The sequence below is a fragment of the Cavia porcellus genome, unplaced genomic scaffold (assembly GCF_034190915.1).
Source record: "Cavia porcellus strain 051 isolate PalLab524CR breed Dunkin Hartley unplaced genomic scaffold, mCavPor4.1 scaffold_29, whole genome shotgun sequence".
Taxonomy (NCBI): Eukaryota; Metazoa; Chordata; class Mammalia; order Rodentia; family Caviidae; genus Cavia; species Cavia porcellus.
In genome coordinates this window covers 28,330,329-28,402,417 of record NW_026947512.1, presented here as the reverse complement: position 1 = coordinate 28,402,417, position 72,089 = coordinate 28,330,329, and positions in this window count along the sequence as shown.

Sequence of the window (72,089 nt, the reverse complement as noted above, 5' to 3'; positions counted from 1 at the left end):
CAGGATGGTAAGTATAAATACCTAATGAATTTTCACACACAAGTATAACATTTAAATGACTATTCAAATTTTTGATAGTTAAGATTAATGAAAATCATGTTCTAAGTGTGTAATTTTTAAAAATTTTTCAAGGCCATATATATGAAGAGTTCTCAATATATCTACCTATCTCAGCAATTAGCAATTTTAAATGATTAAATTTTACAAGATTTATGAAGAGCATATATTTGTTAAGAGCGTATATTTTTCAGTGCTGATGTTCACCCTCACTTTTTCCTACATACTGATTAATATGAAATCTAAGCATTCATAAGAAGGCATTTCCATAGTTTGAAAGTGAAAAGCAAATGAAGCTGAGATTAGCAATTCTCATAGCCTATCCTGAAAAAGAGATGAAAACAATGCAGAGGTGTAGTCACGTGTCACAATGGAAAGTCTTGTCCTGACAACCGTGTCATTGCAGTGTTTATCACCACGCTTTAGAATATACAAGCCCACATAAAAGTTGTAAACTCTTTCAATCATTTAAGTCTTTTTTGAAGTTTGATCTTTACTTTTAAAAACAAAATGTGTGTGCACATCTATTTTTATTGTGTATACTATTTTTTATTAAAAATTGTTTACATAGTTTGTGGAAACTCAGGAAATCTTCACAAAGAAAAGATAATTTGGGATTGATATTGCACACTTTACCTAGACAAGCAGTAATTGAGGTAGGAGTAGAAGGAAGATCACTATGTTGTTCAGTCATGTAATTAAAATCATAAAACTAGAACAGTGAAGCTGTCTTCCGTAGTAACAGAGTCCAGTCTCTCAAAGAGTTGTCAGTTGAGTAGGTTCTTTGTGGTTTACTCTATCATTTCTGTACTTCTATTCTTTCATTAAGTTTGAAAATATTTATTGATCTTACAATATACTGGGGAAATAGTGAGACAGTCTGAATGGAAAAAGAACAGAATGAAACTGTGAAGAAACACATTAGAAGGAAAACTGGTAACCAATGAAGTGTGGCCTTAGAGTTAACATAAACTAACTAACAAGGTGGCAAATTACAGCAGTGTGATTAGAGAAATGCAAGCAACGTTGATGACCTTTTCCTGAGATTGGGTTCTGAATTTGAATTGTTATCTTTATTTTTATTTAGAATAAATTCCAGCGATGTGCAGGTAAGCACTTTGAAATCAACTTATGTATTAGTCAGGGTTTTATTAACAAAAACAGATATTTTAAAAATGAGATATACAAATGTATAAAAAAATGACAGGATTGGCTTATGGTGGTCAGGCACAAAGTCGGATGAGGAAGCCTGTGGAAGGTGTCTGCACATTGGAGGTTGAAGGATTCAGCCCAAGGTCTGAACTCCAAGGTCTGGAGTTCACCCCAGTGTCCAGTGCGAGTCCAATCAGAAGGTTGATGGGTCTGGAATAGAAGGCCAAAAGGTCTCTGCTGGAAGGCTGAAGGGTCTATGCCAGAAAGCTGAAGAGTCTACACTGAAAGCCAGGAGACAACATCCAAACCAAAGGCAAAGACTGGAGCTCCTCCAAAGAATGGAATCCTCTTGTCCTTCTTCCTTACCTTTTATGCCATCCAGGTGATGAGCCACCCTTGGGTGAGTCTTGTACACCCTAGAGTATAGAGTTGCTAAGCCCACTTAGTTAAGCTTCTGAATGTCTCAGCTGACCCATCAACTAACCACTACAATTTATAATTGTAGTATCCCAATTATGGCTTATTTACTACTTCAAGGAACTAGACAATTGACTTAACTAAATGATGAGGAGGTTCAAGATTTTCCACTTTAACTCAGAAGTTGGAATCTTAATGCTACATGGTTAACAGAACTGTGTAGGGCACGGTAGCGCATGCCTCTAATCCCAGAACTGAGGAGGCTAACACAGGACAACTTTTATGAGTTCAAAGCCAGCATGGGCTACATAGTGAGTTGAATAACAGTCTGAACTATGTAGTTAGAACTTCTCTCAAAAAATAGTGCCATTGTTTCTAGAAACTGGGTAAATTTTACCTTTACATCTTTGAGATCTTTGCAGAAAGATTTTCAGAAATATTGTTAGTTATTGTTAATTGCATTGCACGTTACTTATGGTTTCAGAACTTTTACAGGTGCCTTAGTTTTTATCTGTATAGTTTTGAATGTGTAAGAAAATCAATAGAGCTAGTAATGACAGTTCAAATTTTGTAGCTTTGGACATTGAATTTTTATGGTTGCTTTAGGAATTTTTGTTATATCATTTAATACTAGAAAATCTTAATTGTTTTTTATGTAAGTACTATTATTTTGAACCAAAATTTGTGTTTTATTAGTGAGAGTTTAGACATTTCTTAATATGATCACAGTCTATAAAATAATGGCATCTAAAATATTTCTATTAATTTTATAATTTAAATTTATGTTATACAAATACAGAAATTGGGAATCATTTAGTATTGAAAATTTCTTCACTGTGTTTAGATCTATTATACCTTCTGCAGTATATATTTTGTAAATTATTATGAGTCTATATAGTGTATCTTTATATAAGTAATTATTTAAATAAAGTTATGTATTTTGCATTTAAAAAATCCACAGTATTTAAATTTTTTGTCTCATATCATCATTTGTTTTTTACATACATATATCCTCATCACTAATATTTGTGCACTTTTCCAATCAATTTTGTCATATTTTTAAAGTACTGACTATAAAATAATTTGCAGAGGCAAGAAGTCACAAAATAGCTTCCAAATATGTAGATATATGAAAATCAGAATCAGAACTACATCATAATTTATGAAAAATATGATACATATCTTGCCAGTATTTAATCATTGGAATATAATGAAGAATTATAAAATTTATCACAATGAATTTCTCATCTTTTTACTGTACTGATAAAACAGAAACTCTTCCCCTAAGACAATTAACTGCCTTAAATTGTTGGATTATTTCCTGTTTTCACTACCTTTCTCTAAAAAGGTTATATTGTAACTGACTGCCTCTGACTTTCAAAGTTTCTTAGCTACTAAAAAATGAAAGTTCCTATTTCTGTACATGTGTCCCTGGAGAGACCCTGCAGCACTTGATTAGTTCAGTCCCCAAGCAAAAGGTGACATGAAGAACATTCGTATTGTTACTTTACTTTTTTACCCATGAGGACGGTAGGAACAAAGCAAATTGTATTCCTAGTGTTATTCAGTTGTGTGAATCAAATAAAATAATATCTGAAAGTGCTTTGAAAACCATAAAGCATTGTAGAAACATAAGGCAATGCCATTGATATTAGAAGAATTATACTTTTCACCCTTTGTTATATTTCCCTTCATCCTGAAAAGCTGTTTTCATATCACCCTTCATTTCCATTCATTGCTGAAAATGTTCACTGGATCAAGAGCAACTTTCAGGGAAATGACTGCTCTCAAGGGGCTCTTTTAATTTCAGTTTCACATGCACTGTTTATGGAAGTTTTGCATATGACATGTAGATAAAATTAAATAAAATTTAATGCAGTTTATTTCATAAGATTCACTGTTCAATTGGACTTAGCAGTTTCAACATGATTTATGAATGTCACTTGAGTGCTTGCGGTGGCACAAAATCCTGGGATGCCATTAAATTGCTAATTTGTTAGAAGACAAATCAGTAATGCATATTTTAAGCTCCTCGAGTGCTCATATTTAAACTAAGTTGGGGAACACTTTTTCTAAGGATAGTTAACGTATGATAGTGTGAGAATCATAAGTATTGGGTATTGCCTAGATATTAAATAAACTGAAGATGTCCTAATGCAATATTTTAATAAAAAAATTGTTAAATATTTTCATGATTTCATGACTAAGAAATTAAGACAATTTTACTGAAAACAGGTTTTGACATGTTAAACTAAAAAGTTACAATTCCTCAGGTTGCATTACAGTTATGTCTTATATGTAGCGAAGAAACTGGTGTATCAAATTAAATGTGTGGAACACAATTTTGGTGTAGTCTGAATATAAGGGAAAAATAGAATGATTGAATATTAAACCTCTGGAATGCCATAGCCAGAGAGATGTGCAATATAATTTGTAAAGTATTAAGACCTTGACCACAGAATTCTACCAGTGTAGTAATGCTCTCTCATAAAAACTAAATTGCAAGTAAGGTGTATTTCTTACACTTCCCTCATTGCTGAAGAGACGAATCACCACAGATTTCACAGCTTAGAGGTTCTAGAAACTACTAAAAGAGCTTGAAATCAGTGGTATTAGGTGAGATGTCATTAGAAAATAGGAACCACTTAAATTGACAAAGTCCAAAAAATTATTAGAAAAATTATATCTTCTACAATTGGTTAAGAACTGGTTAAGTAATTTAATAAAGATGTTACCTTTGTGTCTGCCATTGGGCTGGGCATAAGCAGCACCATCAATTCAGGAAAAACAAAAACAAAAACAAAAACAAAAACCAGGACATAAAATGCAGGAATTATAATAATAATAATTTGGCACTGAAAAGAATATGCATCTGTCTTAGTACCTTCAACTTCAGTGTATAGGTGATTCATAAATTCAGCTGAATCTGTTCATCACAGAGTCACTTGCATGTCGTGCTCACGATTTTGGAAAAGCTAGCGATCTGGTGAAAGCTTCAGTGGACTTGCAAACATGGCTGCTGGCCGTGGCAAAAAGCATCTTAGAAGAAAAGTAAAAGTGCATAGAAACTACAATGAAACCTGTCTTTCATCAGCTCTCAGTTTCTGCTACTCTATTTAGACTTTTAAAGCCAATGCAGGCATCTTTTTGTCAATTGTGATGTAAAATCATGTGAGAAAAGAAAATCATACTTAGTTCCAGTGTAATGGTACTTGTGTCATATAACAAAAAGTAATACTCTTTCTAAGAATAACATGAATTTCCATTTTGTTTGTCTTTCAAGCACTCATTCCTCTGCTAGCTCTACTATATGCTTTTTTGTAATACCTTATAACTTAAATACTACATATGAAAGTGTTAAGGGATCATTTTATCATTTTATTAGTCTAGCTGGTTAATGATGATAGAGACCTTGTAAGATTAGGGGATGTCATGATTATTTTCATTGTCACATCCCACTTACTCAGATGTTATTTTTTTGGTCAGAAGTTATTTATAAAACTAAGACACTGAATAAAGTATTTTTTAAGTCCACAAATTTGGAGTTAAACAGAGCTGGATCAGCAGAGGTAAATTTATATCCAGAATAATTTCCTAGTACAAGAGTATGTTTTGTCACTTCTGTGATAGAAGTAGTCTATCATTACCAATCTACTTAGGAACCTAGTTTATCTTACTAGGGGATAGTACAATATGGGACACAATAATGATTTATCTTGCTTAATTTATCTCGATTCACTCCAATTGTTATGCATCTTGATTTATCTGTTGAAATCACACATAATTATTTGTATTCATCACAAATATCTTGATATCATGTGCCTATTCTAAATGGCTAACACTCATAACTCTTCACCAGGTCTCCATGTTACTATGGATTCATGCCTGTTCATTTTCCAAGCAAAATGAATAATGAGTATTCCCAACAGGGATAAGGAAAGCCCATCTTTATGAACCTGCACACATGGCAGGCTCCAGACTCAGAATTGATTTTGGAGGTCTGGCAGTTGTGGAAAATTTTCATACCAGTTGCTGCTCCACACCAACAAGGAGAGCTAGCAGATCAGTGATTGTGCGCCAGTCAAAGCATTTGGCACGACACTGATTTTCAGAGCATAAAGTTCCTGCTTTTCTATTTCTGTCTTCCACACTTCACGGCAAATTTCTTCTGTGGACAAATCTGATTTGAAAACATTCAGTGAAGAGAAACATGGTTCAGTTTAGCTGACAAGCAGAGAGTCATCTTATAAGGCCATGATATTATGGATAGGGAATGAAATATGTGAAAAACTAACTCAAGAAAATAGCTGTCAAATGTGATCCAAAAAAATCTTTGTTCAGGTTAATGGGTGAATCATTGCATATGAGATACGCAATAACAAAGGTATGTGTGATGCCTGTCTTGTCTCTGGTAATTAAATTGTCGTTACAAATAAATGTCTAATTCTTTCTATTGACAATAGGGAATTGTTCCTGATTCTGGTGGTTTAGCATTCCCATCTTCTCTAGTTTGAAACTATAGACCTTGCAGTGCTTTTGAATAGGATCACTGTTCCTCTCACTATAAATTCTTAATGTCTCAGGTGAAGGAATGTGTATTGGGTCTTAACACTGTAGTAAGAGGGAGTTGAGACATTTGTTCACAGTAGATTTATCCCACCGTATTCATCTCTGAGAATTCTAAGTTTTTCCTCTACTAGGTTTCAATAATATTCATTTTACTTTTTGTGCAATGATATTGGCAAAAGTGTAGTGGTTTAAACGTACATTAACTCTGTCACAGTTTTTGAGGATTAGCAATCCTGGAGTAGATTAATGGATTCCACTTCTGAGGGACTGAAAACAAAGTATCAGTTGGGTATCACCCCAACCTAAGAGTCATTTGGAAAAGGTTTCCCTTGCAAGCTCCCTGAGGTTAACAGAGTTCAGCGACAGAACTGTTTTGTTTCTTGCTTTGTTATTATTAGCCAAAGTACACTCTCACTTCTGAGACGCTGTGCTCATTTCATTGCAGTGTTATGTTCTGAAACACAGACACTCACTCTGTGAGAGACAGCAGGACTGAATGGGTGCTTAAGAGCAAGAGGTAGAAGAGACCAAGGGAGAGTGAGGATAGAGCAAGACAGAGAACTCGAAAGAGGAACAGCATCCCATTTTAAAATAATCCAATTATATCCATATAATTAAGTATATTCTTTCATCATTGTCGTAATCTTTCATAATGAATGGAATCACAGAGGCCATAAACATTAGGATCCAGGGGGTCACAAGGCTACCTGATGACCTATGCGACATGTCTAATGAGGTCCACCATTGTATTTCAATAACTATGGGTACCATGTGTTAAAACTTTCATTAGCCAAACCTGGAGATTACAGACAACACTTACATGCTCAAAACAAAATATTAAATCCCTACCACTGAAGGAGTATTTGTTTATCAGTAAATTCAAACATGCAAAGCGTTAGACTTTATCTTCTTTAATTCATACCTTTATATTTGCTCTCTCTCTGCTTCTGTCTCTCTCTCTCTCTCTCTCTCTCTCTCTCTCTCTCTCTCTGTTTCTGTCTCTCTCTATAGAGAGAGATAGATATACACATATGTATGGATATATCCTTATATTAGGCATATATATACACATTCCAGATATTTTCCATTACTAAGTGAAAGTCTTATATAGATATACACAAAATTGTATAGGTATAAGAATAATCATGTAAACTTGCTCATAAATACATGGCATTATTTTATGTTCTGCTGAAAACACATATATTTCCCTGCTGTATCTCTGTTGATATCTAAGGTTTAATCATTGAGGTGTTTTTATTTATTTAGCTAATGAATTAATTCTACAAACAATTAAGGTCAGACATAGCTAAACCTAAACTGATGCACAGAGAAGGGTTGCTACTTTGAGCCAGAAGATTCAGTGAAATATTTTGGTTGAAGTTTCTCAATTGTATTTCCAACTTAATATTATATACTTTCTGTACCACTGCTGCTTTCTTACCTGGGAATCTAAAAGGTAATCATATTTTTGTTTTGTGCTTGGTCTTCAATTTCTTTCCTTTTATTCCCTAAAAATAAGATAAAATTGAAAATAGTATACAGATTTTGAACTAATGAAGGTTTTCTAATTTTTAAGAACTTGATTTGTTTATTGACAGACTTCACTATGTGTTGAAGGCTATTAAATATGAAAATAGGACAGTACAAACTTCATAAACATAAAGAAGTGACTTAACACTGGTACCATATGCCTATTCAGGCTCTCTCTTCTTTCAACATTTTCATAACACCTCAGAAAATATTTAAGGACTATTGAAACTACTGATGATGAAGATTAATGATACTTTACTTGAGCTATAAAAATTTTAATAATATTTTAAAGGTATGTTTCTCAAGATTACTACTGGTGTCAATTTTTCTATTATGGTTTCTTCAGAAAATACACATATTGTACTTCAAATTTGAGAAACGTTTAAAAGATACAGTTTGTAAAGCTAGAGATGTACCCCATCAGCATGAGCACAGGTCTGGCAAGCACAAGATCTTGAGTTCAGTCTCTGATAACAAAATAAAAAAAAAAAAAAAAAGACAATTTGAATAGCTAAGAGAAGTATTTAAAGATTCTGAAAAACATAGAATTTCAGTGCCAGTATTTGAGAGACCTATTTGTAGAGGACCACCAGGATGGCTTTCCAGCAATAAACAGCAGTTACTTCCCACCTTAGCTAAACCTGGCCTTATCTCCAAGTGCTGAGATACAGAGAGCTGGCTAAGCTTTTTTCCTCTTCCTTTCAATGGGCTCTAAGCAGTGTATACAGAGCTAGCTCAGGTACTGATGTGTAATCTTTGAAACCACTGACAGCTTGTTTCCTGAGCTCAGCAAGATGGCAGAGCTAACAGCTCCAGGATTGTCAACTGAGTTCAAGCCTTAAAATAAGAGACTATGACTTCCCAGGGAAGAAAAAGTTTGTGTATCAGAATTGAAACACTAGCACCCTAAATGTTAAATGCTACTGCAATTCTGTTATGCAGAATAGTCTTCCTGAATATCCTTCTCTGCATATTGCAGAGGTGCCTTTCTAGCCTTCTAGCTAGCTCAGCTCACATTACTCACATAATTCCTTTCATTTTTACTGTCACTCATCCTTGAGTCACTGCCTTCACGAATTAATAAATTCTGTGTTTAGCCCTGAATCAAGGTCTTTGTTCCATTAACCCTCATCTGCACTGCATCTTCACTCCTGATAATTGGAAATATGTCTTAGTGTCTTTATTCTCACTGTCGTTGCACTGGAGGTGGTAGATTGGAATTAATTCGTCTAGATTCCAGTAACATTTCCATGGGACTATAAATATAGACTTCCTGGACAGTGATGAGGATGGCAAAAAGGATTTCTATACCAAAATAGTGATTTTTCAATGGGGAAGATCTACCCCTTCCATCTGTTCTAAAATGTCAAACATGTCCTGTTCCACAAACCCTGTCTTAAAGAGAAGAGAGGACGTGAAGCCTAGTTTAAGGTTTTGGGAGAGTAGCTCCAAAGTCTAGACCCTAAAAAGATGCAATGATTCCACATTTACTTGTGAGAACAAAAGCCAAGGAAAAACCACCCTACTAGGACTTCTCCTGTAATTTTCTTTTTCCATTTCTTATGTCTCGAATTGAAAAGGAATTGTGTTGATACCGTTCATAGAGTTCATTGCCTGCTGACCCACATAAAAATAATGGTAGGTGACGAACAGGAAATGGCAAATGGAAGGAATCTTCACCATTACAAGGATTCAGAGTATGTACTGGTAAGGGCTGCCACCAGGAATAAAAAAGGGATTCTAGATGAAGACACTGAGGAACAGCAATATAAGCCATGTAAAGAGAAAAATCACTGAACAAAATACTAAAAATATGAAAGATGTTGTTTAATACTGAAACTATGGAGTTAGCTCTTTAAATTCAAATAGGCCCAAATGTGTTTCTTCTTTTCTTTATCTGAGCCTTTGTTGGTTCTTAAGCCTTGGTTGTTTTAATATAGCACACCATAATCATCGGACATTTTGTCTTGCTCAGATATTTGATTTCCTGTATATCAGTAGTTTTAAAATTATTCTCACTAGAAACTAAATATTTTACATAGAACACTGAAGTCACTCTTCTTCCAAAAGCAAATCAAAACCAGACATAGTAATGTTCACCTGTAATCACAGCACCCTAAGAAGCTGAGGCAGAATGATTGCTGCTAGTTCAAGGTCATGCTGGGCTACCAAGTGAATTCAAGAATTCAAGGGCAGTCTGAATTGCATAGTGAAACCCTATCTCAAAACAACAAAACAACAACACAAAAGCAAATCAAGTAAAAAAAATTGGCAGGGATCTACTTAAAGGTATTTACTTTATTGTATTCTAATAAACAAACCGTTAGGTTGACTATGAAATTTTAAAACACTCACATTACTTTTCTTCTTTTTCACTCTTGAATAACAGTTTTAAAACCACACATTGTGGTTTTAACATTGTGTGAATGACAGCTGAGTATAGCATTTGTAGATTCTCAGTTTAATCTCCTTGGAAGCATTAAAAATGCCATATATACATGAAGGAGGGCAAAGGAAGCTTGCAAAACAAATTTGCTTTTATATGCACACTTGGAGATTAATAAAACAACTATTAAAAATAAATAGTTAAGGATATTTCAATCATTTAAGAATATCACCACAAAAACATAAACACAAATTTTTAGTATCCCTGGGAAATTAAAGATGGTATCTTATCAATCATATTAATGTTTCATAGTATCAGATTGTGTTATGTGCATATACACAATATGTGCATTTATCTATGATACTGAAAAATTTAAATGAACTCATTTCATTTATATGCATGTCCATCATTTACTTGCAAATGTGAACTGAAGGATCTCATATACATCCAAACTTCGTGCTGTGGAAAAAATAACATCTGTTTAGAAGATAAAGAGTATATTGTATTATTTTCTTTTTCTATCCAGTGTTCGCAATTAAAACACAATACCAACACATGGATATGCAAAATATTTTGCATATATACCTAAAAAAAGGAACAGAAAGAGAAAGAACAGTGCATTTGTTTGCCGATTATTTGTTAATGAAGTGAATTACTGGAAAGTGCTGACATTTCAAAAAATGATGTTTTCCATAATTATGTAGTATACTTTATGTACCTAAGTCCTCAGAGGCATTGAAATCTTTAATGATCATAATTCTCCAAGAAATATTCCATATTTAGTTGGAGTATGGTGATGATTTACACTGTCCCCCAGAATAAGCCTAGTATTTTATTTCTGAGATTTTTTTTTTCTTGGAAGTATTAGTCTGTAGAAACAGTCATTGTTTCATTGTTAATTTTTAGAACTTCCACGAAATCATTTTATTGACTCTTCCAGTAAACACATACTCAGAACAAGAGATTGATGAACCTCATAACAAGAGATTATTTAAGTGGGCAAATCATTTACTTATTAACACAGTCAACTTCTTAGTCACCCTAATCTTTCTCTGTCTCTATATACAGTGATCCTAAAACCTTAGCAACATTAGGCTGGTGATTTAGCTCAGCAGCTTAAGCACCTACCTTGTAAGCAGGCAGTGTGAGTTCTATCCCTGGTAAAAAAACTTAGCAACTAATTTTGGCCAATTAAAATTAGATCCTCACATGAAATTCTTAACAAAAACCACAACACAGAAACAAAAACTGTAATAAAACTGGTGCTACTCACCATCTCTGTCAGTCGTTGTAACTCTCTGTCATTTGATGCTTTTCCTTATTGCTGGAGTCAAAAATCCAGTTTTGCTTTATCATCAGTTTTTTTTTTTTTTTTAAATTTATTTTGTTGAGGACTAATCTGTTGAGAAAATCAGGATGTCAGATTATACTGTCATGTAGTTTTCATATCTTTTTGTCTCTATGGCTTGTGGTTATCAATGATTTTTGCATACATTATAAAATTATGTGCATGACTAGTTTTTCTATATGTAAAAATTTGAAATAACTCCTCTCCTATTTGTATTAGACTTAGAAGGTGTGAAATAGCACCATTTTGTTTAGGAAATTTAAACAAATATTTTTATTTAAACAAATTTTTTAGGAAACTTAAACAAACATTTAAGTACAATTAGCATTGTAAAACTGTCACAAATAAGAAGAAAAAGATCACTGATATATTTTACCCATTTTAGGGTATGTGTAAAAATATCCTGTTTTCTGCCTGGTGGGAAACTGTCAGATGTCTGGTTCCTGAGAAACCACGTGAAAGTCCAGGAAGCAGGATGAAAAGATGAATCAAACAATAAGAAATTATACAAATGGAAGGTACCTTTACAAATAAATACATTACAGAGGAAGCAATGGATTATGAATAAAACACTGTGTAATGATGGACAGAACAGATTCAATTTAAAATATACGATACAAAAGGAGACTATCAGGTGCTCCATGACCTGTGATCAAGACAGGCTAGTGTCCCCTCAGTTGAACTAAACATTAGATCAGTATTTTTTTTTTTTTTCTGAATAGAAGACCTTAACCTATTTTTATTTTTCCTCCAAGCACTTTTGTTTTAGAAACTGCACAACTATAAATTCGTTCTTTGCTCTTAATGCTGTAAATCTTTCTTGCCACTGGTGAATTTTCTGACAGAAAAATCTCTTTCAAAGGTGATCATCAAGAAAAATATTGCCAGGCCTCCTAACTTTCCTCAACAAACAATTCTTTTTAACTTTTCATTTGATTACTTCTTACAAAAGAATTTTCTAAAACAAATGTATATGGTAGAATATCAAGGTCTTATTAGGTATGGTAAAACATTCACAATAAACCCAAACTCATTTCCACAAAATTCTAAAAAAAGTGCTCATTAAATTTTGGATTAAATTGATCATTAGAAAAGATTAATTGAAGGAACTGGGCTAGTATTTGATATAGTTCATGCTTTCCACATGTACCCTGGAAATTGCATCTTTTTCTCAAAACTCTCTTGTAGGCCACTTTCCCATTTCTCTTCTATTGTCTGACTTGGTTTCTTACTTTTGTACTGAATGCTTACATGGCTGCCAAAATAATTAAGGGGCTCTAATTCTTTCTCATGCAAACTTGAGTAGATATGTTTTCTTTATTTTATGATCAGATTAACAATGATAAGGGAGTAATACACACGAAACATCTGTCTTAGGAAGACATCAGATTCACAACAGTTTTAATAAATATTCTTGATCGTTTTACTCTATCAAATGAGTATAATTCAGTACTTTACATTTAATGTTTGATGAATAGGTTTTCATAATGTATTCATTTGTGGTGCAAAATTTACTAAATATGAGGAGATAACAAAATTAAGAAAAAAATTGTACCAGTAAGTTAAAAACAGTTAATTAAATATCTGTAAAGATTCTCAGGTATTGTGGCCCAAACCTACAATCCTAATATTAAAGGAGGCTGAGGCAGAATGATCACAATTTTCAACCTAGTAAAGGTAACCCCTGTTTCAAAATAAATGTAGAAAAAGGAACTGAGGATAGAGCTTAGCATATGAACAATGAGCTGTTTTTAATCCTCAGTATCACAAAATAGAAAAAATGTAGAGATATGGATAAGGTTGAGTCTTTTATATATTAACTAAAAGAAAATGAAAAGTCATTTGTCATCTTATTAATCAGATTTTCTGTCTCTAGAACACATTATCAGCTAACCACGATTTAAATTAGGAGAAGCTAAATTTGGTTTCTGGTTGCAGAGAATTCTGTCCTTGTGAGTGGGATCTAAGAAGAACCATTAAAAGGAACAGGCTTGGTTCAGCAAACACTGAAGTGGGACAGCCTGTACGGGACCAGTGCCAGAGAGGAAAGGGGCCAGGATAAAAGTTGGCTCCCTACAGATTGGACTTTTTCTATGGTCAGTTTGGTGAGTCTGTCTTTTCTATAGTCAGAAGACATAGCAGACATAAGGGCACTCGAGAACTAGTTATCATGTCTGCACTGCTTGAGAACCATTTGTGTAGAGGTTGTGTATCAGAGTTCTATTGTCACGGCTCTACAATGATTGTGAGAATAATTAGTAAGTCAGAAGAGATAGTAAATTGAATTGACTGAGATACATAATGGTATTTTGTTTCATTTTAGTGTTACAGCATTTAAAGGTGTGTCATAAGAGCATTTCTGTACAATTTTCTATTTAGTCCAAACATAGGCAATTATTTTGCTGAGGCACCTCACCAATGGAGACCTATATAGTTTTCGTAAGGTAAACCATAAGGTGTGAATGATAGCATGACCAATAGCTGTTTCCCTCCTTTTGACACTTTGTTTGCTTAAAACTTCTGGAAACAGAACAAGGGAGGAGCCATATTGATTAGATCATCCAACACACACATTTGCAACTTGATACTATTAGTTCTTTTTGCTCTCTTTTTGTTTCCTGACTTATATTGGTATTTTATAATAGTGCCAATGACAATGAATTGCTTCAAGTGCTACAGAGCTATAGAGGGATTTTATACCAGCATTCTAAAAACTATAATGATTGTATTTAGATATTATATATGAGGTAGGAGTTTTCAGCTTAAGTCTACATGTTTACTCTATACATTCAGCAAATGAAATGTATTCAAAGCATATAAAAGTAAAGACTAGTAATCTAAAACATGTAAAAAATCTCTGGTGGGCACTTATATATCTTATAACTTTAACAAATTTATGAAATGTGATGAAGAGTATTTTTGTTATTATTTCATAATGTATTCAACTCTGAATAAATTCCTTGCCTCCAAGCTTATTAGTTTTATACAATGATATCAAGCTACTTTTAAAACTTTAACTGAACCATGAATTTAAAAAGAAAATACTAGTTCAATGTATTAGTCCAGAATCAGCATATTCATTCTGTTTGAAACATCATGAAAAAAATATTACAGATCTATTAGATCTAACATGAAATATTTATGATTACAATGTAAAAGTATAAAATTCTATTTTTATTTGCATTCTAAATTTTAATTTATGGAGAAAGAGCAATACAATATTATTTTATGATATTCTTTGAATGAGTTGAAGTTCATGAATTTTTGTCAAAAATAAGAGTAATAAAGGATGCACAATTCTGACTACAATTCTTTATTCTTAATCAAGGAAATGTCACATAAAGTGATTAGTGCTATACATGGTACCAGACATCTTTAATCCCAGGATTTGTAAGGGTAACACAGGAGTATGGGTACAAGTTCAAGGCCAGCTTGGGCTACATAATGAGCCCATAGACAGCCAGAACCACATCGTGAGACTAAAAAAAACAAAAAGAAAGTGAATTTTACAAAATCAGAAAAAAAGTGCCATAATCTTGAGCTAGACTTTTTCAACAAGAACTTTTGTAAAAATTCTTATTTATGTAAGGATTCTATCAAAAGAAGCACTATGTACATTCCTTTTTCATCAGTGTCCTGTTTTGCATAGAGAACACATATCTTAGTTTTCACTTTATAATTTGTGTTTCCAACTACAGAGAATGATATTCTCTATATTAATCCCCCAAAATCTTAAACTTATATTTACACCGTACTTCAGGCTTATTTGTAGATGGAATATTTGACACATCCTGAAAATGTAAAGGGAAGGAGAAAAATGAAAGATTGAATATTACACTCCCATGGCCCACTTTATATATCTTTATATTTAGCTGAGATCTTCTTACAATACTTTTCAGTCTGATACACTATGGTATTCATAAAGAACTCACTGATGACAGCTAATCTCTTTAACATAGGTGAATCTTGCCTTTTTAAAATATCAAATAAACTATGAGCACTAATTTGTACATTTTCCTTTAGAATTCAAAGTAAATAAAAGCACAGAAGAATAAGAGTGAAGTAATTTTCTATTTGTGAATCATACAAAAGTTCCAATAGCCCATATGCAAATTTCCAGCTAATCTCTATCTTATTGATAAAAATGTTATTCAAATTTTATATGTCCAAAGTTGAAATTTCCAAAGGAATACTTCTTCCAATTTCTACTTTTGTAATAAACAATGCCTTCATGCACCCAACAATCACAAATTCAAGAATTTTCCACTTATTTTCTATCTTATTTTCAAATATTTCACAGAAATGGTAGAAACACTTACTTGTGCAAAGTGTGCAGGCAGTGCTGATGATAGAAACATAAACATTGCACTGAAATGTCCAGTGAGATGTGGTTCAAAAGGGGGGCATGGGGCTGGGGATTTAGCTTAGTGGCATAAGCACCTGCCTTACAAACAGGCAGTTGTGAGTTCAATCCCTGGTACTGATAAAAAGGAAAAAGACAGAAAGAAAAAAAAAAAGGGGGGGGGAGGCATTTGATTTATTTATCAATCAATACTCTTTTACCATTAAAAAACAAGAATCACAAAATGCTGGTGATCGATACTTAGTGACTACACTTGCTGAATTCCTGTACCAGAAGTTCTTCTGAACAGAACACATTTGCACAAGCCTACAATCTCAGAACTCTGATAGTCTGAGACAAGGAGATCACAAGTTTGAACCCATCCTGAACAACCCAGCAGTTCAGAAGAATTTGTCTCGAAATAAAAATAAAGGTTAGCAATAATAAATGAAGGGGAAGTAGGTCAGTGTGGATGTCTTGGATTCAATTTCCAGTATCTTTAAAAAAGAAAATCATTTTGTACAAAGCATTTTGAATCTCCACTTCTCCCCATCATCCTCGTCTACATCTTTGTTTTCTCACACTGCTTTAATTTCTGCCTATTTCATGGAAATCTATGACACAGTAGCAAGAGTAGTCTATTGAGAGCTAAAGCAGATGACATTTTCTTCTTGAAAACCTTCCATGATTTTTCACTGACGCCAGAGGAAAATACAAACTTTTAACTTTGTCATTAAATTCCCATATGATTTCAAGCTTGTTTTCTTCAAAATCTCATGTTCAATCATTGCTTCCGGTTTATTATTCTCAATTATAATAACCTTATTTTATTTCCAGTGAAACCAAATGTGTTCAGACTTCATAACCTTTCTCATTTCCTCCTGCCTTTCAACGATTGGATTCTCTACTGCCAAGTCTTACCCCAAATGTTGCTCTTGTATGGATTGCTGTGCCAACCAACCCAAGAGTCATTTTCTATCATACTACATTATTTTTTCATTTGCAGAATTTTTCAGAATTTGAAATTATCTCAGGTCTTTGGGATTTTCATGTTTTATAGCCTATACTTCTTGAGCGAATATAGAAGTGAGAGAATGTGTGTTATTACTCTTCATAGCTCTGTTCCTAGTATAGTCATGGTTAAGTTACAATACTGTAAATTATTGTTTAATAAAAGAATGTTTCTTAATAGTGTAAAAAGCAAATCTCCTTTAAAACAAAACAAAAATATTATCATTTATATGTAGTAGATAGAAAACTAAATCTCTGTTACTTTTAGTTGTGGTAGAAGTTCTAGTAACTTTTTAGAGTAATAAACTTGTAAGAAATGACTGCACAGATATTAGCAGGAACCAGTGATCTAACAATAAGGTCCTTGAAATCTATAAACAGCATTGATTTGTAAATGGTATCTAAATGACATGTAATTCTTCTTCGCAAGACAATTTTTCAGACCAAGTGATTATTCATTGAATCAAAGTCTATTCTTTTGTTCAAATACATTCAGATTAGAAATGATTTTGAACAGTTAGTGGGATTTATGAGGAATAAAAGGGCAAGTTTTCTGCTATGATGTGCAAAGGACTTAGTAATTTTCCACCCTTTCTCATCCATGTTGAATCTAAAAAGAAAAGAAAAAAGGTTTCACAGTGTTAGAAATATATATTCATCTTTACACAGCACTCCAGTGTTACATTTAAAAAATCAATTGTGATTGATTTTTTTCTGCCCAAATTTTTGCTAAATTTTACAGATTTATTTCTGTATTGCTTTTGAGTATTTTATCTTGACAATACCTGGGAATGCTACTGTATATTTATGACTCAATATGGGCCACTAGCTTGTTTTTATTTAAGTCTGAGAATAACTTGATGATTTTGATTACAATTATGTTTTTAAAATGAAAGTTTGAAGTTTAGAAAGTTTTTGAAAATCAATGTTACACTTTTCTAAGTATTAGTAGTGGAACCTATTTTCAGGTTTGCTTGATGATAAAAGCTTTATCTTATCCATTAAACATACCTGTCTCCATATACAGGTTAATATGATCTTTAATATTTATCAGTTCTCTTGTTTTTAGTATTAGGCATATTTTAAGAAATGATATCACAGGTAAATTTTATTAGCACTTATTTCATAAAGGAAGATAGCATTGGAAATGGATCTTCACTTTAGCCTAAATATATAGCTTGCTGTGGGAGTATACTTTGGTCTATCTGGAAAACAGTTTTATAAACTCTAGAACATCATATACTAATAGACAGATGCATTCTTAAAGAAATAATAATTTATGAAAACTTAAATATAATCAATCAATTAAGAATTTACTGATGCAATGTCATGTACTCACAGAAACTTTTCTACAAGTACTTATTTACATGGAAATATGGCCACATATAGTTAAATGCTAATAGAAATCAAACATAGGATGAATATCTGACATTTAGGGAATGGAGTTCTTAATGTTTTAAAAGATAGCCAAGGGCTAAATTTGTTTGTTTTTGAGATAGACCAACCTCTAATCCCACAGGAGACATCCCACACCAGTTTTAGCTTTAGACGAGAGACAGAATGTGTCCCAGGTCTGGAGAGAAAGCAGGTAGGCACACAGGGCCACATATAAGGTTCTCCAAGGAAAGAGACAACAAGCTTGCACTGTGGAAGGTGTTTTATCAGGACAAGCTGGGGTTTTGTGGATTGGACATTTTATGTAATTACACGGGGTTAAGTAGTGCCTATCCCCAGATTTTGGCACCAAGGCTTCTCACAGCAAGCTTCCTGTTTTAACTAAAGAGAGTTAGAACCTGGTGAAAGAAATTTTAAGGGTTTGGGATTACCTGAAGAGTAAAAGTGACACATTTCAGCAATAATCTAAAACCTGGATTAAGTTATTGCCTAAGAAATATGCTATTATTATTTCTCTGGGTAAAAATAACTTTCATAACATAGGCAATAATTCAGCAGGCATAGCTCAGATTCCAAACTTTGTTTCTTCTGATAAAACTATACACTATGTTTGTTTGTTTGCTTTTAATTTTAAAGAGAAAAAATCACAGAAAAGGTAAACAACAAAGAGACATACAAACAACAACTACAAGCACAACAAAATACCCAAAACAACAATATAGGCTTTCAAACAAGATCATAAGAATTTAACAATGGTTGTAATATTGCAAATTTTTCTCTTCAGAGGAGTTGCTTATATTTAAAGGTATATGCTGTTTTTATGTTCTAGTAAATATGGATCTCTGTGTGTGTACATATAGTCTTTTGGTCTTTGACTGATGTAACTCTCTTTAACAGTATAAAAGATTTTATAAGGAAAATTATTTTGGGGAAGCAGCTCAGCAACACAAACACATGCCTTGCAAGCACAAGGTCCTGAGTTCAATGCCTTATAGAAAGAAAGAAAGAAAGAAAGAAAGAAAGAAAGAAAGAAAGAGAGAAAAATAGAAATCAGTATTTTCACAACACCCAGTGAGAAGATGCTTATTCCAAAGCATGTCTAGTAAGACATTGATTGATTTTGTGAAAGAATTACTATTAGCTATCTTGCATGACTTTTTAATGGCATATTTAATTTTTATTAAGTTTTCTTCAATGTGAAAACTTAGTTTATATAAGAAATAATTATTGCAAACACATTGAATGTTAAAGATTATTATATTTAGCTATATACTACACACCAAGAAACATTGGATTTCTCATATTACTTTAAAATTTTCATATTTTCTGAGACTATGCTCATTTTTATGTAAGATCATTTGACATTTCAATCATTTTCATTATCATACTCTTTATTAAACTTTCCTCACTATCGTAGACATCGCTAATATGGACAGGAAATAAAATATGTTACTTATTCGAGCTTACTTCCAAAGAGCTTTGACCTTTCTTTTTCATGAAAATTTTATTTATTGCTTAGACTTTTCATGTTATTTTTCTGTTGATCTGATTATATTATGACCTTTAAGATTTGGTTGATTATAAATCCTGACTCATCAGCATTTCATATGGTACTTTTCCCAGGAGAAGTATAGTAGTTGATGACAGGAATAGTGCTGAGTTATATTATTATTATTCCAACAAACAGAGATTTAAGGTGGGGAGAGATTTGCCCAAATGATGGAAGTTTGAGTTCAGTCTAAAATTTAAGATATTTAAAGCATAATGAATTCTCACACAAATGTAAGCTCTTCCACACAAAAATAACTTTTGAGAAAGTTTCTGATATATTTCAAAGAAATATTTGCCTTGAGAAACTGGTCATGTTATTTTAAATATCAACTGTGAAAGTCTAATTAGTAATTTAAAAAATGTAAAATTGTTTTCTTTGAAAATAATGACTACTTGATTAAAATATAGAAAGCATGTAAGTGAATTGAGCTATCTCTTTTTAAATGTTTCAAACTTAATTCTACGTCCATTATTTGATATGTGCCAAAAGCCAAAAAAATATTATGATTATTAAAGATTGTATTAATATTTAATAGAAAAAATAAGTGCAGCAATGCTGTCAGACACAAAATTGACATATAAAAACCCGTTATGTTTACTGTGCCAAAGCTTTTTAATTTAATCCATTGATTTACTTTTTCTTTTGTTATCTGAATTTTTATGTAATATCCAAAAATTCATGAACAAGCCCAAATAAGGCAATCTGTGAATTATTAAAAATACACTCAAATTAGAGATAGAAGTAGATAGTAGATAGATGATTGATAGATAGATAGATAGATAGATAGATAGATAGATAGATCTAGTATTTCACTATATAGTATGCATACGCTGGCCTTGAACTCACTATGTGCCCTAGACAGGCCTTGAACCCACTGTGATACTCCTCCCCCAACTTTCCAAATGCCACATAAAAACTCAAGAAACAAAAGAAAAAATAAATCAGTGAAGAAGCAAGAATAGAAATGCTATGAGATACCCTTGTAGGGCATGTACCCAAAGAAAATGAAATCATCGTCTCATAAAGATACCAGCACTATCATGTTCATTTCAGTGTTATTCACAATAGCCAAAATATGGAAACAAACCAGATGTCTGTACACACACACACACACACACACACACACACACACACACACAGAGGCATATCATTCTACCTTAAAGAAAATCCTGCAACTTATCAAACATGAGTGACTCTAGAAGGCATTATGCTATGTAAAATAGTACAGCAGAGAAAAATAATACAAGTTCTTGCTTACATGTGCAATTAAAAAAATAATATCATTGGTAAAAAAAAATAAATCAGTGATGGCCAGGGTGAAGTGGTGGGAGAAATAAGATATGTCCAAAAAGTAGAAAAGCACAGAAAATAGGGAGTACATATCTATAACAATGTGGTGTGCAACATAAGAACTATACTTGATAATAGTGTATAATAGTTGGGATTTTTGATAAATGAATAGGTTTTAGGTGTTGTCACAAATATGAGTAATAGTGAGAAGATGATTACATTAATTCACAATTTATTACTAATGATTTTACCACGTATACTTATAATATCATGTTGTATAGCTTAAATATACAAAATAAAATTTACTTAAAATTTAGCCAAACACAAAATTACGATGACTTTTATTAATGAAATTTTGCCTTGGCTATATGTTTAAATTTTAATACTTTTAATATAAGTCCCTAAATTCTTTTGATTTATTAGATTTAATAAACTTAATGTTAGAAATGTTAAGACATCAGTTTCATTTTATACCTTAACATTGAAAAGGAAATTACCTCATTTATAGTAGCACCAAAATTATAAGGCACTTAGGAATAAACAAAAGAAAGCAAAATATTTGACGGCAAAGTTCACAATATTAGTAACAAAAATTAAAACACGAATCAAAATGTGTCCATGTACATGAGCTGAGAGAATTCATCTTATCAAAACATTCAAGCAAAGTCATCTAAAAATTCAAGGTGATTTCTGTCAGAATTCTGAAGACTTTTTACATTATTAGAGAAATAAACAAAGTATTAAAATTGGCAAAGCCTGGAAACTAGAGGAAAGACAGAATGTAAATCAGTTTCCGGACATGGCAAATTTTTAAAGGGCAGTGTTTTCCATTTGCAGTCAGATAATCTAAGCACCACGCTAAATAAGTGATCTTATTTGTATAACCCCGTATTAAAATCTACTTAGTAGTTTTCTTTAATCAGCTAATTTTTGCCTACAAGAATTATATGTTTATATTTAATGTGGTTATATCTGTAAATGTAGATAAGTGCAAGTATTATAATTGCATATTAAATTTCCAACAATTGTATATCTACAAACATAAATAGATATATGCATGCATGTATGTACCTGAAAATGTTGATCTGAACATTAATTAGAACTTGTACACATTAAAAGTGTACAAAGACATTGTGATATGCTGTGAAACAGTAATGATGGTATTTAGTGAGAAACAAACCTGAAATATATTATAAGGAAGTTAATTTTGGCTCATAGTTGTGGAGAAGCAAGTACAAGGGACTGTATCAGTTGACAACTTCCCTGCTGAATGACTCCTGATATAGTGCAGGACATCAGATGTTCAGAGAGAGGAAGTGCACACATACACAGGCTGTGTGTGTCTCTGTGTGTGTGTGTGTGTGTGTGTGTGTGTGTGTGTGTGGTGTGTGTGTGTGTGTGTGTGTGTGTGTGGTTTATCTCTTACAAAGCCACCAAAATTCATTCATAGAAGCTCCAAACCAATGACCTTATCTAACTCCAATCACTTAACAAGCCTTACTTTCAAGTATGATAGATACATTAAGTACAGACATCCTAGTATCTCACAAGAAGGATTAAGTATCAACACATGAAGCTTTTGGGAACACTCAAATGATACCCAAACTACAGCAATAAAAAAATATGTTCCTATTTCAGTAACAGATTTGAGCTAGTAAACTTTCTTAGCACCAGCTTGGTATAATCAGAGGGATGACAGTGGCAAATCTTGACAGCACATAAGAGAATAACTGAATGGTTAGTCTCGTGGCAGGAATGCAGGGGATAAGCTGTTTCATCAGGTTTCATGCTTCCATTTAGATTTGTTCTTTGATGATACAGATTTAAACTGATTAATTGATTGTAAGGTCAGCAATATTCATTACTTTACATTTGGTTTTGTTCACTTCAGGACAGAAAATCTAATAATGAAATATTACATTGTTTGCATAGTACTCATTATAGATTTAACACCTGACTCAAGGGAGAAATTGAATAAATAAAAATGTATTTGTATACCACAAATCTTCATTGGAGAAAGACAATTTTTTTCAAAAGGAATGGTAAATCTGCTAGTTAAAAAAATTTGCCTTCAATTAAGGACTCTTTTGTAATTAGAGTTAAAAGTCATTTCTAAATATAAAAAAGTGAGTATACCAAAAAGTGTTTGTGAATGGAAAGATATGCACTCAAACATAAGTAATTTACAGTGGAAAGTAAGTTTTTTGAATGAGTAGGAATGCATTTTAGAATGCATGTAGCTTCTGTATAAACAAAGTGGAGACGCACGTGAGTAGTGGCACAGTCCTATAATCCCAGCACTCAGAAGACAGAGGCAGGAGGACACTGTGCATGTGTGCCCAGACTGTTTTGTCTGAGTGTGTAAGCCTGCATGTGCAGAGTGTGAAAATGATTACTCAAGACAAGACTTAGTTTATCGGGTCCTGACATAGATGCCCGATCTCCCAAACAAGTGTATGGCGGAGGTTTAAATAAATTGAGACAAGTTATATGATTTCAGGAGGGTCAAAACCGTTTAGTTGAGCTCAAGACGCCGAGGGCTAAGACACAGACTTCTCAGCATCAGCCCACGTTTATTAGGACTAAGGACAAAAGGCAGGGAAACTGAGGAAGGTGTGAGAAATGTGCAGGAACTTGGGAGTCATTTCAAAGACTTCTCCAATTAGTAAATTATGCCAATTTGGGAGAACCATCTTATCTCCAAGATGACATTTATGGTAGAATTGAGATTGCAGGAGTGAAATTCCTTCAACTGCAGTCTCTATTTACTTAATTAGTGTTGGAGACAAGATGTCTTCAGCTGTGACCTTATCTTGCCCTTTGAGGTATCTTTGGCCTCACAGGCCACTATAGGCCTCAGCCAGGACCAGTGATTCATAGAGCTTCACTTACCATGAATCAGCTCCTGTCGGCTAGGCTAGAGGCCTAGGCCTAGCACAGACTCACAGATCAACATAGAAAACCAATTAGTAAAATTTAAATCCTGCTCAGAGCGAGTCGTCGTCTCCAACATTAGTTCAGTCACTGAGAACCTGGAGGGGCTGCTTCTGGTCTGAGAGAGCCGCAGAGACCAGTCCTAGAAGGAAATCTCTCTTACTGCTTATTTGTAACTCCAGGACATGAGACCAAAACTAAAGACGAAATGCGCTTGCAACATTTTTGTGTAGAAGTTTTGTCAGCAGACAGGGAAAGAAAGGAATGATTTGTAACGCCATGCATGTAGACCTCGTAAAGCAGTTCTATCAGAGGCACACAATGACTGAAGCAAACATGTCCTAGAAAAACTCTTAATTCTGCTGACTGTGGTTCTGGGAAATCTTCTCAAAACTCTAATCTTACATTCCAGGAACCCTGAGCTGTCTTGGAGAAAGTCCCTTCCTTTTGTACGTTCACAGCAAACACTTCTTTAGCCAGTCTCCCATTACATGGTCACACAGTTAGTTCAGGACCAGATTGATCAACATAGCAACACTTTATCTTAACAGCCACACCTCCCCACTAAAACAAACAAACAAACAAAAAGACAGAGAGAGAGAGAGAGAGAGAGAGAGAGAAAACAGAGATACTTTCAGTGTACCTCTGCAATGATTCGAATAATCATATTATTTCTCATTTTTAAAATGCAACTATTCTAAAATATCATTTACCCTTCACTGAGATATAAAGTTATTTGTTTGTTTATTTGTACCAGGAATTGAACTCAGGGTCTCATGCTTTCCAGGCAGGTGCTAATCTGCCAAGCTGTATCTCTGGTACTGATCCATAAATTTAATCAAATCCCAATAGACATACTAAACGGAAATTTTGTGCAAGGATAATAATTCTTGGGAACATTTTATGCTAGATAATTTAAGGCATTTTAACACTACCTTAATTAAAACCATGTGTTATTGGCAGTATGACAAATATAAATTTTAGGAATGAAACAAAATTACATGTAATAACATTTGTTTATATAACTAAATGAATTAAAATCAATAGAAATAAATATAATATTGTGTTTATATTAGAACATGAAACAAACATTTTGGAAAACATTATATTCATGTATATAATAAGTTTAAATACATTCTAATGCCTAAAATATATGATTAAAAACACCATAAAAACTGGAAATTTATCAACATGAATGAATATTCTTGTGATAAAAACTTCTGAGCTGTGTGAAAAATAAACTAAACAAAATATTGATGTAAGTAAATGTGATTGACAAAAGACTTTCAAAATAAATAAATGCTCACTTAACAAAAACTTCAGATTAGCCATACATACATGACCAATCAGAAATAAAATTGTTTATATAAGTAAATCAATAATTAAAAACTTACAATTTTGTTAGTGCTAGGTCAAAAATCTAGCAACACAATTTCAACTCCATAATAAATCTTTATATTTTACTTTTCTCATCTAAAAACAAGGATAATAATAGCTATGTTGCAGGATTTGTTTGACTATTAAGTGTAGTATATAAAAATGGCCTCACAGTGCCTATATTTAAAAAGTACTCAATAAATATTACTTAATAAAAATATAAACAGATATCTCTTTTGGTTTTGAAAGTTCTAGATAGTTCTGTAGATTAAATGTAGGGTTTTGCACACTACGTAATTTCTCTAACAGTGGGCAACATCCCCATCCTACAAAACTTATATTTTGGCACAATGATTTTTTTGCTTTGTTTTGTTTAGCTTTTGCACCAGGAATCAAACTCAGGATCTTGCACTAGCCAGACAAGTTCTTATGATACAGAGCTAGATCCCTGGCTAAAACTTATTTTTTAAAGAATGAAAAAAGACAACTAAAAATTCATTTAAAAAAATTCAATTTGAGTAATACAACAATCAACAATTTTAAGTATAAATCTTATATTTCACTTAAAATGAACACTATCTGGTGGTACTGAGTTAATGGATATAAATACACACGTGAAAGGCATACAAAGAACATATAAGGAGGATTTCACATCTGTAATGACAGTTATGTTTTTTGTTTGTTTATTTCACTGCAGTGTTATGCAATTTTACTCTAAAAATGTTATTTGCATATGTAATAAGATCAGAGAATCAAAGTTCCGAGAATGTCTGAGAGATGCCATTATTGACATTTGAACTCATACAAAGGGCCTCTGGAAATCCATAATTTCATGTTTTTTATTATTATTTTTAAGTAGATATCGCCTAGATGAACTTCATTACTTTAAATAAATGGAGGCAGTTGTTTACTTTTGTCTAAGTGTCGTAGATATTTAGTAATTAGTATGTGAAATAAGTAGACTACTTAAAGAAAACTAACCCCAACGTAAACTGAGAAAGAAAAGGCACTGTGTATAGGTGAGAAGATGCAGACCTGCAGAGATGGAAGTGGAAACTGGTTTTTGTTGTAATCCAGGTGCTCTCCTAGTTAGTTTACATCACTGAGAATCACATTAGCCCAATCCTTTTCATTTTGAGATATTTTACAAAATGAAGACCTAAACTTAGGTTGAAACTGTTCCTGTAGCAGCAGAAAGCAGGAAAAATTGACCCAATAAAAGTCATAATACCAGTATTATGTATTCAGAAACTTTGAAGATTTAAAAACATGAAACTGTCCCAACACACACACACACACACACACACACACACACACACACACACACACCAGAAAATGAACAAAATCCAGGAACCAAACAAAGCTTAAGAGAAATCTGGAATATGGAGAAGTGCCAGGCCTGCCTGAACTACTCATAATTATAAACTTCCTTTTTTGTTCAGTTGTTATTTCTCATTAATGAGTGAATGTCTGTAGTGCATAATGATTATGCTCCTCCTGGAGAGTTGGTGACTGTTCATAACACATCGTCTTTCTGTTTTCATCCCCTTCTCCATCCTCCCTTTCCTGTTCCCTCCATCTCTCAGTCACATTCCCCTATGCAAAAGATTTATCTTCCTGCTTTCTAATATCTACCTTTTATTTTGCTCTTTATTTATATGCTGAGTTTTTCATAGAAAAGAAGCCAGGCCATATCTAAGCTTGTAGGTCTGATATATTTCATTTAACATCACAGTCTCATGACGCATCCCTTTTCCTACAAATTATTTAAATATAGCCTTCTATATGGCAGAGTAGTATTTCTTTGTATAAAATACTATAAATGCTTTATGTATTCATCTTTGATGAACATATGGGTCACTTTCAAGATTTAGATAATAAGAATTGCTTTGGTATAATTATAGCTATGCATGTATCATTTTAATATGTTGTCTTTAACTCCTTCAGGAAGGTATCCAGAAGAGGAACAGATGTGTTGAATGGAATTTCTATTTTATGCCTGTAGGAATCTCCATACTGATTCCCATAATGGTTATCCTAGTCCCCATTTCCATCAATGGTGTAGAAGGATTTCTTTTTTCCTTTTTATTCCACTTTTCCAATGGCCAGAAATGCCGAATATATTTTCACATGTTAACAGGCCATTTATACTTCTGAGATGTTTCTGGTTTTTTTCCAATTACCCATTTGTAGCAAGAATTTTCATGGCAAAACTGCTAAGGATTATAGTACCAGGTTACAGGTCTCTGTTCTCAGTTAGTTTGAGACTGTGGTAAGCACAAAGCAAATTGTTTCAGACATTGAGCTGAAGCTTAGGGAGCAGACAGAGGACTGAATCTTATTTTTAAGACTCAGAATTTTCCAAGGTAGATTTTGAAAAAAAAAAAAAAAAAGGAAAGATGAAAACAAGCCACGAGTCAATAAGATATTTGCTGTAGCCATCAGGACATGAAAGTAGTCTGATACAAATTTATCAAAATCCAATCCAATCCTTCTGTGTCATTTTGAAAATGATATGTTCACAAGATTAAAGAGCTATATCAGTACTCATCCCACATATGTCCTCTTTCATAGGCAAGAGAAAAGATGGCCGAGTCGTGTGTTGAAGAGCACATTTATCACAAACACAGCAACATGATTAATGTATATTTATCAGTTTCATGAGAAGTCTTCCCCAAGCCCATCCTCAAGTTCTACACCTGAATGAAATTATAGCCATAAGAAGCAGAGGTAATAACTGATGTAAGAGCTGATGCAAGCCTCAGAGAGGAGGGCATGTCTATCAACCTGTTTGAGGCTGACTCTACCTTCAAAACACAGAGTAAAAACAGGTACTTTAGTTTCAAGTTGGGAATGAAAATTCCCCCAAAAAGCATGGTTAGGTTGACAGAATTCCAAAGATAAATATGCTCTCTCGTTTATCTCTGTGTGATATGCATAAAATTGCCAGTGAGACAGAAGAAAAAAGAGAGAAAAAAGCTTGTTTTCAACATTTTGCCATGTTTCAAAGGCCCTAGGGATGAGGCATTAGCAACAAAGGGAGGCAATAGAATGCTTCAAAAGATTTTAACATCACATCAAACTTTATATGCAACCATCTCCTTTATTTATGAAGAATCCTAGAATACACTGCATGATGTAAAATCAGGAAAAATCCTTGAGCAAATATTCATAAAGAGTTCAATTTTATTCATTATCTTTCTCCCACATGAATCATATATATTTGCTTATTCTTTCCATGTGTTCCCATTTGATTTTTCCCTTTCTACAGAGAAATGAAAAGAGTGACTATTGCGAATATGTTAGGTTTTGGAGATATTCCTGAATCACCCCAGGCTGGCTTTGTGATCTATACTGTACCTAATAGCACTCTAATTTCTTCTATATCAATTTTATCTGTAAAATGAGAGAATTTTACTAAAATATGTTTAAAATATATGGGACAATCCTAATCTTAGGATGAGTAGACAAAATAATGATTTTTAACAGATACAATGGAATTTCAATTGACAAACTTAATTTGCTCGATGGTTTTGGGAAAAATGGCTTCATTTGTGCTTGTGTGAGAAAATAGCCATGGTGGTATTTGTCACAAATACAACTTGTACAAACAGAAAGTATTTTGCCAAACACTTCTTTACAAAATGAATTGTTGGAAAACAAAAGCATTAGTGAAATGAGGTATTACTGTAATTGGATATAAAACTTATTCTACCAATGAGATACATTGAAAATATTTTGGGGTGTAGTTTTAAATTATTTTGGGCTGTTATGGAATAACTGGATATTTTTAGTGACTCTCATCATATATAACATCAATAGCAATGAAAATCATGAGGATAGGAAAAATATAAATATAAGTTCAAATGAAAATATTAAGTACAATTGTAAAATTTTAGTTTTGCAACAAAAAGGTCTTAGTTTTTCCTTTTCAAATATAAAATCTTTCAGTTTGGAATATGTAACTGTTTTATCACTTCTATTTTAATAATCCTTAAAATAGTAAAGAGATTTATTGAAATACATTGAATGTTTTATTCAAAATAATGAATTTCACTTTTCTTGGAAAACATTTTCCAGCCACGTGGGCTGCCTGGAAAATTATTCATAATTTCAAAGATGGATAAAATGAGTATCTATCCTTCAATGAAAGACTTGCAAGTGTTTAAATCTTATTCTCAAATACATAAGAAATGTCTTGTTTTATTCTAAAATGACTCAAATATTTTCTTGTTTTTAAATGAATGTTCAGCAATTTATTTTACAGTGAAAATTTAAAATGTACATTTGTAGAATATATTAAACGATCACTGTACATATTTTCAAATCTGAAAATTAAGTCTGTCTGGAGATAATCGACTTGTAATTGCATGAATTAGTAGCAGAGTGAATCTCAGAATCCCAGGCATTCCTAAAAAGGATTTCTGGAAAATATGATTTCCTTTTGGAAATGAAGAGAGATCGTTGCTTTATTTTTTTTTAATTGGTATCGGGAATGAAACTCACAACTGCACACTTGCAAGACAGGCTCTTATGCCACTGATCTAAATCCCCAGCCCCGATGAGGAGAGATCTTAAACTTGCAAAATAATGGTAGCATAATGTGAAAGTTTAGTCAAAATATTAAGAGATATAATATAGAGAAAAGCAAATGTATTAAACTGTTGAAAATTCAGATTATTTAGTATGAAAGATGTCCAAATCATATTAAATTATGGTAAACTGCAATCTGAATGTATCATTACCTTTTCTCTCTCCTGATATTTAATGTACACTATTCAAAATTATCTCATAATATATTTTCATGTGATATTCATTGTATAAAAATATAAAATAATAGGATGATGTAGTGTTGTTGTATGCATGGGAATGTTAAAAGAAAATTTATCATAATGTTTATTTGACTGCTGCTATTTGGGTTGAGGTAAAATATGTAAATTTTTAAATTTAAAAATATTTGTACCATAAAAGACAATTATCATTAATCCATCACCTCCCCCCAAATACACCTTGCACTTTGAACACACTTATGCCCTGGTCTTTGCCTTTTTCTGAAGAAGTTCCATAAGTCCTTTTCTTTGAGCATCCTTGCATTGCAGTTTTGTAGCTGTCTTCATGTACTGACTCAAATCTAACACTGAATTCTCATGGGCAATTTGCTTTTGAGGAAGATGAAGAGATCACAGGATGCAGATCCCAAATAAAGTAGAGGAGGACAAACACTAACTTCTTAATTTTGCAGATATATCCAGCATCATGGGTTAGCAAATAGTTCAAAAACTTATTTGACTACTGATACACTACTTGCCTCAAAAAAAAAAAGGCCTTCTAATTATACATACAAAAGTTTTTTTGAAAATCCTTAAGACATCACTTCAATGGTCAAACCATTATTCATCATTTAAGTATGAGAGATTATAATGTGAGCTTCATTTTTAAGCTTCATATGCTATATAGGTGCATAAAAAGGTAAGAGTAAAATGAAAGTAGCTAATTATTAACATCTTTAAATTTATGTGGATTTGTGGTATTTAATACCCTTGTAGTATATTATTTGTTTTTAGAAGATTTTGGTACTGACATTTAAAAATTATTTATCTACAGTAATTAAATATCTATATGTACTTGTATCTCATGAATGTGATGTGGATCACATGTGATATGAATCACATTAAGATTCATATTTCATTTATAATTTGATATATCTAAAAATATATTCATATGTTTTAGTACATAGCTAGGGGACTATTTTATCTGATTTTCACATGCTTTATTTTATAATTATTTTATGCAGTTTAATAATACTGCTAGTTGATGATTTTAGTGATTTCATTTTCAGATATGGCCACAAATCTTTAATAAATCAACATTTCCAAATGGGAGGCTCTGCACTGATTTGTCACTTTCTCCACACTGACTTAGGTCTCATTTTTGCAAACCAAGGTGAACACAAAATTTAAGACAGCATTTATGCAATTGTTAAATTTGGGGAGTAAACCTATGATTTATTTTAGTCATGTGGGGATTTACTTTGTTCATAAAGAGATTTTGAGGAATTTCACCTTGTGCTGTAAATGAGTAATATTCTTCTGTCTCACACACTGACATAGAACTTGAGGTAAAAAGATGCCCAATATAGTCACTGAATATTGATTCGTACGGCAGGAATAGATCAGAGGATAATGTCAAAATAAACTTTTACATAGAAGTGCATTTCTCCCCAATAAAATAAAAAATTTTACTTTCATGAAAATAATATATATATATATGCCAGTTTATATTTGTTTTAGGATGGTTGTCTAAAGTGAAGAAGACCTTGAAAACAATAATAAAAATCATTTTCTTAGTTTTCTTAACTCATCTGGATTACATAGATTTCTATATCGTACTGAATTTTTGTTTCTTCAGTGCTGTGTATCGAAGTCAGAGTCTCCTCCAAGTGAGGTGCTGTTATACCATGGAACCACACACCTGAGTTGCTATTTTAAATGGTACCTAGATGATCACAAGTCCTGTTATCCCATCTCCAAACTACGTTTCATCTTCTTCCAACAAATAAAAATGAAAATCAATTCATGTTTTATCCATCTTTTCACAAGACAATTCTAATAACTTCTAACCCGTTTTCTTGTTTTTATATTTTTGAACCAGTTAGCATTTCCTGTGTATCAAACCACTACAAAACTTAGCGTTTTAAAGAAAGCATTTACTTACCTATGAGTCTGTGTACTGTTGGGCAATTTTCTGACTTAGATGAAGTCAGGTTAGAATTTTGGATTCTCTGCATCCTTTTTGCAGTTGATGTGTGAACTTACGTGCAAAATGGAGCTGGCTTCATCTGCATGTCTAACATTGCCTAGACCTTCCTGGGCTTTATCTCAAGATGTCAGTCACAGGACACCAAAAGAAACAGCCATTCCTGTTCTGCACTATTCAATCCTGTGTTTATGTTGTTTCACTGAAAACCTTTTGACCAAAATAAGTCACATGCCGAACCAAGATGCAAATATATGTGAGAAATATAAGTCCTAAGTGAAGATAGTGTGCATTGCTGGAATCCTCAACAGCTGTCTGCATTATAACACTCAATGACAACTCTAAAAATTTTAGCATCAAATACAACAAGCTATTACCTCTAGGCCCCAATTTAAGGCAAAGGACATCTCCTGATGACCCTCAGTACAAATCTATATGTTTGCTTTGACTGTCTGTTGCATTTATAATCTTTCGTTTTGCTTATTTTTACATCAATACCTATCCAGATACGATATGTTTTATTTAATGACTAAATCTTTTGTTTTCAGTATTAAAGATGATGGCAGCTTTTCCAAATTGTATCCCCTATATTTCTAGTAATGTTTATAGTAAGCTTGAACTTCACATTTGAGTTAATTTATAATAAATATTATATATTATAATCATTTGTTTAAAATTCTTATGAACAATCAAAATATAAAACTCAAATTATTGATGACTTAGGACAAGAAGGACAATTTTCTTTATCTGTTTTTCCTAGGTTATTGACTTTGATATTATAAATTGGATAGACTACATCAGTAGTTATCCCTTGTATGCTACAGTCAAAAGTATATACTACTCAGAGTTTACTTTAAATCAGCTTTGTCATGTGCATTATATAGTCATTTCATTTATGTAACCTTCTTTCTCATAATATGTGAACTCTACTCCTGCAAGGAGTAGTTGATTTTGTTTGTGATTTATGTATTTTAACAACATGACCAGAATTCTAACAATAGGGTTTAATTTAAAGTAACAATTTTCTTCTTGCAAACTAAAGGTATACCTTAAATATTAACCATCATCTAATATTTGGCAAGCAATACATTTTATTAGATCTTTAAAGCTATAAAAAAGCATTTCATTTTTTACTTTTATAAATATTTTACTTTATCAAATTTATATGAATGGAATTCAGACACTTGTAAAAGTCAAAGCATATTTATTTTAAAAAGTAAGTATACAAATGAAAGCTTTCACAAAACTTTATTTTACAATTATTAGGGTCTTATAGGTCAATTGCAAGACTGATGAAAACACTCAGCTCAATTTATTTAAATAAACAGCGGTAGTCTAGACCTTTGGCGTTAATGCTAGCTTTCATGAAACTATTTTATTTAAGCTTTGATCCTATTTATTCAGATAGAAGAGTGTAGTCCTCAGGTCACCAACTTGTGAATGAAAAACTCTAACATACTTTGGTTGAGGGAACTTTGGATTGCAAACTAACAAAAGAATTGACAAAATATTCCCTACTTCAGACAATTTTCTGTTCACTTCCTCCATTGTAGTCTTTGTCTCTACTTCTATGCTTATAATATTTGGCTTACAACATTTATCTTATGATTACATTACAGTATCTATTTTACATTATTTATAGTAATTACAAATTAGCATAAGCAACACTATATTTCCCTAATCCTCACTATTAAGGTTTCAGTAGTAAAAAAACCAATAATAGATTATCAGTGATAATCAAACTTATATAAAAACATTTGCTTACTTTTTAGTTTTGATGCACAGTCAAAAGGTACAACACTTAACAGATAGAAACTTGTCATTCAAATCAGCCATTGTTTCTGGGAATGTAAACTAGTACAATCATTTCTCAAAAAACTAAAAGTAGAAATTTCTTTTGTTTCAGCTATTCCTTTTCTATATGCCTTCTGGAAAGAGTTAACATCATATTACAGTATCACATCATACACTTGTTTCTTTTGGTTTTTCTTTCTTTTTCTCCTTTTTTGTTTTTTGTTGAGGCTGTGTAGTTAAGACTATCTTGAAATCAGTATGTGGCTGTTATTGGCTTTGAACCCATGGTAATCTTCCTGCCTCAGCCTCCTCAGGACCAGGATTATAGATCTATGTCACCACACTGGTTTTATACCCATGTATACAGCAGCACAATCCATAACAGTTAAATCATAGAAGCAGTTCATATGTCCATCAACAGATGAATGAATTAAAAATGATATTTTCACATACTTTTCTACTGGCACTTTGTCATAAAAAAGATAAACTAGAGTCACAGAATCCTCTGTAGAAAAGTAGACTTACGGTGAGACCATAATTTTGAGTGAAAGAATTAGACACACGACTTAATTTTTGTATGATTTCTCTTATATGAGAAACCATACTTATAAAAAAAGAGAAAATATAAAATAGATCATAGAAGTTAGAGAGACCTATCATTCTCAAAAGTGAAGGATTTCAAGACATGGAGAGATTGTGTAGGGAGGGAAGGGAAAGGGATGACAACAGGAGTGAAGATGTATCATGTCCATGCACCGATTCCACCCACAAGGAGTGTAACATTATGTACTGTAAATGTGGCCTGATTGAGAAAATATATTAAGTGCTTAAAGGTAAAAAGGATTGGAAAACCTACAAGTCACATGAGATGAAGTTATGTTAAATATATACATAAGAAAGTAAAAAGAAAGATTGGAAATCACTGTCACATAGGGTGCCTACCTGAAGAGGATCTCCAGCAAGTCTGAACCAACAAACTATCAAGTAAAAACGCCCAGAATATTTCTGATGGTCCAGGTATCTGTGCACATCTCAGCTGTTCTTAATCATATTATCAAGTATTTAAATTTCTCTTTCTCTGTGCTTTATTCTTAAATACTTTTTCCATACTCCATTGAAATTTACTTTGAATAATAAAGAGAGACTTTTTAAGTGAGATTAAATTCTTCATGTTCTAGTTTTCCAAGCTAACTATGGCCAGTTTAAAATTTTACACTGTGCATCTAAACCAAAGGCAAAATATAGTTCTGTAACTAGACTGTTGTGTGGAAGGGAAATTTTGGTACATGAAATATTCAAAGTCTTGTAAGTTCTTGTGCAGAGTCTAAATAATTTTAATAAGCATTGTTACAGTAATGGATTTCTAATGAATAAAATGTAAAATAAAAATTAAAACCAAATTTTATGACATAATAATCAGAGAATAGCAGTAGTTAATAATACTGTGCAACATTACTTACCTTCAAAGTGATTATTCAAGATGAAAAACATACTTACAAATAACAGATAATAGCACAAAATACTTTCACTTATTGTCATATAGCTAATGAACTAAGAACTTACAATGAAATACCTCAAATATTTTGCACAACCAACAAACTGTGATTTCTATTTTAGATTTATGAAAATACATCACATGGATCAACATAGAGTCCAAAGTTCACGCAGTTAATTAGAAGGTAAATTGCTATTTCAGTTCAAGTCTTTTAATATCAAATTCGGATATACATTCTTCAGTTTATCATAATATGTACATTTGGAGTTTTTTCTAAATATATGACACAGAAAAATATCAAAATATTTAAAAATATGACTGAAACAGAAAATTTTGTATTACCATAAAAGGAAAAAATGTAAAAAATGTAAATGCTAGCTGTTATATCACTTGAAAATATTTTAATGTTCTGCCTGATGTATATGAAGTGGACAAACATAAACTTGGTAATACAAAATTGTAACATATATATATATATATATATATATATCCTCAAAAAGAATAAGAAACATTATGTCAAGATTGTCATAAAGCTCCTATATTTTGTATATACATCTTGCTGTGAAGTATTTTTATTTATTTTTTTATTTTTAAAGGAATAAAACAGAATAAAGCAAAACAATGAGAACAACATAGAATTTCAAAATCAAGACAGAAGGAAGGTCCATAGTTGCCACAGAGCACATAGTGATCCTCTAAAGAGATGCTCACACCATCAGCCCCAGCCCTGCAGTCTATCAATCAATACAAGCATTAAACTGTCTTTGTATCTCGGTTGCTCTCATCCCAGCCAGTGTTCCTCCACATCAGCCAGCTGCCCTCATGGGCCCGGGAGGGAGCTCTTCCTGTCTCCCAGCCCACATGCCAGCTCACAGGAGATGCAGCTGACTTTGGTTCTTTTCTCGGCCCATGGCCCCTGCTGGCTCACAGGGAAATTCTGAAGTATTTTTAATTCATGATTTGAGTTCTGCAATTGTGTGCTGAGAGGTGTGTGCATGGGAGGGGTGTGATTACATTTTCAGATGCATAGTAGTATGTTAAATCTGGGGTAATTTTGTTCTACTCTTCTGGGAAAATACATTTTTTACTTCCTAAATTATATTTTCACCTCTTTTACATTTATTCCCACTTTTACTCCCCCTTCTCTCTCTTTCTTCTCATTTATTTTCATCACATAACATCCTGAATTTCAGACAATTTTCCACTTCCCAATTTGCTCTGAAATTCTGTGTCTTATTTCTAGATGTATCCCACAATTGCTCCTCTGTTCCACTGAAAATTTCATTTTTGTTTTCTGTGGTACTATGTTCATAATTTCTAATAAATATTTCTCATTTTTACTATTTCCAGATATTTTATTCTTCATATCATTGTTGCCTAAGGTATAATGTAAATGCTAAATAGACTATTAGCAATTTCATCATATATAAATACAAATGAGTAATAATTTTGCACATGAAAACCTTATTTAAATTTTGTTGTTAATTAAAAAATAATGTAAGCAGTGAATAGGAAACACTAATTTGTGTTTGTCATAATTAAACTACAAGCTTTTTACAAATTTCAATTATTGTTGTTTTAGAAAAAATAGACCTTAATCAGCTGCCTCATATATATATATATATATATATATATATATATATATATATTACTTTTGTTTATTTTAATGTTGTTCTGAACAAGTAACCGTAGTAGGGCTTAATGTAATCACCCATAAAACATAAACTATCATAAAATCATTAACTTATTTTCCCTGATGTTCTAACAACTGAACCAAATATCTTAGGTAAAACAATTTATTTGATTAAATAGTGTGAAGAATTCTAGATCCTTACGATTGGCAAACAAATCATACTTTTAATTGCCTTAAAGAATATTGTATACAAGCGTTATAAGATTATGTATCAAAAATAAAGTCTATCAGTCTTTAAACTATGCTAAATATTATTAAACCATAAAATTTACAGTCAGGATAAATACTCACCACCAAATGCAATCAAATCATGTAATGTGCATTTAGCATTTCTCCTTCCAGCAATAGTGGACTTGGCTAGCACTTCATGGCGCAGGTCTGGTGGCAAGAACTTGACATTGTCATTTAAATGAATTTGTAGGGACTTTTATGCTTATCCAAGTCAAACATTACTTTAAAAAAACTCACTCTTTATACTTTCAGAAATTTGAGTGATTTGTAGAAAGTAAATGAAACTGCATTTCTACAAAAAAAAATCTTAGTTCTTTTATTATTTTGGATTTTGTACATCACATAGGCCTACCACCATCCCTTACCATTACTATCATCATTCAAAAAACCAGAATGTAATATTTTTATGTTGGGCCTTTATATTTTAAAGTATTCACATTATCTATTAAATATTTTATTATTAATCTATTAAAGCTATCTATGAAACGTTTCTCATAAATTGTATTTATATTCATTTTAAGGGTTTCATTTGACTCAAGTAGAATGTATTGAATAAAAATTCTTTAATCCTTAAAGCTGTAGAACAGTAAGACTTGTACATGAAAAATCTTTATGTATATAATTACTAATTTAGCATCACCAGTCTACTAGTCATAGTTGTGTTTCTTATAAAGATGACCAAAACACACATATTATTTCACCACTGAGAGTCAAAGGTTGCATTTGGATGTAATAGAGATTTATGAAGTGTAGAAACAGCTGATTGAGAAAAAAAGCATACAAATCCTTACAGTCCAAAAAAATCACTATTTATAATCACTCTTTTGCCTTGTTTTCATACTAGATGTCAAAGATAATGTAATTGATTTTAAAGAGAAAAAAATTAAAATAAGAGTTTTAAAACAGACTAGTAGGAGACACAATAGTTAATATGTTGCATATTGTTATCTACAAAGTAGTTATTCAGAGTACAAGATATAGGCATGAAAAATGTACAGTAGATATTGTGATAATGTAGAAATTTTAAGACCGATCTTAAGACAAATCTCCAAATCAAACATCCATTCCTATGCTGCAGTGTGAGGGATAACAGGGCTGATCTGAGAAACGTTCCTATCACATGTTATTTACTCAGACCAAGGAAAGCAATAGGCAGTATAAATTAGGGGAGGCCCATCCTCGTATCAGTATTCAGTAGCTTTTATAACAAATTACCACAAATGTGGGGCTTAAAGGCCACAGAATTTCTTTCTCTCATAGTCATGGAAACCAAATGTTAAATATTTGTTTTATCATTCTGAAATCTAGAGGCTGTCAGACCACTGCTGCTTCTGGAGACTAGAAAAATGTGTTCCTTTTCTTTTTCAGTTTCTAGTAGTGTCAGCATTTCTCAATTTGTGACTGTGTTATTCCAGTCCCTCCCTCTGTGGTGGCTTGGCCTTCCCTTAAGAATGCCCTAGTGTCCTTTTGAAATGGATATTTATGACTATCTTTAAGACCCACATAGATAATCCAGAATAAAATTTATTTCAGAGACTGAGTTTATTTACATCTGTAGATTACACTTTGCCATTTAGAGTTACACGCACAGGTCCCAGTGTTTGGAGCAACGTTATTCCTTGGTAGAAAGCATTGATTATATATTGCAATTTTACCTCTGATTTAAAGATCAAATCTACCCATAAACAAAAGGCATTCAGTCCACCTCGAAGTACCCAAAGCTGTCAGTTTTTTTATAGAATTTTATAATATTTCAGAGAAATTAAAGACCAGAAATTTCTCCAAATCAAACATCCTAAATTTTACAATCCTAACCATTTCAGTAGCATAGAAGCTTTGCCACTAGTAACCTCCACTGGGACAAACTTTGTTTTCCTCTGTGGACCTTCAACACTAGAAATCAAGCTGTTTGTTTCCAAAACATGATAGGTCAGACACAAAGTAAAGTTTCCACCTTATCCATCCAACAAGAGTTTGAGGGGCTGGGGATTTAGCTCAGTGGCATAAGCACCTGCCTTACAAGCAGGCAGTCATGAGTTTGATCTCCCATACCGATTTAAAAAAAAAAAAAAAAGAGAGAGAGAGAGAGATTGGAAAGAAAAAATAAGTGATTAAAACTAATTTAAGATTCCAGCAGGGAAAGTTCTATTAAGTTCCAAATAATTCCTCTTGGAAGTGATATTCTGTCTCCTAGACCCACAGTAGATATGAAGATTAGCATTCTACAGAGAAAGCAAACTCCGGAGAAAGAGAAATTGTTATAATTTGGAAAACATGTCCAGGAAAATAATATTCTGGTGAACCTTAAAAGTCTCAAAAAATTGTGGTTATGACTCCTCTTAAACTGTCTTATAAGAGAAAATGCAAACAAGGCCATATGAAGTTGAATCTCTTTCATATCCAGATTCAGTTCAACCCTTTTCAGTAACTCATACATATAAGTAATCTTGCTGATATCTTGTGACCTCTTTTGTTGATAATTTTTTAAATGTGCAGCGTATTTGGGATGTTAATTTTATATGTGTTTTGAAAATTACAAATAAAATGCTAGATTTTCTATAGTACCGTTTCATTCTAGACCTTCTGCACATAACTTCCATCAGAAAGGTTTACTGGAAAATGTGACAAACATTTTACTGTACAGAAAATTCAGTCAAATTGCTTTACGGCTCTGCCTAAGTAGTCCAGTCCTTGCTTTCCCTCTCTGCCCTTGAAGAATTTAGACAGAAAAATTCCTCATAAGTCAGTTTAATAAAATCTCACATCCTTGTTATCTTACCACTGTATTTTATCATCTCAAATTACAATTCATCAAGAATTCTGCTGTTGGTCTAACAAGTCCTCCTTTCCACCTATTGCTTCTTTGTAACTCGAAGTTAACTAAATCTCACCTGCTACTTGATTGTAAATCCCCAATGGTATTTGCTGCAGTCAGAGATAAATCCCATCTCTCTCTTCCACACATGACCTCCTTGTTGAGATGAGTACACTCATCTTCATTCCATCCTCTCATAAAGTTGGCATTACTATGTCATTAACACCTTCCCATGAATATTTAAAATTTAGGGCCAGGGACATAGCTCAATGGCACAAGTGCCTGCCTGGCAAGTGCAAGGTCCTGAGTTCATTTCTTGGTACAAAATGAAACAACCTAAAACTAAAGTTAATTAATTAATTAATAATTCTCTAAAATTATGAATTTCTTAAAAATTCACAACTCTTTTTGTCTTTTTAATAAAAATATCCTTGACTTTCTTTTTACAATCCTTTGATGTATATATGCTTTAAATATGACAAAGAGTCTTTTGCAAGCAAGAGAAGTTAAGCTTTCTAACAATGCATCAACATCTATTTTTCTGGTATCTTTACATTTGCAAGATTGCCTGGTTAATGAATTGAAAACAGCGTCCTACTGCCCCACTTAACACGAGGGGAAATGAAGCAACATTGTCATACTTCACTGCTTTTAGACTTGACTGCATGTCAAATATTTTTTGAGATAAATGGAAAACCATTAACTGATCTTTTCTTTTCTTTCTTTCTTTCTTTCTTTCTTTCTTTCTTTCTTTCTTTTCACTGGGCAAACCTTATCTGGAAACAATTTGTTGCTATAGACTACATTTCTTATAAAGGGAAAACAAACATTTGCAAAACAAAATAGTTCTGGTAGATACAAAACAGGCACTCTCTAAAATGTTACATGCTTTTCACTATTTTCTATTTCTATTTATTATCTAATAGTACCGAGACGTATAATTTATTTAGTGCTTGCTGTGTATCAGAACCTATATTTAATATTTGACTTTTTGACTATGGTGAAAGGAAAGGAAGCAAAATTTCAACAGCTTACGCTTGTTTATATCTGGGACCAAGAAAGTCACATCAGGAAAATCAATAAGAGGAAAGCACACAAGTTTACATAGTAAAAGTTTTACATGGCACAGGAGACTTCATAAGGAAATCTGTTGGGTCCTGACCTAGATCCCCGAACTTCCAAATGAGTGTATGGTGGAAGTTAAGTAAAAGAGACAAATAGTATAACTTTTTAGGGCTCCAGGAGGGTCAAACCCTTTAATTAATCTCGCAACTCCAAAGATTAAGACAAAGACTTCTCTGGACTGCTCACTTTATTTATGAGGTCCAACAAAAAGGGCTGGGGAAACTGAGGAAAGCACAGGCAATGAGCAGGACCTTGGGAGTCACTTCAAGAATGTCTCCAAGTAATGCATCAAGTCAATTCAGTAGCACTGTCTTATCATGAAGACATGGTAAAAGTGAGACTGTAGGAGTAATTTCTGCAGCTGCAGTCTCTATCTTGTTAATTGAGGTTCGAGCCAAGTGTCCACAGCTGTGGCCTTATCTTGCCCTTTGAGGTATCTCTGACCTAACAGGCCACTACAGGCCTCAGCCAGGACCAGTGATTCATAGAGGTTCACTTACTATGAATCGACTCCTGTGGCCTAGGCCTAGGACAGACTCCCAGATATGCATAAAAAGCCAATTAGTAAAATTTAAATCTTTCTCAGAGCCACTTCATAGTGGTCTCCAACAGAAATCACTGCCCAAGCAAGTAGTTAGAGGAAAAGTATTAGATACTGAATCAGAAAAGGCAGTAAACTCTAAAGAGTGTTGCAAAAGGGTTTTATCCCTGGTAGATAATTTGGTGAAAAAGCAATAGATAAAAAAATATCTATTGCCTTTGGTAAAAAGGCAATAGATAGTTGAACATTGTTTATACACAAATTTTCCTCATTCTCAATTGCCTTTTTCTATGACAACTTGCTCTTCTTTTCTTGGTAAGGAGGACAACTTTCCATTTTGACCTGCCTTGTTGCTTTGGAAGTGCCTTCATTTTGAAATAGTCAGTATGCCAGAGTAGAGCATTGCTATGGCATGTTTTTAACTTCTTTATAATATTACAGTAATCATAATATTGTCCCTTTTTTTGGGTAAAGCAATTTGAGATGAGAATTGCCTGACTGGGGGATATAAAAGCATTCTGTTATAATCCATGATTTTTGCAACCATAGATAAATATTAGATGGGTGTTTTCTATGCATAATTTAACTTTCATTTCTTTAAATCTATGAAGAGTATAAAATTGAGCTAAAATTAAGTTTTAGAATTTAAAGGAAGTGTCATCCTCTTAGATATACAATATATATATATTTTTTTGCAAAAGGAAAATTAAAACACTTGTTTTACAGTACAATAATATTATTAAATACAGCCTTGAGAATATGATCAACAGTAACCCCATTGGTCTTACCTTCTCACTTTTTCACTATCTTGATTATGAAACTAAAACTGTAATCATGAAACTAATCCTATTTCCTGACAATGCATGAATAGGAAGCTAAGTTAAAAAAAAAAAATCTTCACAGTGAAAACCCTTGAAATCGACTGGCCTGAAACATTTTGACAGCAGAATATTTAACATCTCAACTGATTAACTTCACTGTTCCTAAAGGTCATGGGCTCCAAGCTGCCATGTACAAACACTGTTATTCTTTGCAGTTCTAATTATGTATAATTTTATACCAAAAGACACTGCTTGATTAAGATTGGTTCTTTCTTTTGGGCTTTCCATCATTGATCCAAAAGGAGATGATACATTGCCTTACACAGATGGAAATAAACAGATGCCCAACATCTGTTTATTCACTGCCCTGTTTTGGGTGAATCCAGGAAATAGTTATTGTCACTAAAAAATGATTGTCAGTGAGAAGAGGTTCCAATTTGATTTTCAAATTAAAGCAGAAGTTGAGATTCTTCTTGCCTATCCATATCTCTGAGATAGTTGTTACCACTATCCCTTCTTAGATTTCCTCAGATTGCTTTTCTAATACAGTATATGTCCTTTCTAAAGGTTTGGGGGATTATTTCATGCATGAAAATATCCAATATGGCGGTCTAGTATAAAGGATAAGCAACAAAAAAAAAAAAAAAAGGAAAAAATTGCTTTTAGAAACACAGATACTTGAATTATCAACATTTATAGACAGAATAAAAGCTTGGCTTGCAGCATAATTCATTCTGGAAACACATTTGTAATCAAAAGCACTTGTATGTCAAAGCATATTTTCTTGTACAAAATAATAGAAATTCAAATGATTATTGCACAACCCAAAGAATCCATATAAAAATGATTGTAGTACTGTAATATAATACATATTAATAAAAAATACAAAGTATAAGGAAAAATAAATTAGCTTGCATTTATCTTTGAAAATCTTGGTGACACGTGTGAGGGAGATGAGAAAGGTTGTTATTTAGGACGACTGCACTGTTATCCATTGGCTGAATGGAATCTGTCTCTTTTCATAGAACTTTAACAAGAAACCTGTCGGACACACTTGCTTTTTGCTTTCTTTTGTAGATTTCACAGAAATGTGACATTGCACTGTCAGTTAACAGATTTATCACACAGACTGCTATAGCCTTATTCAGCTGGTGCTTTTATACAAAACCCCGCACTATTTCCCACAATGCACATATCTTCCTAACATCATCTGAAGTGAGGAGTTCCTCGGCCTTTTTCTCCTCTCTGCAGACAAGAGTTTCCTATAGGACCACTTGCTGTTGGAAGACAATCCCCAGGGAGAGAGGTCGTGATCAAGTGATATTGGGGCTCAGTTATACATATTTTTGCAAGACATCACTTATTTATCAAGTGAAAATTTTTTAGAAATAGTTGCTCATTTTGAGGAATACTAGTAGAACAAGTTACAATCCAAGGTTTTACTGTATTCAATATAATAGAAAAATTCACTAAGTTTTTAAATTTATGCAAGCATAGTATTTATCTTAGTGATAATCTGATGTTTAGTGCCACATTTTAAAAGTCATATTGGAAATATCAAAGTATATATTGTTTTATATTTGAACAATGATATTATAGGGTAGAAATTGAAACTCAAGAGAATTCTTGAGGAAAGAATATCAGGCATCAAATGGATAATAGTGGTCTCTTAATAATGTACCTGGTCTTCCAAATATCTATTTCTTTAATTGTTAATAAAAATCAAAATCAACATCATAAGCATGGCAACAAATAGTTCTAGGTTTGAGATCAAGGCAGTTCATTTTTGAAGTTTTTTTTCCTTCTTTTACTTTTATATTAAGAATCCATTGGCAACAAATGAAATTGGACCCCTGCCAATTGAATTATCATCTGTTCTTCAGAAATATCATTTATTCATATATTGTGAAATCTACAGTCACCACCAAACGTAGTAGTTTTAATCCCCAATCAAAAGAAGAGCTTTATTTTCAGAAATATCCTATTCAGTTCAAATTTGTTATTATTGAAATAACAGACTTTTAAAACACTATTTGAACTTTTGTGATTATACACTAAAACACATGCCATGTTGAAAATTTAGAAAAATTATATATGCATGAAATAAATTTTTAAAATGTTATCATGGTAACTTTAACATTTTTATGCATTTATTATTGCACATATGCTAATGCATATTTAAATAAAATTTTCCTGTAAAGAAATTCAAATGAAAATGTAAATTTGTAAAAATATGTATTTCTATAATAATAGTCATTAGACTACTCTAATGAGCCTTATGTGTTACAAAAAATAATGTAAAATATGAGAAATTTGGAAGCATTTTACCACTCAAATTTGAGCATTTACCTGGTAATTTTTAGGATGGAAGAACCATCTACATGGAATTAAGTACTACTAAGTGGCAAAATGAGACAAAAATAAACAGAAAAGTTTTAAGGAAACAAAAGTAATCAATAAATAATAGGTTAGTGTATGAGTCTGATGGCTGAGATACCCATTGAGTCTCATCTCTTCCTCACTGAATAATCAAGGCTAAATCATATGGCTTTTCTAAGTCTCAATTTTTTCACTGTAAAATTTGAGTTCAGGCTAAAGGGATTCTATAAGATTTATGAGTTACTGTATGTCAATACTTGTTAACTATTACTATTAATGGTATTAGTTTTTGATATTATAGAATGAATTACTTAAGTAAATAAATGAGTCAGATATTCTGTGTATAATTCAATTTGAATTTTTGAAGTTAGAAAAATGTCATTTTTAAAAATGCCAAATAATCTAAAGATATTTTGTTAACCATTATGGAGTTTTATATTTATTTTGTTTAGAAATTTTAAAATTTAGGAGCAAAGGCTGTTATGTTTCTACATGATAATATAACAGGCGGCCAAGTTAGTTAAAAATATAGGCAGTCAGACAGGGCTGGGCTCTGGAAGGGGCCAGTGCAGAAGACCAGATGCCTTGCAACCTTGGAGGAGAGGGACACTTCACTGTAGGACAGATCTCAAGACAAAAGACAACACTAATGGAACCACACCCAAATATAAACATCAGGGATTGATATTCTAAATAGATATGGATCACCTTGAGGAAGCCAGGAGTCACCATTCCAACCCTCTATAATGAGTTACTCTCTTTAAGCATGCCCGCTTGTTATGTGACTTGCTTCTGGATTTGTCCCTAATTTAATCAGTTTTACCTGAACAATTAATTTTATTGGTTGACCATAGTTGTGTCTTACCTCATGTCTGCCTGCCTTTCTAGTTCCCGTGTTTTCCCCATCTTGAACCTGTCTCACCTAGTAGTATTGCTCTATAAATGTCCCTAGAAAAGACAGAGTATTTGTCAACCCCCTTGAGACCCCTTCTGTTTCTCAGACAAAGGCTTTCTTTCTCTCAATAAATATATTCTGCTCTTACCCTCTGTTGTTCCTAAAATTCATTCTTCAGTTTTAGAAAACATGAACTCATACTGGATGTCTAGTAGGTTGGGAGTTTCAGTCACCTATTTCAATAAAGAATGCTTCATCATGCTTTATGTCAAATGATAAATTCAAAGAGTTAAACATTGTGTGATCATGCTAATTGTATGTTAGGCTTTTCCACATAGTTGAGAGAGAGAGAGACAGAGAGAGAGAAAGAGTCTTTTATTGTGGGTCTGGAAGGGTTTCAGAAAGTGTGCAGGACTCCCTCTGGCCAGAACAAAGAAATGGCTAGGCTTTTATTAGATCTGGACAGAAGAGTTGCGAAGCATGCAAAGCCACATGGCAGCAGCTGATTGGAGAAGGCTTAGTGCTCATGAAAGTGGAAACAGGAAGTTTATTTTGAACTGAGGAGAGAAAAAGATGGAAAGCTGTGATTGTTTTTAGCTCTGTTGCCATGTTGGACTGCTGCCATAATGACTCACTGAATTTCACATGGTCACTAACCCATTATTCCTGTCTTTTGGTTGATAGTGGACAATGACTCTCTTAAACTACTTCCTGTTCAATGGGAGTGTCATTGTGGTACCGGCTGAAGTAGGTTTTGGGTTGACAGATGACACCCATGTAGAAGCTAGTGCAAGATATGTCAGCCAAGAAGAGGAGTTCTTTTGTGGTGAAGGTCTGTATTCTGGATTGAAAAAATCTCCAAAAACATTTAAAAACAGAGAGTGCTATCAGAAGCAAAATAAGAATAGTGATACAGAGACCTAACAAGCTGAGAATGATGAGTACCCAGGAGTCTAAAGTGGGCACTAGAGTACCAGGAAGAACTGGAGCCTGTGATTCTCTTTTCTATATCACCATAAGCTCTTGAAGCTTTTTAACTTGATTTTTGATGATACCTGACTGGTTTACAAAGTAACAGCATTCTTCCTCCAGCATGACACAAAGTGACCCCTCTTTAAGCTATCTGAACATTAAGAGTTTGATGATTTCGGAGAAATACTACAACCAGAGAATCAATTTGTTCCTGGAGGGTGTTCGATTTGAGACATCATAAATGGACGTTTTTAGTTTGTAAGATAACGGTGTGCAAAAGGAGTGCTCATTCCAATACTTCCAGCATCCTTACCTGTAGTTGAAAAGAGGCCTGTTCCTGTTAGGATTGCAGCAGCAGCAATGATCTTGGAGGATAGGTGATGGTATGAAGGTGATGATGAGATTTGTAGCCTCCTTATGATTTAGATTTTAGTATGAAGTAAACATGCAAGACCCCTGCCATGTGGATGAGAGACAGCTATATACTCCCTGTCCCCAGGACAACTGTCCATAGCGTAGGCACATGGGAGTTAAGGTGTTTGTCAAAGAATGGAAGTATATTCAAGAGTCAAATGTTCCCACCTTACAGGCAGTCTTGGAAGGGTTACCATGTTGAATACAAGAAAAGTATGAGTGGGTCATACTTGTTCCAAAGCTAGTTTTAAAGGGCCAATGATCCTGGCCTGTGAGTTTATTTGGAAAGTAGAGACATTTAGAGTGCCTGGTAAGCCATACATAGGTCTTTTTGTAGGGGTGGACAGAACCAGCAATTAGGGAGATCTGTGGCATGGAGCACTTTTTCTGATGCAGTTATCTCACAAAGTGAGAATCTCCATGTTTGACATTTTGGGACAGTTGAAATGTTTGTAGATGATGTACTGTGACCTGTACCTTTTAAGACTAGAAGTGGGGGTATTTAAACTCTGCATTATGTCTATATAAAGAGTCATCATGATTTGTCCAAAACCTATATCTCATTGAGCCTATTGATTCACAGCCCAGTGAGGACAATGGAAATATGATGCATCATGACATGGTGGGTAGTTGGGGTTTTCAGGGCACAGGCAGAAAAATGAACCAGAAGTTGCATATCTAGTGTTGCCCTTGAAGTCTTTGATACATGCCAAGGAGCACCAGGGGACAACAAATGTAATAGCATCCAAGGTCCAGTTTTTTGAGCCATTATGATGTGAATGAGACTAGCTGCTCCTCTATGTTTGGTGAAGTAGAAATTATAGACCAGGGGTGGGGAGGCTGTGATCATAACATTATAAATGGTATGATGGTCCAGATTCAGAGAGCCCTCATGTTTGACAAGACACTTGAGTGTGGAGAGAATTAAGATTGTTGTTATATAGAAAAATATGGAGGCTACTTTATGTATGGTATGAAAGTCTTCTGGGAAAACAGCCCAGAGTCCTATGGCAAAAGGAATAATTATCAGAAGATAGGGAATTAGAAACCAGATAGGATAGCAAAATATGTGGTGATGTAGCAGTTTTGATTGGGAAATGGCACTGTTTAACCTGTGTGACATGGAATCAGGAAGAAATTTCAGCCACTTTGATCCCAGTTGGTATTGTGAAGAGGGGTAGTAGGGTCCTGTCCACCTGGACTATCATCCTGTGGGCTTAAAGGATTTAAGATAAATTAGATATTCTGGAGTGATGGGGTCTCTGGTTTTGGGTTATCTACCAGTTGTGGGAGACAGGGATCAGTTCTGTCATAGCAGATATCTCAAAAGTGAAATAGGTGAGACATAGTCAGCGATGAGTAGAAGGTCTTGTGGAGCTGGACATTTGTGAAGTGAAAAAAGTTCTATCATAAATAAGCTCAAAGGAACTAAGAAAGGTGGGTGCCTGAGGTAGTACCCTGAGTTGGGTTAGAGCCAAAGGAAGCTGCTTGAACCAGGGAAGGCGAAACTCAAGAATGAGTTCTGTGAGATGTGTCTTCAGGAGACGATTTGCCTTTTCTAGTTTGTCTGAGGATTGTGGATGATATGGCATGTGAGATGCCAAGTGATGTTTAGCCTCAGAGATACCTGCTGAGTAATCTGAGAAATAAAAGCTGGTCTGTTATCCAATTGGATAGTTTAAGGGAGTCCAAATCAGGGGATAATCTCATGAATAAGAGTGTTAGAAACTACATCTGTAGTCTCTCAGGTCTCTCAGGAGAAAGGCTTCTTATCCATCCCGAGAAAGTGAAGATAAAGTTAAAAAGACGTCATGGCTTATGTCAGTGGCCCCCAAGCCTCATGTAATTATGAAAAAGACCAAATCTAGTGTTTGTGATTGGTTTGTTGCTTAGCACTTCGATTGGTAATGTGAGTGCTTCACTGGCCCAGGCATGAAACCAGGATAGGATGTAACAACAGGAAGAAAGTGTGTCTCTGTTTCTTCCAGTTTTCCCCTTGCTGTTTGCAGAGACCATGAATGGCTGCCCTGCCATGTCATTCTAGCACTTGGAGCCTGCTGAGTGAAAGGATTTTGGCCCAGACAGGACACTGTAGCCAGGAAAGCCACAACCGGAAGCAGGAAGCCCCATCTCCCCTGCCCCTAGGAAGTTACCTGTGACGCCATCTTCCCACCCCTGGAAATTTACATATGGCACCAAACCTAGGACCAATGGGCTACCTATGTATCCCTAATGCCCGCCTTAGGTTCCACCCCAAACCAAGGCTATTTACATGCCCCCACGCCACGTGTCTGCCGGAGAGATCTCCGGACGCCAGCGGTGGGGGTGCCAGTCATCTCTCTCCATGTTCTCAGAATAAAGGCCGCTTTTTATTTTATACTTCTCATCTTTTGGAAATATTTTTCATCTTTTGGAAATAATCCTAGCACTGAGTATGGACTGAAACCTCCAACCTGTGAGAAATAAACCTTTCCCTCCTTCATTTTGAGTGTCAAGTATTTTGCCCCAGCAATGACTAAAAAGTAACCAAGACAGAATTTGAAACTGGAGGAGTGGTGTCATTGCTGTGAGTATGCCTGACCATGTGGTTCAAGGACCTTTGGAAATAGCTTGGGGGCAGAGATTGGAAAGGTTTGGAGATGTCGCCTGAATGCACAGAGCTGGAACAGTTTAGAGAGTTCTGTAGAGGAGATTCTAGTCAGAGCTCAGAATACCTGAAGGCAAAAATAAAGACCAGGCTCAGAATGTTTCCGCTGGGAAGAAGGGTCATATATATATTCATTGTTGGAATCCACAGGATGTGTGCTATGGCTTGGCAGAAAGTCTGTCTGCATTTTTCTCTTGTTCAGAGACTTTGCCTGAAAGTGAAATTAAGGTTGATGGACTAATTAATCTGGCAAAGGAAATTTCAAGGCATTTAATATCGAGTCCATGGCATGGCTATTGTTTTAAGTTTTTAGCCAGATTCATGTTGCGAATCTAGAGCAAAGATCCCACCAGGATATTTTAAAACATTGTGAGTTTGACCAGAAGGAAAACTTCAGTAAGGCTGTGGGCTGTAAAGACAGAGCCAAAACCTTAATTGCTGAGAAGGATGAGAAATAAAAAAGATGGCCTTGGGCCATCTCAGGAAGTAGTGGTTCCTCATCTTTTGCAGCTTCAAACTAGCAAAAAACTTGTGCACATTCTTTTGTGAAGATGTCCCAGGTGGCAGTGGGCTTGCCTTAGAGCTATTAAATATAGCAATATCCTGCCCTTTTTTGAATGTTTGTGTTGGTCGTGCTATCATGTATAAACTGTGTATCAGAATTTGTAGGGAGAGGAGTGCTGTTAATGAGGGACAGGAGTAAGGTTCATCTATAAGACTTCAGTGCAATGGAGAGGGATGTCATCATCAGAGTCAGTATGTTTGCTGGATTGAGAGGACTGCTGGTAGAGATGGTGACTGTAAGGTCTTGCATGAGTTTGAAGTGAACCTGTTGTAAATAATAATATGTCATTAAGGCAGGAGGTATTGTGTGTGAAACAATCCCAGAGTAAACCTTTTGGCCTCTTGGTTTAGTGTGACTACTGAGCTAAGCACTGGAAGGCAGGGAAGACAACCACACCCTGTATTGTCTAAGTGTTTTGAGAGGTAGGCTACTGCTTGAAAAGAAGGCCCCTTTTTGTGTCCCAAAACTCCCACAGCATTATGATCTTAAGAGACTGTATAGAATAAGGGTTAGATTGGATTAGGGAGAGTGAGGGCTGGAGGCTTTAAAAGGGCCCCTTTTAGTTTAGAAAATGAGGAGAGGTAGAGTTGAGAGGCTCTGATAGGGAGTCTTTGGAATCCTAGTAGAGAGGTTGGGCTAGTGAAGCAAAGGAATCCAGAGATAAAAAAAAAAAAGTTTGCTAATCCCAGAAAGGATAAAACTTGTTGTTTTGTAGTTGATACCTGAGATCAGAGAAGGGCCAGAGGTTATGAATGAGTGGTGGGGGTGAGGATGAGTCCCAGATATTTGACCTTTGATGAAGCTATTTGGGCTTTAGTGGGGGACACTTGTACCCCACCTGAGAGAACGTTGGGAAGTGTGGCCATATGTTGTGTAGCTAGGGCACAGGATGGGATACAGAGACATCTACATATTGGAGGAGAGTGCTAGGTTTAAGATTGAGTGCCATGAGATTGATAGCAAGGGCAGTTTTAATGGAACAAACTTTAAAACTATTTTGAAATAAAAATGATTGAGAATATTTTAGCTCTCTATAGAATCACTTTAATGATCATGGTGCTGCAAGTCTAATTATATTCTTTTGGCTCTGTTGAACAATTGAATGGACTTATGAATATAAATTCATTATTCACTGCTTGCTCAGGAGGTAGTAAATTCATATGTATCTGTTCATATGTTGGTTTACAAAATTCAAATCCATATCATTACATTTTTCAGATAATCTTGTGCCTATTTACATAATTATAGTTCCAGCTTCAAAATGTAGTAATTTGGTTTGGTGTATATGACCTAGTCATATATTATGAAGGCAAGCTATTTAACTGCTTCAAATATTTTTTCCACAATACAAAAAAGCAATATCACGTTGGTTATTATGATCAGCATTATAACTGTAGTCAGTGACCCAGGCTTGTCCAATCAACATGTGCTTTCATAACCATAAAGTACGTTGCTATTGCTATTAATGGACATGAAAAAATCTCTTTGCTAAGTATAACATACTTTCAGCAGCATGAGTTCATTTCTTTCTCTTTGTAAATTATTTCTGCCTTCATCCATTTCCTGTTTTGCTTACATCTTAGTTTATTAAATTATATCTGTAGATTACATTTAAAAATAAACACTGTTTTGAGAAAAAATATTGGATACATAGGTGCAAAGCATACCTCCTGACAGTGTTTTTCTATTATTAATAGCTTCATTGAAAGGAAACATAGTCTCAATCTTCAGTTGTAGAATCAGAATACTTGGGTGTGACTACAAAACAGTCTTTTGCAAAAGGGAAGAGGGTTGGGGCTGGGGATTTAGCTCAGAGGCATAAGTGCCTGCCTTGCAAGCTGGCAGTCATGAGTTAGATCCCCGGTACTGATAAAAAGGAAAAATCCACAAAAAAGGAGGGGGGAGGTGGTCAAGACATGGGTGAGGGGAGAAAGAAGGAAAGAAAGGAGAAAGTAAAAAGAATGAAGATGTATTATGCACACATTCCAATTCCCCACAATGAATGCAATCAGATAATACATGTCTGATAAAAATAAAACCATAAGAGACATTACAGACCAAGCAGCCTTGAGCTTTGCTATGAATTACTCAGTGTTTTGTCTTCTTTCTCAAGCCTGCCAATCAGGTGCAACCACAACAGGGGGCAGCGCAGAGGGTTGTGTGCAGGAGAAAACCAATGTATTTTTATACTCACAGGTCCTACAGATAGGAAGCTTGTAGACAGAAACACATGGGAAAGATAACAGAGTAGTCATGAGACAGAAGTCAAGTTGAAGGAAAAGATTAGAGCATTGTGTTTATTGAGAATTTTGCAGGAAAGGCAAGACAAAGTGGGCACAGTGAAGGGGCATGGTTAGTCTGAATAATTTCCCTGGGCTTTCACCTATAGGAGTTGACACCTTCTCCCTGTGGTATATGGGACTGATGGAAAGGGTATAGCTCTGAATCTATTATTTTGCTATGAAAGACAATCTCTCAGTCAGGCCTTTGTCAGCTTTATGAATTGGTCAATTTAGAGAAGATCAGTCTCTCCAGCCAGAAAGTTTTGCTTATTTAATATGTTATAGAGTCATAATATAAAGAATATTTTAAAATATTTCCACTTGTATTAGTAATGTTTTAAGCTCTTGGTTTATTCATCAGTGTCCTAATATTTTCTCTTTAACTTGCAGAAATATTTGCAGCTTTCTTGCTAGCATAAAATTCATTAATGGTGTACATTAATATACATATTATAGAATAGACATGAATATGAGAAATCATACATCTCTATTAAGATGAATAAAAAACTGATCATTCATATAGCAGAAGATTTTATAGGGTACTTTTTGTCATCATCTGCTGAACACACAGACACAGTGTTATAACTTGGATGCCCATGTATTTGTAAAATCAAATAACAGAATAGAATACAACAGAATAGATATCACTAAACAGAGTACAAGTATAATATGGTGGAATAAATTCTATTTTTATAGTGACCTGATTTGGGATATTATAGTGTAGTATTCTTTGGATATTATATTAATAGGAGCTTTTTTATTAGAAAATATGTCACTCACTTTGTAATAGTATATATGGTGTAGACAGAAAGATGATAGATATACACATACATGTATAAAAATATAGGTTTCTTCTTGTCTAGTCCTAAAATACTTTTTCTTGAAACAGCTTGACTTTTGATTTGAGCTTTTATTTTATTTTTTTTTGTCTTTTTTTTTTTTTTTTTTTTTTTTTTTTTAATCGGTACCAGGGATCGAACTCACGACTGCCTGCTTGCAAGGCAGGTGATTATGCCGCTGAGCTAAATCCCCAGCCCCTTGATTTGAGCTTTTAATTAATTGTATAATTTGAGGTTTTAAAAGAATGATTAAACATATAGATAATGGAAAGTCTTTTAAATAGCTTGTCTAACTATTTAAATAATTAAAAACATATTTTCACATTTTAATGTGTCTTTCTCAAGATAAGACTTTTATTTATAAGAAAGGGTTTCACTATGTAGTTCCAGTTTACTTTAAATTCATTACATATTCCAGTCAAGCTTTGAAATCATGGGTAGCATTCCTCATGCCACAGCTTTCTGAATATTGGCGTTAGAGGCTCATTTCACTATGTCCAACCCTCGATGGGTGTAAAGAACAACCAAAACTTTCAAGTAGTTCAGGAAATCAACCATGTATGTTGAAAGGATTTTTAAAATCTAACATTTTTGGAAAATCAGTCATATACTTTCAGTTCTCAATTATTCATTTTGCCTGTATTTGGTGTAATTTTAGAAAAAAAGTGTTCTGAAAAATTTATGCACAAGTAAGTATGTTTATGAATAAGTTATTGAATTGAGTACCTGATCAATAGAAGAAAAATTTTTAAAAGGATGAAAAATTATTACTCACAAATGTTTTTTGATTTGTATCTAGATCTCCCCCCCTCAAGCTTGAACTCAGGGGTGGGACTTTTGGAATGTGACAGCATATTATAGCATATTATTGATGTTAGGAGTTGGGTTTCTGTCATTAAAAGCAGACAACTTGGCCATGCTTTGAAGGATTTATCTCCTGCCAAGGTTTCTCCTTCCAATCTCTCTGCTTCCTGTATGTTGTGCCTGCCCTGAGCAGCTGTCCTCCACCATGCCATACAGTTCTGCATAAGAGCCAGACAAGTACAGACTGAAACCAGAACAAAATATGAGCTAGTATCAATTTTACTTCTTTTAATTTGTTAATGTTGTGTATTTTGTCACAGAAACAAGAAATGTGACTAAGACAATGCCTTCAGAAATGTTCTTATAAAGGACTTTACAATCTATGATGTTTTAAACAAAATGTCAGGCTGAAAATGTCCTCAATTTATGACAAAGTGTGTCTTAGTTACTTTTCTCTCCTTGCTGAGACAAAATATCTGACACCCAAATTAAAAAGGGAATAATTTATTTAGCTCAAGTTTTATAGAGATTTCAGTGCACAATCAGCTGGATCCAAGGCAGAGGGGCAGAGAACAGGGGCAGCGGTTCGAGGCAATGGAAGACAGCGAAAGCAACAAGAGCAAAAGGGGTGGGGGACAAGCCTCTTTTTCTTCCTTAGATTGTATGCAGGCTACCACCCTCAGATGTGTGTAGCCCTCGTACCATCTCTCCCTCTTCTTGCCTAGGTTCAGGATGTTTATAAAGTGAGAGCCCTGGCCCCCTGCTGAGTCACTTAAACTTCTAAACTTCTCAAGTTGACACAGTGTATCAATTATTATATCATATGAATATTTCTTTGTGTATTTTGGAAAGATATATTGAAGTTGTGTTTCTTAGTACATCAGAAAGTAACTTGGAAATAGAGTCAACAGAGTACCACATCAAAATGACATCATTAGAATAATGTGTTTGGTGTCTAAAGATAGTGATATAAGGGAATGAAACTCCCAAACTACTACATGCCCATTACAAGTTTATTCTCTCTAAAATCAAAGAATTGATTTTAGGAACAATGGAGGTTAAGGGCAGAATATATTTATTGAGAGAAAGAAAGCTGCTGCTTGAGAGAGAGATAAAAGGGGTCCCAAGTGGGTTTGTAAAGCCTCTGTCTTTTCTAGGGACTTTTGTAGAGTAAAACCATGAGGTGAGATGTATTCAAGATGGGAAAAACCTGATATCTCACAAGGCAAGCAAGCATGAGGTGGGGCAGAACTATGGTCAACCAATTAGATTAATTGTTCAGCTAAAATTGACCAAATGAGGAACAAATGCGGAAGGGAGTAATGTAGTAAGTGGACACTCACGGAGCAGTGACTCTTCCTATAAGGGTGTAGGATATTGGTTTCTGGCCTCCTTAGAGTGTTCCATAGCTATTTAGAGTATCAATTCCTGAAGTTTATACTTAGGGTGTGGTTGCATTCATTTTGCCTTTTGTCTTGGGATCTGGCCCACTGTGGGAGATGCTGTCTCCTCCAAGGAATCTGTTCCTCTGTGCTGGCTCCTTTGATGGCTTAGCCCTGTCTGACAGCCTATAATAATTCTAACTAACGTAGCTGCCTGTAACAATGGAAGGAGTGCTTAGAAACCACATACAGAGGGAAGACAATGTGGAGGTACAGAAAAAATTCCATCTGAAGATTAAATTTATGCTGACACAAGGTACAGAATGGTTAAGGTTGCCAGAAAACCAACAAGAGCTAGGAAAAAGACATGGAATAGATTTTCCCTTTCATCTCTCAAAAAGAATCAACACTGTTGACACCTGATTTCACATTTCCTGCTTGTAAAGTTTATGAAATAACACTTTTTTTGTTTTTTAAGCCATTTGATTTCTATTACTGTGGACGTTTCAATTTTCTGGTATCTTAAACCTCCTTGAACTGTTTTCTTCATAAGTTTCATGCACTGCTCATTCAGCGGTTTGTAGCAGGACCTCTCATGCCTTTCTGTGAAATTCTTGTGGAAGTTTCCTTGATCCTGCAATTCTTACACTAGGTATGCCTGAATGACCACCATCACATGGATGATGCCAAGGTCTTTCATCAGTAACAGCAATAGCCATGCCCCTTTGAAGCATGGTTGTAACAACTTCTGAGTGCCTGGACATCTGAGCATAGGGAAATGAATCCCAAGAACCTAATTCCCTAAAAAGCCCTTCTCCAGCAAGCATCCTAGAGACTCTCTTCTCAAAAGAAAGATGACATTTTGAAACCCTTGAGCCAGTGATAGGGATGGGTGGTTCTGCTGATTTCTGAGATATCTTCAAGGCACCTTTTTTCTGATATCTGTAGAATGTACTTTATTTTCTTTTAATAGTTCTAGTCTCCAGCAACCACACCTCTTTCAACCTGAATCTTACATATTGTTCTCTTTGGGCCAAAGCTTAAGTTTTTCAAACATTTTTGCTCTGCTTCCCCCTCTCCCCCAGTTCTCACAATAAGTATGGCTAAAAAGTAGACAGAAGTACTCATGTCACATCCTCAATGTTAAAATTTCTTTTGCAAAATCAATTACTTTACTCTCCTTAATCTCAGTTTCCCACAAGTTCTGAGGCCCTGCACAAAATATGGACAAAATTTTGTCAGGGTATAATACACATGGCTTCTAGTCTATTTCTTTGTTTGTTTGTTTGTTTGTTTGTCTCTCTCTCTCTCTCTCTCTCTCTCTCTCTCTGTCTGTCTCTTTCTCTCTCTCTCTCTCCTCTCTCTCTCTTTCTTTCTTTCTTTCCTTCCTTCCTTCTTTTTAAAGTATATTTCTAGATAGAGGTCTTGTTTCCCAATGGAAACCTCCTGAGGCTAGTCTTACTGTCTGCATTCCTACCAATATTCTGAGCCTCTGAGCTCCCATCAAAATTTCCCATCCAGCTGTACTTATAGAATTCTAGTGTGTCAGTAGCCTTCATTTCCAAACTTTCCAAACTTATGCATACTATTTCCAAAGTCTGCAGAATCACATTGTCAAATATAGTCAAAGCAAGAACCTTGCTTCTTGGCGCCAAACTTCTGTGGTTTTTAGCTTTTCCATAACTGAAACATAATACCTCACACCCACAACTTAGTGAAGGAGAGATTTAATTTGGATTATGGATTTAGTCATTTGCTGGCAGGACCCAAGAAATGAAACATTCCAAAAGACTAAAGCTGCGTACTTCATGGTGGCTCAGAAAGCAAAGCAAGAGAACAATGTTAGAGAGGAAGGCGATATGGACAGTTACAGTAACCCAGATCACTTTCTATCACCCACCCAAACATTCCCAGAATTATGCATTATTGACTTCATAGGTGGCTTCCAAGCCAATTAAGGTGACAGTTGTGATTACATAATATACTGACCAAAGCCATCTCCATTTTCAATAAATCCCTTTCAAACTATCAAAAACATCTTTGTTAAAATAATAAAAAACCCTAACTTTTAAAAGCATAAATGACCCTAAATGACTAAAGTAATCTTGAAAATAAGTCATTAAGAAGAGAGCTTTATTAATTGCATGCAAAATGTACTTTGTGACCAATAGAATAGAATCTGGAGTCAGAAATAAATACATACATCTATAGCCAACTGATTTTTGACAAACACATCCAAGAATACATGTTGCCAAAGGATAATCTTAATAAATCATTAGCAAATTAGATGTCCACTTAAGAAAAATGAAAGAGGCCTTTAAACGCTTTCCATGTATAGAAATGAACTCAAAATTAAAGATATAAGTGTATGACTTTAAAACTACTCAAAGAACATATAGAAACTAATTCCTCACACAACAACAATGGTTAATTGTATTGGATGAGGAATTATTATTTTTTTGGTAAGACCCCAAAATGAAGATGGCCAAGACTTTCTAAAATTTCATGTCATAGATATTATGTTAAAGAGGAATGAACTTATTTTTTTTATATGTCTGGCCACTGTTATAATAAAACACCATTAAATAGTATCTATATTGCAGTATTATTTAGTTGTACTCTTTGTTGACTCTTTTTTATGGTTAGTGTGTATGTGTGTATATGTGTGTGTGTGTGTGTGTGTGTGTGTGTGTGTGTGTGTGTTGTAACCCAGGTTGTATGTGGATTATTTTTTATTTTACTTGGCCCTTTATATTAGGATTGCCATAAGTATTATTCAAGGTTAGTTTCCTGAGTGAAACTAAACATATTCTCTTACTTTCAATTATTCTCTCTGTATATATAAACAGAAAAACACATAAGCCACCCATTTAACTATTTATCGTTGAAAATAAAGTCATTTTAAGAACTTTACATTCATCTTCCAATATTCATGTTGACATTAATATATTAATTACTAAAGAGATTTTTAAAAAGTAATTAGGACTGCATCTTTAATAATTTTTAAATTATATTCTGTCTCTGTGTTTATTTATATGTCAGTAATATTATTACTTATATTGTAAAACCAAAATGAAGTAAACTCTATGTAATATGTATATGTGATTTCATGCAACAGCAAAGGTTAGTTTATCCATCTATACATGCTCTGATCATGTTCACAGAATGCCTTGTATCCACCTCATAGTAAATAGATCAGACATACTGACAAGCATCTATGAAACAAAAGGTCCAACTATGTTTTTTATTTTATTTTCACCTTTAAGTTGAAATACAGATAGTGCATTTTTAAATCAGTGGCATTTTCGTACTTGATTATTATAGAATAACACTGACCTCGCTCAGGTAAAGCAATAAGAAGACTTCAATATTTATAATCACCCTTGCAAGTCACTGACTCTCCCAAACAGCAAGTAGTTAGCTATAAAATTGTTAATACTGACTAAAGCTCAATTTCTGATATGTTTGAGGTTAATGTGAAGAATATCTATCCATTAACATATTTTTTAAAGGCAGCAACCATGTTTCTTCTCTAGCTTACAACAGTGGATTTCCAACTTTCTTTATTTTTAAAAAATTTATCTTAGGATAACTACTTCAAGAATCTGCATATGATCACATTTTGTCTATTTATAACTTTATTTTAATCAGTAGAGCACATTCCGTTCTTGAATTTGTGGCTGTGCATGAAATTATCATGTCCATCACATGATGATAATGCCTCTGGACTGATTTTTAGTGTAAGTGCTTCCTTAAGTTTTTCTGAGAAGAATGGCACTCTATAGATAGCATATTTCCTTGCTTAGGATACTGTGGCTAGATCATATTAAGCTTTGCTGAAGGTACATATGGCCATATAATAGTCCCATTTATGGATATGGGCTTATGTGGTACAAATTCTGTTCAAACTGTAATAATTTTTTTGCTAGGAATTGTTTTAAATGCTTTGCCTGTATGTTTCTGTCTCCATAAGTTACTAGAAATTTAAAATATTGTTAAAATTTAAAATGTTGTTAGTTATCAACATAGTGTAAAAATATTTCAAAATAGTATCATTAGCCTGCTGAATGTTTAACATACCAAAAGACAATTGTAGGCTTTGTATTTGTATGCAAAGACACCACTAACAGCATAAGTATTGCAACTTTGGTACCAAAATAAAGAAGAAGCTTTGAAAAGAGAGGCTGGCAGTGGGGAAAATATAGAGAAATCAAGATATATCATGTACAGAAGTCAGTTTCTTACAATGAATGTGATCATTATGTATGACTAAATTGTACCAAAAACTTAAGTGAAAAAAGAATTTAAAAAGGAATAAAAGTGGGGAATACAGCTCAACAGCATGCAGTGCCTGCCTGGTAAGCATCAGGTTTTGAGTTCGATTTCCAGTACCAGGAAACAATACAAACAAATAAACAACAACAAAAAAAAGTTTCTGAATAGTCTCTAATATTATCTAATATCATTTTTTTAAACTTTCTTTGTTGCGCAAATCCTATGGAAACACACACACAATCTGATATATGCTAGAATGTTAAAAAAAACAAAATATAAAAATTGATGATTTAGTTACAGACAGCAAGGAAATAAAGGTTTTAGAATCTATATTCTATTCATTACTATAGTTTGGTCATTGCAAATTATTGTGTAGTTTTAATAATCAAGTTTTATAACTGAAATTTTATTTTCGTTAAGTGCCTAGAAAATTATGATATACATTTGCATAGTTCTATGTATTTTTATGTGATGTAAAACTAAAAGTCTGTGGCAAGCACGGAGTCATGAGTTTGATACCCAGTAACAACAACAACAACAAAAAAAAAAAACTCTGAGAACTATAGAGAAATTTTCTTTATCATTTAACCAACAATTGCAATATTTTAACAGCGAGCCTATTTTAAGAGTTTTCTTTGTATCTAAAAATCTTATGATTGTTTCTCATATATTTCTCATTCAGGCAATTTCAGAATCGTACATGAATTTCCTAGTTATTCCCATTTCAATCTAACTGTACAAATATGAATTAAGTCAACTTATTGACAATCAAATCTTTTATCTAATATATACAGTACATCTGAAAATAACTGCTATTCTTGACCAAAGAAGTGTATGTTAGTTTGTGTTTTGAAAACAATGCTATGTGAATTAGGAAAAAATTTAATTCATAAATAATTTAAGCCACCACAACACCTTAGATTTGTAAATAGTAAAATCAGATACTTGGTATAAGCTTCACATACACAAGGTCTCATTATATAATATTTGAATGCATTCATCCCAAATGATAGAGTGACATGCTATTAGTAAGCAAAAGTGAAATGAAGCACACTTAAGTACAGAAAAAGAAACTTTAAAGTAGAAGAATCAATGCTACTTTTATAAGCAAATTTATGCAGCTAAATAAACAAGAGTAAAAAACTGGAAAAATAAGAGTCTGCCTTATAAATATTCAAGAAAATACAAGAGGTAAGAGTGCTGTTATCAGCTTTGACTCCTTTACTAAACCATTAGATTGCTTGTGGAGAGAAAGAATTTATGCAACCATAATGTAGCATCTTTTACACAGAATAACTTCACTCAAAGTTATTTTCTCCTTTAATTTTCTCTCTCTGTTTCCCCATGTTTCTCTGTATGTCTTATACAAGAATTTATTAAGTGCCTTTACAACAAAGCAAGGCAAAGCCCAATTATGGAGGTAAATGTATTCATATGAAAACATGCTATCAAATTAACTCTATTACACAAAGTAATGCGGATATGAAGAAAACAACTTGGGACTTAGCATTTAACTTGACTTTTGTTTTTGGTTTTTCAGTTTCAGAAATCAAACTCAGGACTTTGTGCAAGGCTGTGCCACTGAGTTATATCCCTGGCCCTAGCATTTTACTAAGAAATAGAAGGCATCAAAATTTATAGATTCCTGAAACCACAAAACTTATAAAACATGTCCAAGAAAAGGATATACATATATTGCTAGCATAGACAAACATAGTTTTCACAAACAACTGAAAGATAACTACACTCGTCAAAGTTCAGTGAATTGTGCTTTGGTCTTACCTCCCAACGTGTGTGCATTCCATTTTACCTGTTATATTCATTTGTAATATAACACATTATATATTAGTCTACTTTTCATTGATGACAAAATAGCTTACAATATAATTTAAAGGGGGAAATTTATTTTGGCTCCGTTTTCAGAGGATTCAGTTAATGACCTTGTAAGGTAGAAAAGACATCCACTGATGCATATAGTGACCCCGTGATCTAACTACCTAATAAACACAGAAACTTTGGGGAATATTTTAGATTTAAACCACAACACATTGCATTCACTTCCAAGAAATATTTTAAACACATAACTTTTCTCCAAGAATAGAAGTTGAATTTTATGATGCCTTACCTATTTATCAGTTTTGCTGCTGGCATGTGGCATATATTCTTGAGGGTCTTTCACTGTGAGAATAGAAGATATAGTCATCTTATTCAAATGAACCCAAGCAAATACTGAGTGAAAAAAAAGTATCTACAGTCACGAATTTCTTATGGAAAAAAGAGCAAAATGTGGAAAATAGATCAGTTCATTAAAAACTCTTTCTCAAAACAGGTTCAAAAAACAAAACAAATCAAAGCACCTCCATGCCCAACAGAGGTATATATGCTGTGTCGGTGCATTTGGTAGTCTTTCATTAGCTTAGTTTTACATCTTGAATATTTACTTTTCATAGCAATGAGTGAGCGACAGAGGTTTGGTAGATTTAAGATTTCTCTATTAATTGAATCCCTCTACATTTCTTTGTACTTTTGCAATTGCCTTAAAGTTACTTATGGAATGTGTAGTTATTTTTTCATTGCTGGGGTAAAACACCTGACAATCACAAATTAAAAGAGGAAAGATTTATTTTAGCTCACATCTTGCAAATATTTTAGTCTATAGTTGATGTACTCCAAGGAACACAGGCGTGGCACTGGGACATGGCAGAGGAGAAATAGTCCATGGTATGGCAGGCAAGAAGAAGCTAGTAGTCAACCTTCCTTTCCATTTTCCTTCCAGACTACAAACACTGGCTGATGCTACCCACACCCATGCTGGACATTCTCATTATCCACACCCACAACTATACTAATCAGTGGACATATTCAATTATTATGCATCCACAATCCAGTTTCAAACCCATGACCCAGCCACCTCCAAAATCCCCACCTGAGGGGGGGGGCTTACAGGGGACAATGAAATATATACTATAATATACCAAATGTCTGCTTATGGACTTTATGGATTTATGTCTCTATTAATTAAATTTCCTAGCTCATCCTGTTCTTTCATCCTTTGGCTGACTGGCTTATGTTGTGGTACAGGACTAAAATGAAATAGCATTTACTGTATGTCTTTAATAACAAATTAAAAATATTAATTTAAAATGAAGAAAGACTTTGGCTGTTTTAGAGATTTTTAGAGAACATAGACATGACAAATTGTTCACATTAATATTTAGGAGAATCTAATGTTGTGAAATAAAAATATATTGTAAATCATACATATAATACAAATGTGTATTTTTAAATACTGTGAATGTCATGTAGAAAAATGTACAATGTAAAATATGAAGGTAAAATTAATTTGTGATGTATTTTATTTAACCTAAGATATTCAGAATAATACTTTGACATATTGCCAGTAAAAAAAAATTATTGTTGATATATAATGAATTTGTTTAAAATTTTCGTATAAAATTTTAAATTTTACTTTTTTACACTTAATTGACATTTACAGGGCTCAAAAACCATATCAGTATTGTATTGGTGGAGAAAGACCAATATTTCCCCATTTCTCTGGATCCTATTTTTATACCCTGTTCTGATTCAAAATTCACTCTCATTTTTACTATTATTGACTTTAGTTGGAGGGAGAAAATTCAGTCATTTTACAAATCTATAATTACCTGTTACAGTTTGTGTCCAGATGACCCACCAAAGACTCCTGTGGTCAAAGTTGGACTTCTCACAGGTGACTGAGTCTAGAGTGTGTGATGCTGCCATTAAGAGCAGTCCACTGATTGCTTGGCACCATCCTAACCCCCAGGATTTTAGAGTATAAAAGGAAAAGAAAGAAGCTGCTAAGGTCCCTTGCTTACTTCATTATCATCTTCCTGCCATGAATGCTTTTTCTTTTGTGATCCCTGTTTGCTATGACATCCTGCCTTGGAGTCTTTCAGTTATGGACTGAAACATCTACACACCATGAACTAAATAAACCTTTCCTCTTTTAACGGTGGACATTGGATATTTTGTTTCAGTAATGAGAGAAAGATCACAAAGACCCTACCCATATTCATTACAGATTTTTATCCTAACCAAAGTGAGGGATGCTGTTGTGTGTTTTTTCTTATTTACTTTCATAAGGACCATGTTATATTGTAAGCTTTTTGTTGCAAAAAGTGCTCAACCAATTCCAACGATTTCACCTATTTCTCCAGCTTGTTCTATAGCACAGTCCTTTGTGATCTCTAAGTTCCAAATCGACTCATTAGTAAAACTGTCATCTCCATGTGACATGTAACTATTGTTTGTTGAATGTGAAAAATTCTACTTTAACATTATTACTTGGTATCTCACCTATTAACTTCCTGTTTAAGGTGCTTTTCTCCACTTGACTTTCTGGGTTTATCCAACTATAAAAAGTTTTCATAACTGTTACTCTGTTAAAAAAATATTTGGGGTTATCAATAATCTTATAGCTGTTGAAATTTGAATAATACTGAGACATAATATAACACGGCACCTTTTCAATTTGTGGCATTGTGTATTACATCTTTTTTTTTTAAGAACTCTGCAATGTGAATGAGAAAGAGCATTATTTTAATCTTAATTTTTTGATGTTTCCTCAAGCTCCATTGTATACTTTTCAATATGTCCATTGAATACTACCTTTTGTAAAATTTCCATTAATTTAATTGCCTTATGTCCTCTTTACCCAACCTAATTCATTCTTGACACCAAGTCTTTGCAAATTTCTTCTGCTTTGAGATTCTTTCTGCTCAAAATATGCTATTAATTTTTTATTTTCTTTGTCACTATACATTCTTTTATTTATTCTGCCAGTCAAACAAAAACCATGATTTATCCATAACTACTTACCTCCTTAACACTATGTAGATAAATTAATCTAGGTTTATCAATTATATTACCTTAGTATTTTAAAATTCCTTTGTTGCCTGCAAAATAATGTCATTGTTTCTTCTCAAGCAATAAATTCTTCCAATTTCTATCTATACATTGAGATCTGTTTGTATTATTACTGTTCAAATAATATTTGTAGAGTTTAAAATTTGTCATGAAACTCTTCATATTTCTTCATGATAGTCTTATTCCCTTTATACAACTTCTTATTCAATAGTATATGAAATAATTTATAGAACAATGATTTTTAACATCTCTATTTTCCTGTACTGCTGATTTATCTTTCAAATAAATGTCTTATATATATGAAACTAATAGAAGGTCAGTAAATGTATAACAGTCTCTGATTTGTATGAACTCTCAGTTGGCCTAGAAGGGTCATAATGATCTTCACTCCCAGTTTCACAGAGGTACCTCCTATGCTATCAAACTTCAGTTCACAAATAATCTCCTGTGGCTTGTGAAAACGAAGCCTTCAATTCTATACAACATTGATTTATTTGTGATTCTGTTACTTTTCTGATATTCTGCTCTGTATATGATTCCATTTCTATCACACTATTGAAATCAAGATACACTTGGTAGGTTAACAGAGCCCAAATGACTGAAGATTATTTATTAAATATGGAAGAAGTTATCTTACAGCTGTTATAGCCAAGCACAATAAATTTATCAAAGGACATTCAGGTTTTTTATAGTTTTCAATATTTTTTCTTACTTGAATATTTTATGCCATTGTATTGAGAAAGATAAATTTTAAAGAGCATTAAAAAGATAATAAACAAGAAAACGTAGCAATTAAAGGTCAATTATCTTTCAACACGTTAAGTTTTTAGATTTCATTTTTTATAGATCAATTTCATATTTTCCCAATGATATGCTGGTTTTTAAAAAATGGTCTTAATTTGGTACTCAGAAATCACATATAATAAACATTTTAGCTATAAAGCAACAGAAATTATAAAAGTTATGATTTTTATAATTTGTTTATATTTATATCTCAGTTGAATAATACAAACTACAAGATAATTCTGAGGAGACGAATAAACAGATCACTTTACTGACAAGAATTAACAAAAGAAACATCCAATAAAGTTACAATGTTACTCTGTACGTATTGTGTCATGGGAAAATGCTAAGGCTATTTCACTTACTAAATATTTAGATTATAATGAATTATGAATGATAATATGGTAGCAACTTTCTTATACTAATAATGCATATAGTAACAATCATTAATCATATATAGTTATGATAAGAGCCAATTCCTCATTAAATTATTTTAGTTAACTGTATAAAATTTAAAAAGCAAAGGTTACATAATTACATAAACTCACTATGATACTTTGGTAGAATTTCCAATTGTTAATAATAAGGAAATATAAATGCACTCTAATGAAACTGATATGGGTTTTGTCAGTAAAATTCAGAAAAACAATTACGGTTTTACAATCTATTATACTTTGCCCTGCATATCAGAGAAAATAATCTCAATTTTAAATCGTCAGCTTATCTTTCTTAGAAAAGAAAATAAATTGCAACATCGAGTTTCAAATTTTCATACTGAAATTTACATTTGGCTTTTGGAGCTTTCTGATGTAAAAAAAACAAAAGAGATATTCTCTAACTGTAATTTTTATTGACAGTAGATTATATTCATAATGTGATAAACAACTCATATACTGTAATGATTCATGGCTGTATTTTAATTATGTGTTCCTGTACATCTGCATATATTCAATTGGGTTTAAATTTTAATTAAAAGACATGTTGTTGTGGATAAATGTATCTGATACGCTCATTTAAGTTCTATGTGAAGTTAATTTATTTTTATTATGTATTAAATATATAATAAACTTATTCCGGTTCAGTGAATAAAAATCAGGGAAAACATATTGCCAATAACATGATAGGCTTAAAACTTAAGAACAGTTTTACTACAGTTATATTTACTTTTAATTTTTAAAATTTAATAAAACCATTATTTCAGAATATTCAAAAATCAAATAGTATAAAATAATTCATTTTTGAGAATAAGTTCACATATCATCACCCACATCCTAAGCTTACATACCAGATATATTTATTTTTTTAAATTTTATTTAACCAATACTTGAAAACAACAATACATACTATTAGTTATTATTTTATATTTGGAATAATGTTTAATTCAGGTTATATATATATGATATATTTAATTTTTATTGTGAACACTTTCAAAAATATTTCCTTCCAGCTTCTTAAAATATACACCATATTATCATGATTTCTAGTCATATTGCTATGAAATAACACTTTAGAACATCTTCCTCTTAACTATTATTACACACTGATAGACCTCTCCAGCACCTACCTTGCTTCTATGCACTCCAGCCTAGTGATAACCATTTTCTTAATTCTGTGACTTCAAGCTTTTGCAGCCACACAACTGAAATCATGTGCTGCTAGTTTTTCTGTGTCTGGACTATATTACTCATCATTTGATGTCTCTTTCCATTAAGTATTGTTTGAATTAATAATGTTGATAAACACTGTCCATAGAAATTCATAGCACTGTTTGTAATACCCAAATTACTGAGAAGTAAATGTGTACACTATCGTTTTCCTATAAAGACATTATAATGGAAAATTATTGTGGTATAAGTACAACATTCTGTCTATAAAAGTATCACCAAAGGGTAAAGTCAATTCAAATTATACTTATACTTTTTAACTAAGAAAATGTTCAAATATAAAATAACTTATTTGTACTGCTTTTTAGAACACTATTTTCAAGATTGTTTCTTTTGTGACTGGATATTTTGATACTTAAATTTATATTTAGACATTTGGAATAATTCATAAATTTATTACCCTTTGAAGTGGTCTAGTGCAACTTGATAACATGCTGTGCTGACTTACTCTAATTTCAAAAAACTCATTAAACAGTGCTATTGTAGTATACTTTTAATCTTGATAACTTAATTCTGTGTTCTCAGTACATGAATTATTTCAAAAAAATTTCAAACCAAAATCATCCTATGCTGAAAAAACATTTTTATTAATATGAAACATTAGATTTTGGAGCTACTAAAATTTAGATATATTACTATATCTTTTTATTTTAGGGATACCTAAGCAAGATTTAAGTGTTTAGAAAGCTTAGATAATAAGAAACTAAAAATATAACAGTTAGATGAAATACTAAAATATATATCTTACAACTGGTGACAGAGCACAGAGCTGTGGCACTAATTATAATATTTACACTATTTACACTTTGAAGATAAAATTAATGCCCACTTGCATAACTGAATGTTGAAAGGAGTCATTGTAGTTTAGTTTGAGAAAGATAATATATTGCATTATTCAGGAGCATAAGAAATATGCATGTGACAAAAATGAAAATTATTCTTAATCTTTAATACACTCACGATTACTCATGATGAGTGATATTTTTGTGGAACATGCTTAGCTATGGAGCATTTTATGAAAGAAACACGTAGTAGGTTTCAGTGCTTATCTTTTCGAAGATAGCATTGAAACACACACACACACACATGTGCGTGCATGCACGCGCGCACACACACACACACACACTTTTCCTTATTTCCTATTAAACAAAAATAAAGGAATCTCACTGGTCATAGCACTAAACCAGACCATGTCAATATTGATCACAGAAACTGAATATATTTGAAGTCTACTGTGGTGATCATCTATGATAAACGTATTTTATTTGCAGTTGCAAACATTAAATTTTATGCTCAATAAGAACAACTAATCTTTTTTCTTTTTTGTACCAAGGATCAAACTCATGACCTTGCATTTCCCAGGCAGGCTGTTGTGCCATTGAGCTAAACCCCAGGCACTTGATTAATTAATGTTGAATTTTTTTTAGGTGGGGACCAGGGATTGAATTTATGATTTCACATTTGCAGGTGCTTATGCAACTGAGCTAAATGCCCAGCCCAAACTATTCATTTTATGTCTCCATATTTCATCTGTTGCATATTGAATTTTTCCTAGACAAAAGTATCTTTTTAGTTTTAATGTTATCTAGTTCCCAACTATAGTTCTTACACTAATACTTTACAAGTACTTTTTTGAAAGGATGAGGTAAATGATACTTCTGTTTTTAGATTGTAAATTATATGAGGCAAGAAAACTGTTATTCAGAATTTAGTAGCCAATTTAGAATACAGTAGGCTTTAAATTTACATATGCTGATTGAAGAAGGAAACAGGAAGTAGAAGAATATAGTTACATTTATACCATAATAGAAGGACTAAAGAACTTGTACAAATGATAGTCCAGGAAAGCAAATACTTATTATATGTGATGCAGTTACAGAGAAGAGATAATTTATCCATATGGAAATTTGGACATAAATTGAAATACTATTAATTTATCAATAAGATTATTTAATGTGACTTTCACCTTTCATTGTCCTCTATTTCCTGAGCCTTTTTTCTGATTCATGTGAATGTATTAACATAAAATACTAAGAATTGCCTGAAAGTTTGTACATTTGATATGCAAAAATGGATTCTTATATGTATTTCATTCTTATTTGCTACATTCTTATTAGAAATTTTAAGTCAAAATATAATGCGTAGGGGTCACGAACATAGTTAAAATGAGCCTTTTAAAACCTGAGGAAAAACAGTTTGCATATGTATGTATACACACACACACACATATACCCACAAACTATTTCCTTTGACCTTTGGAAAAGTTTTTGGATGTTGCATAATGGAATCTATTATAAAATTTGACAGAAGATAAAAAAGCATTTACAATACCAAGGGGATTATTTTGTTCAGGAGATTTTGTACAAGTGAATTATTTTGTACTGTCTACTTTATATTAATATCTTTTGATTTACTTGTTACTTAAAAGATGTTTTGAGTCAGTAGAATTTCTATGCTCAAATTTGAACATTTTAAATAATATGTGCTTCATATTTTAGCTGAAATCATGCTACTTCAAAGCAACATGGATTGTGTAAAGTGTGATAATGAATAATCACTGTATCTATCTTATGCCTTACCAAATACTTCACGAGTACAGTTAGATGTATGTCATTTCCAAGACTGCCACCTACTGAATTTCTACTACATAGGACTCATTTTCTGTACTTATTTACACTTACATTCTATCATTGTTACTCTATTTCTATGGAATGTTTTTGTCTGAATTCCCTAGAAAATAGAAATTAATGCAATTAGACGGGATGGTTTATTGCAAGATAGGGTTCCAGGGCAGGTGAAAGAAAAAAAAAAAAAAACACAGAAAGCAAAACAAAGAGGTATGCAAGTATAAAATGATAGATTTTGATATGATTTTACAAGCACATTCATTCCAAGACTGGAATTATAATCATCATCTCCTTACTTTATCCTCATTTTTAGTATGTCATTGTTTTTAAATTATAATTTGGCTGGTCTGGGTTTCTTATTGGTTGTTGTAGGGTTTACAAGGTAATGAATTTAATACATAGTATATAATTTACAGGATTATTTGTAATGTTCACCCAAAAAGCCAAATGTGAAAGAGTGCAGGAAATCTGTCCACATCCTAGAAATCCATAGAATTCAGCTGAGGGCCTGGATCCCATGGCAGTGTTCTGCATGAGTAGAGCTGCAGACCTAGAGTCCATGGCAGAACTTCCACAAGTCCAGCTGGAGACCTAAGAGTCCATGCCAATGTGTCATCCAAGTCTATATCAAAAATCTGTAGGCTCAAGGGTTGGTGGTGGAAGCTAGGAAGTGTGCATCAGGGGGATGAAGGACATGCACCAGCAGGCTAAGGGGTTTGCACTGGAGCTAGCAAGCAAAGCTCCCCTCAAAGAATGCAGCCATCCTCAGTGACAGCAATGGCCCGAGCTCTTCTGAGGATGAAAACAGCTGAATTAATATCAGGAAAACCAATGTAACAAGCTCTTCCAGGAGTGCTTCCAAGAGCACTCCATCTTCCCCTTCAGTTCCACTTTTTATGTTGTTGGCAACAGTGCTCAGAAGAGCCATTCACACCCAGAGCCAAACTGATTCAGTTCAGCTGGGTATTACAAGTTGCTCATAAACCCACCACACAGATGGGGTGATCTTGACCTTCAATTTTTTATGTGATCTCAGAATGTAATTACTGCAATTGTCATGTGCAGTTGTTAATGAGCCTAAGATACCAGATGATAGCCCTAGGAAAACCCTCAGATGCAGACTCTTACTCCATTGTATATTTACAACCTAGACTTGTATAGTAATCCAACAGAGTACCAGAGCCAAACACATAATACTGTTTACTTAATGAAAGAATGGACTTTATCCATGACCAATTGATAATTGTAACACAAAGTAGCCAAATACTAGTGGCAACTCCCAGGGTATGTCCTCTTACTGTCTCTTTTCGGAAATGTTCTTTCCTAGAAAAAGGAGTTCCTAACCCAATATAATCTAAATTTGTGTTGATAAGAATCACAGATGGAGAATTCAGTCTGTGGATAACAAAGGATTTTTCCTGAAGAATTTATATATATATATATATATATATATATATATATATATACTATATATTTGTATATATATATAGTATATACAAATTCTCTGGATAGTTTATGTTGTCAACTACATTAATTCAACCTTCTGTTGTAAAATTCCAAAACTGATGTCTTGAGTTACTTCTTTTATAATTCCATCAAGGTAACTGTTCTGGAAAAGATTAGCAAATACTGTTATTAACAGTCACAAATATTTTTTTCTTAATAGTGAGCATCTTATATGGATATGTAACCATGGATAGTCTGTCTGCTCACAATTGCTTTAACCACACTCACGTGAAGTTTTAAATTGAATATTGAAAACAATATTCAAAATTACTTTTACCCTACTTTCCTCAAAATTTATATTCCTTTGATGTCCAATAAACAGTTAATTTTTAAAGCTCAGGACTGCTTTTCAGAGAGCCGCACATTTTCAAGAGCTTATAACACATCAATATATTCATAGTTTTACCACTGTGTTCAAAATTCAATAAGTATTTGTATTTTTCCAATCCTGTGTAAATAGCTGAACTAAAAACATAGATGAATTTATTCTTTCAGTTTTGTTCTTTTCTTACTCTA